General features: G+C 54.5%; 1 protein-coding gene across 1 annotated transcript; it reads left to right on the plus strand.

Annotated features, from left to right (window-relative positions):
* The first annotated feature begins 278 nt into the window (after positions 1–278).
* Positions 279–47,618, plus strand: MN1 (MN1 proto-oncogene, transcriptional regulator). The gene is made up of 2 exons (XM_078060826.1): positions 279–5,131; positions 44,580–47,618. The coding sequence occupies exons 1-2, from the start codon at positions 1,360–1,362 to the stop codon at positions 44,759–44,761; spliced, it is 3,954 nt and encodes a 1,317-aa protein (XP_077916952.1). The 5' UTR covers positions 279–1,359; the 3' UTR covers positions 44,762–47,618.
* Positions 47,619–70,066: the final 22,448 nt, after the last annotated feature.

A 70,066-nucleotide genomic window follows, 5' to 3' on the forward strand; every position in this document is an offset into this window, starting at 1 on the left:
CGGAGCTGGCGGAGTGCGGGTTCATGGCGGGGGCGTCAGCAGCCAGCAACCGGGACCACCTTAAGAGCGAGCCCCGCCCCGGGCCCGGAGCTCGAGCTGCGCTGATTGGTGCAAATGTAATGGCTGAAATTGATTGCTGAAATGCAAAACTTGTTGCTGCTTCTCCCGGCGCTGGGCGAGAGGCAGACACCGAGAGGGGAGCCGAGACCCTCGGAACGCCCCACGCAGAGCCCCCCCGCCAGCCAGCAGAGGGGTGCGCGGACCCCCCCAGGACTGCCCCCCGCCCCCCCCCCCATTCCGGGCTCCTAGAGCGTAGCCGGAACGCCTCAGCCCGCTCGTCTAGCGAGGCCCACCAACCCGCGTACGCCCCCCTCCTCGGGTCCGAGGGGGACTCGCGAAGCACCTCGGCGCGGAGGCAGGGAACCCGAGCCTCGGAGCGACCCAACCTCTCGTCTCGCTGCCCGGCCGCGCCTGGAACCGGGCGCGGAGACCCAGGCGAACTCAGAGACCGAACAGAGGAGGACAGAAGCGGCAGGCGGCGGACGTGGCCGCGAAGCGGCGCGCCGGGGTGCAGCGCACCCGCCCCGGAGCAGGGGAACCGCGCCTTCCCTCAAACCTCGGCTCCAACCCCCGGCGCCTGCCGCCTCCCCAGCCCCGCTGCACCCTCGGCTCAGGGCTCGCACCCGTGATGCCGAGCGGAGCCTCCCGCCTTCCGACCCGCTGAAGAAGCAGTAGCCGCTTGCTCGGGGCCGACGGAGACTGTGCGAGCGGATCGTGCTCGGCGGAGGCTCGGGCTGCGGAGCGCGGGGACTTCGGGGGGGAGGGGGGAGGGACCGCTCTGTCCATGCCCGGGCGCCAGCCACAGCTTTGAAGGGTCTCCTTGCTCGGCCCCTTAGCAGCTCCGCCACGGACTCCGGGAGGCATCGGGAGACGTCCTGGGGCTTCCCACCCGACCCGATCGGACTTAAGAAGGTGATCGCTCTGCTCTCCCTTCCTCCTTCCCGCCTCCTTCCCCCCACTTAACTTTTTGTCTCCACTCGTCCGCAGCTCCGACCCCTCCGCGCAAACCTACCCGCGGCTGTGCCAACCGCCGGACCATGGGCCCCCCAACACGGCTCCCGGAGGCCCCGCGGCCCCGCAAGATGTGAGAGGCCCGGGTCCGGCAGAGCCAGAGCTTCGGGAGAGGAGCTGATAGCCCCCAGCCTCCACACGCCAGGCGAGGTGGCGGTGCGCACTGCGCCCCCGCGGTGCTGAGCGTCCCGGAGCGCCCAACCCGGGGCCGGAACGTTTAGCTGGCCGGAGGCGCGCCGCGGAGAGCAGGCTGTCATGCCCTATTGATCCCCCCGCCCCCTGCCAAGTATGTTTGGGCTGGACCAATTCGAGCCCCAGATCAACAGCAGGAACGCTGGCCAGGGCGAGAGGAACTTTAACGAGGCCGGACTAAGCATGAATGCCCACTTTAAGGCCCCGGCTTTCCACGCGGGGGGACCCCCTGGCCCGGTGGACCCTGCCATGAGCGCGCTGGGCGAGCCCCCGATCTTGAGCATGAACATGGAGCCTTACGGCTTCCACGCGCGTGGCCACTCGGAGTTGCACGCGGGGGGGCTGCAGGCGCAGCCGGTGCACGGATTCTTTGGAGGCCAGCAGCCGCACCACGGCCACCCGGGAGGCCACCACCCCCACCAACATCACCCCCACTTTGGGGGCAACTTCGGCGGCCCGGACCCGGGGGCCTCATGCCTGCACGGGGGTCGCCTACTTGGCTACGGCGGCGCCGCCGGCGGCCTGGGCAGCCAGCCGCCCTTCGCGGAGGGTTATGACCACATGGCGGAGAGCCAGGGGCCGGAGAGCTTCGGCCCGCAGCGACCCGGGAACCTCTCGGACTTCCACAGTTCGGGCGCCTCGGGTCATGCGGTGCCTGCCCCGTGCTTGCCGCTGGACCAGAGCCCTAACCGAGCCGCCTCCTTTCACGGCCTGCCCGCCTCCAGCGGCTCCGATTCCCACAGTCTGGAGCCCCGAAGGGTGGCCAACCAAGGAGCCGTCGACTCGCTGGAATACAATTACCCTGGCGAGGCGCCCTCGGGACATTTCGACATGTTTTCGCCCTCCGATTCCGAGGGGCAGCTGCCTCATTATGCGGCGGGGCGCCAGGTTCCCGGGGGCTCGTTCCCCGGTGCGTCGGCCATGCCCAGAGCTGCAGGCATGGTGGGCTTGTCCAAAATGCACGCCCAGCAGCCGCCGCCGCCGCCGCCGCCGCCGCCGCCGCAGCAACCGCAGCCGCAGCCGCAGCCGCAGCAGCACGGCGTGTTCTTCGAGAGGTTCGGCGGGGCCCGCAAGATGCCCGTGGGGCTGGAGCCGGCAGTAGGCTCCAGGCACCCGCTAATGCAGCCTCCCCAGCAGGCCCCGCCGCCCCCTCCGCAGCAGCCCCCGCAGCCGCCGCAGCAGCCCCAGCCCCAGCCGCAGCCGCAGCCGCCGCCGCCGCCGCCCGGGCTTCTGGTCCGACAAAATTCGTGCCCGCCTGCGCTCCCGCGGCCGCAGCAGGGCGAGGCGGGCACGCCCAGCGGCGGCCTGCAGGACGGGGGCCCCCTGCTGCCCAGCCAGCACGCCCAGTTCGAGTACCCCATCCACCGGCTGGAGAACCGGAGCATGCACCCGTATCCGGAGCCCGTGTTCAACATGCAGCACCCCCCTCCGCAGCAGGCGCCCAACCAGCGGCTGCAGCACTTCGACGCGCCCCCCTACATGAACGTGGCCAAGAGGCCGCGCTTTGACTTCCCGGGCAGCGCGGGAGTGGACCGCTGCGCTTCGTGGAACGGCAGCATGCACAACGGCGCGCTGGACAACCACCTCTCGCCCTCCGCCTATTCGGGCCTGCCCGGCGAGTTCACGCCGCCCGTGCCCGACAGCTTCCCCTCCGGGCCAGCCCTGCAGCATCCGGCCCCGGACCACCAGTCCCTGCAGCCGCAGCAGCAGCACCAGCAGCCCCAGCAGCAGCAGCGCCAGAACGCGGCCCTCATGATTAAGCAGATGGCGTCGCGGAATCAGCAGCAGCGGCTGCGCCAGCCCAGCCTTGCCCAGCTAGGCCACCCCGGGGACGTGGGCCAGGGCGGCCTGGTACACAGCGGCCCGGTGGGCGGCTTGGCCCAGCCGAACTTTGAGCGCGAAAGCGCGGGCGCGGGGCGCCTGGGCACCTTCGAGCAGCCGGCGCCTCACTTGGCGCAGGAGAGCGCGTGGTTCCCAGGTCCGCACCCGCCGCCGGGGGACCTGCTGCCCCGCAGGATGGGCGGCTCAGGCCTGCCGGCTGACTGCGGCCCGCACGACCCGGGCCTGGCGCCGCCCCCTCCCCCCGGGGGCTCGGGCGTGCTGTTCCGTGGCCCTCTGCAGGAGCCGCTGAGGATGCCCGGAGAGGGCCACGTGCCCGCGCTGCCCTCCCCCGGCCTGCAGTTCGGGGGCAGCCTGGCGGGTCTGGGCCAACTGCAGTCGCCCGGGGCTGGGGTGGGGCTGCCCAGCGCTCCCTCCGAGCGCCGGCCCCCGCCGCCGGATTTCACAGCACCGGCGCTCGGGGGCCAGCCCGGCTTCCCGTTCAGCGCGGCGAACCGGCAGGCCACGCCGCACAGCGGCCCAGGCGTGAACTCGCCCCCGAGCGCGGGCGGGGGCGGCGGCAGCACGGGAGGCGGCGGCGGCGGCGGCGGCGGCGGGGGCGCCTATCCGCCGCAGCCTGATTTCCAGCCCAGCCAGCGCGCCTCGGCCAGTAAGCTGGGCGCGCTGTCGCTGGGCTCCTTCAACAAGCCCAGCTCCAAGGACAACCTGTTCGGCCAGAGCTGCCTGGCTGCACTCTCCACCGCCTGCCAGAACATGATCGCCAGCCTCGGGGCCCCCAACCTCAACGTGACCTTCAACAAGAAGAACCCGCCCGAGGGCAAGAGGAAACTGAGCCAGAACGAGACCGACGGCGCGGCTGTGGCCGGCAACCCGGGCTCGGATTACTTCCCCGGAGGGACTGCCCCTGGGGCCCCAGGGCCTGCAGGCCCGTCGGGGACTAGTAACAGCGGCTCCAAAGCCTCAGGGCCGCCCAACGCACCCGCCCAGGGGGATGGCACCAGCCTCTCCCCAAACTACACCCTGGAGTCAACGTCCGGGAACGACGGCAAGCCGGTCCCCGGGGGCGGGGGTCGGGGACGCGGTCGAAGAAAAAGGGACAGTGGTCACGTGAGCCCCGGGACCTTCTTCGACAAATACTCGGCAGCGCCAGACAGCGGGGGCGCGCCTGGGGTGAGCCCCGGGCAGCAGCAGGCGCCGGGCGCAGCCGTCGGGGCAAGCTCCACGAGCGAGGCTCGCGGGGCTCCTACGCCCCACGACAAAGCGCTCACGTCGCCGTCGTGGGGGAAAGGGGCCGAGTTGCTCCTGGGGGACCAGCCGGACCTCATGGCTTCCCTGGACGGCGGGGCCAAGTCGGACGGTAGTTCCCCGCACGTGGGCGAGTTTGCCTCGGACGAGGTGAGCACCAGCTATGCCAACGAGGACGAGGTGTCATCCAGCTCCGACAACCCCCCAGCCCTGGCCAAAGCGAGTAGGAGCCCCCTGGTGACAGGCTCGCCCAAACTCCCTCCGCGTGGGGTGGGCGCTGGGGAACACGGACCTAAGGCGCCCCCGCCCCCGCTCGGCCTGGGCATCATGTCTACCTCTACCTCCACCCCTGACAGCTACGGCGGCGGGGGCACGGGCCACCCTGGCACCCCGGGCCTGGAGCAGGTCCGGACCCCAACGAGCAGCAGCGGGGCACCACCCCCCGATGAGATCCACCCCCTGGAGATCCTCCAGGCGCAGATCCAGCTGCAGAGGCAGCAGTTCAGCATCTCTGAGGACCAGCCCCTGGGGCTCAAGGGTGGCAAGAAGGGGGAGTGTGCCGTTGGGTCCTCGGGCACGCAGAATGGCGACAGCGAGCTGGGCAGCTGCTGCTCCGAGGCCGTCAAGAGCGCCATGAGCACCATCGACCTGGACTCGCTGATGGCGGAGCACAGCGCCACCTGGTACATGCCCGCCGACAAGGCCTTGGTGGACGGCGCGGACGACGACAAGACGCTGGCACCTTGGGAGAAGGCCAAACCCCAGAACCCCAACAGCAAAGAAGGTATACGCGCTTGTTCCCTTCTCATCTCCCCCAGACCCGTCCCCACCCCCACTGCAGGCCTTAGCCTAGCCTTGAGTGCTCCATCGGAGGGGACGATCCCTTGGGGTTAGGAGGGCGCGGGCCCTCTTAATGCCCAGCTCAGAGCTGGATACCCTCCCTTTGGTTACAGCAAGGGCTCTGTGGGCCCATCTCCCACTTCCAGCCCCCACGCCCAGGTGCTGCCAGGTGGATTGTAGTTCCTCACCGAGGTAGGAACTTAGATGGTAGCCCTGTGGGGATTATTTCAGAGTCCCTTCACCAAGTTTTAGCTGGGTTGCCGCGTGCTCAGAGGACAGGGCAGGCCCCTTTCCTTTCACACCAAGACCCCTCCTCACCCTTAACACTCAGGCTGGTTCCACTTTGTAGGAGTTGTGTGCCTGCACCCCCCTCCCCCCTTTCCTGGCAGGACACCTGGGAAGTTGTGTTAATAACCTTCCCACCTTTTCCTAGTCAGCCAACCTCCAGCCTGAGTTCCCTTCCGTGTGCCAGCATCTTTAGAGAGAAAAAAAAAGTTACCAGGAGCTGGTGTGAGCAGCAGCACTCGGAGGCAACGCCTAATTTGACAGTTGTTTCTAATGAATAGCTGTTTTGTCTCTTCTTAACTATTAGGGTTTCATTGGAAACCTGGAGACCTGTCTGGTTGTAGGAGGCAGGCAGGCTTTTCCCGGTGGCATCTCCTTGACATTTGGGTGGGGGGTGCTGGGGCTGGGGTGGGGTCTGCTTGGCAGAGACCGGACCACTCCGCCAGGGCATCATTTGTGTATGGGGATATGGATATATGTTCTTAAGACACAAAGGACCGCGTTTGTCAATATCCCGCCCGGCTTTGGTGACAGATGTCTGGTCCCAGCTCTTGTTTGCATTCTAAGCACTCCCTCCCCACCAGGCCTGGAGGCCTTTAAGGTGGGTGGGGTGGGGGGTTAGCAAAGGGACCTCCATTGCAGTTAAAGTAGTAACAGTTTTGTTTTGGACCGAAAGAGGACTGGACTGCAGTAGATAACCGTTTCATTTTAACGGGGGCCTTTCTTTTTTTCACAGAAAATTGCTTCTTAAAATTAGGTAACATCATGCCTCTCCCCCTCCCCCCCCACCAATTCCTACCTTTTTCTTTTAAACCCTAGATGGCCTTCCCTAGGTTTCACGGGGGCTGAATATTACCAGGGAACCAGCGGCTGCTGATTGAACCCTGTCTAGAAAAAATAGACGTCCCCTGATTCTTGCTCTCTCTTAGAGTTCTTCTCCTCTGTCTTCGTGGGCCTGGGCCTCCTGCCTCTGGCTTTAAGGTGCGGGTAGCTTTTAGGAGAATGGGCTGGAGGAGGAGGAAGGAGGAGGGGGGAGGGGAAGGGAGGCCCCGGAGTTGGGTGGCTCAGAACTCGGGGCTTTCACCGCTGCCGTCCTGGGTAGCGTTCCCGCTTAGGTTTTTCTAATTCATGAATGCGGCCTCCCTGCTTTTCTCTTTGTTCGCCTACTGCCCAGCCCGGGACGCTGCTCTCATGTGAAGCCTGCTGTTTAGCATGCACGGCAGACGCTGCGGCCAGCATCAGCATTCTCCAGGCTTCTCCCAGGCAAGGCCATAAATTGGTTAGTTTGGGACCCTCCGCTTCTCCTCCCTGGTTTTTACCACCCCCCCTTCCTTTTTAAAATGGACTTGGACACAGCATCCTGCTTGCCCGGCTCCCGGGCCCCCCCTCCCATCCCTAGTCTCTTTTATTTTCTTGTACACAACGTCTCGATCCTACCCCGATCGATAGCTGGTTAGCACAAATCCCAGCCCCTGTCACTTCTACCTGGCTTGGCCTGGCTGCCCCTCCCCCTCCTCCCCTCCCCCATCCCAGTAATTAAGAACATATTGGCCAAAATAGGGTGAGAAAAGTTTTTTAAAAACCCCTGATTTCGAGAATTAATAAAGAAAAACCAGTAGCCCTCAGCCTGCGAGTCTTCTGAAGGGCCTTCGTAGATTAGGTAGAGAGGAATTGAGTGGTTTAAAGATTTTTTTAAAGGTGTCACAGGTCCCCCAATCTTCCTTTCCAGAAAAAAAAAAAAAAGATGCAGGCTATGAATGAAGAGATGTCATTAAAGATACGTTTTGTTTTGTTTGTTTCATTATCACAGTCAGAAGAGCGAAAATATTTTTTTGGAAACAGATGCTAGTCACTTGAGGGTTGATTCCCCCTGTAAGCTAAAGGCAGCCCTCCCTTGCACAGAGGGGAGGAGGGGGGGGGACAGGGGCTTCCTTCGGGGACGGGGACAGGCTGCGGGGCTGGCCTCCTTAGCAGCATCACAGGGACACCCACTTGACCTCCTTTGTTTTCCACTCTGTGATGTGGGAAGGACAGTTTCCTAGATAAAGCCCCGAATTGAGGTCACTCACAGCTTCTGCAGCCTTGGGGCTGCTAGTTAAGGCTTTATAAGGTATCTGCATCCGATTCCTGCTCCCTTACTGGTAGTAAATAAGGATGATTAAACTTTTCATTATGATAACACCCTGCAGTTCCATCTGCACATGTTGTATAAATAGGTACGCAGAGCCTTCAACAGCCCCCCAGTCCCCTGGCTGAAAATCAGCGAAGTGTGCCACTTCAAAATAGAGGCAAAAAAAAATTTTAAAGTACAACGATCTGCTTGTCCTTAAACACATGCCCGTGGGCCTGTCGGCCACGAATCGGGGTGTCCAGCGGCTTCGAACATACCTTCTGGAGGTCCCAGCCCCCAGCCAGCACCTTCTCTCCCACCCCCTTTCAGGCAAAGCCCGTTTTTGTAATGATATTTTATTTTGTCACGCCGTAAAACACGCCAGTACTAATGTGATTAAATATTAACACCGTTTCTGAAATTCTTCGCTCCGATGACAAAGTACGAGTCGGTATTTAACAAAATGATCTGTGCTCGGATTGGTGAGAACTGATCAGTCTTCAGACCCGCACAAGCCATGTAGTCAGTGGGACGTGCCCAGATTGTCTTATGGGGTTTAGATGTCCTTTCGAGGGGAGGGAACTCAAATGGCAAGTTGTAGTTCTGGCAAAGGCCAGGCCAGAATCACGTGTGATGATTGATTTTTTTTTTTTTTTTAAACCAGGTAACCCGGTCTTCTCCAAATTAGGCTTCTCCTGACTTCTTAACCCACCCAACAACTTTTATATAATGAAACTCCTCATCTCATCTTGAGGTTCTGTTTGCACAAAGTTGGGGGCAGGGGCGCGGAAGGGTGAGGTTGTGGGGGCGGGGGGGGGGGGAAGAAAAACCAGCTTGAGTTTGGCCCTGTTCAGACATCTATTAGATCAGTGAGGATGACATGAATTTGAGAGGAGTTGGCAAAACCGTCCACCTATCCTGGTAATAGGTGTGTGGCCGTGGAGAAATTCCAAAACTGACAGAGAAGGAGAAAAAATGGGGCATTGTAGATAAGAGGGTATTAAGTCTGAAAAAGTACGTTCACCCCCCTCCTGCCCCTGACGATTTTCAAAATTTGAATTAACTGTGTTCTGTAATAAGTTGACCCTTGCCAAACTTCCATTCCGTGGCTTGCTCCCTGTCCTGAAATCCGGAGCGGTCTAGAAATGTTCCTTCACACACATTGAAATAGGAGAGGGCTCCGTGTACGGCGTGCATGCAATCCTGCCCTTTTTGGAAGTATGATATTTTTACAGTGATGCGGGAGAAATTTTTGGAATTTCATGCCTCTCCGAGTGTGCCGGTCGGAACTCAGTAAGCAGTGCTGAGAAATAGTGGGCAGGCAGGATTTGGACACTGAGTTTCCTTTGACGTGGGGGCAGCCTTGGGGGAGGAGGGAGGCCCCAGGGCTGCTTTCCTGAGTAGTTTCCCTCACTCCCCACGGCATGGAGAGAATTTTTTCGGCTCACTCAGACTTGTTTTGGGAGGGCAAGGAGCCTTGCCTTTCCATTTCCCTGCAGAATCACCCAGCGAGGGCTGCATGCCTTCGTGTGACTTTTGCGCCTCCGGAAGATTGTAACCCAAAACTTCGCAGGTGTTAATCAGGGGTAATGTAAACAGATAGGAGCCCCCTTTGTGCAGCTGACGTCCCAGCCTGCTTGCTCCCTGACTAGTCCGGGACGTACTATTACTGTTCGTTGGTGCTTGTTTAATATTTCATGGCTGTAATAAACCTGTCTCCTTTGCCCGCCTCCCGGCATAAAACCCCAACCTAGCGCACATCTGCAATTATACATTTCTGCTAAATATTAATAAAGGACACGGATTTTTAAGGGTTTGAAGCTTATCGGTGTTGAACTTGTTAATGGCTTCCACCGCTGGATTTTTCTGGCTGTTTTGATTTTAAATAAGCCACTGCCTTCTGATATATCATGTAGACCTATATTCTTTCATATGTGTATGTATATATGTAAATATATAAATATATACAATTTTCGTAGATTGAAGGGCTTTCCTCGAGGATGGCTTTCTTTAATATAAATTCATTTACATTTCTTATGAGGCCCTTCAGACCGGAAGTAAGGGGCTTTTGAAATGTACTTCTGTTTTATTGAGGTTTCTAGGAAGGGAGTGAGGGCTGGTTAATCTAATATCTCTTTCTAGCAATGAAATTCTATGGTTCCTGATATGATTTTGTTTGCCTGACAGAGGTATTTAAATTTCCACAAAGAATCTTAATAGGTCCTGAAAAATAGATCCTGCCCTTGCCAAGAAGTTACCTGATACTCTCTACTGATATAAAATATACATCTTTAATAAACAGTCCGGGAGGACCAGGTGAAATTGGAGGAAGGAAATTCTTCCCACTCTGGCGGGACAAACTTGAGTGGATCCTTGGGATTTCACAGGATCTCCTGAATTCACTCCGCGCTGGAGGATAGAGCAAAATCACCTTTCTCTCCACTTGAGGGACAATCACGTAGGGTCACGTTCTTTGCACAGGGAGTGATCTGCTTTGCCACAGGCACTTAGGAGATAAATACTCCTGGTGAGGAATACTGTTATTTACCTCTGGTTAATTTTAGAGAATAAAAAGCTATAGCTTTTATGTCATGGGATTGAATGTCCAGGAAGGGTGCAGGGGCAACCAGGCCTCCCAGCAAATTGCAGTATAAAACCCCAAACCTTCTGATGTCAGAGGGGACCTGGGTCTGTCCGCCCCCCTCCCCATAACCCAGTGGGTGTACCTTATGCCCTTCCCTCTCTGTCCCCCCTTTTTATTCCACCCAAATATTTGGCCTGGAGGGTCTGGAATAACCAGCTTCATCATTTTGACTCAAGTCGGGATTTTGACTTGCTGAGCGATGTGTTTGTTTTAGGACCACGTCTATTTTTAGGCCCAACTTGGGTGGACAGATTTGAGTGTGGGTTTTGATTGCTGGTGGCGGAGATGTTGGTATATACATGAGTGCGTGATTGAGAAGAGAGACATTTGGTGGAAATTTTTCAAGCTCCCTCACCTTCTCGAACCCACGGAAGCCAAAGGATGTGGTCTGGGGGCCCGACTTGAAAGAGTGTGGCCAAGGTGGGTGTTGGTCCTGGGTCTGCTTGTAGCCCACCAGGGGAAAGCAGGGCCCCTTGCGATTCAGTGTGTGTGAAGGAGCCCCCCCCACCTTCCCCATGCCCCACCCCAGCACAAGCACATATACATATGCATGGCCAAGTGTATTTCCATCAAATCATCCAGCCACTCCTCCACTTTACCCTTAATCTGCTTTCCCAAGGCAAGTGGGGAAAGGAGCTAAACCTTCAGTCTTAATGGTGTTAGCTGACAGGTTCTGATTCTGTAAAGGACTGAATGAGCGCAAGTCCTAAAAATAGACGGAGGATTTTGAAGATCCTAATTACGAAATCTCGGCCTCCCAGGCCTCCTGGGCTGTGGGTGACTTTGATCTGGAGTATTTTGGTAGCAGACGCACATCGCCCCTTGCTGGGTTTTGTGCGTGAGCGTGCGTGGAGGTGTCTCGCTGGCTGAGTTCAGCTGACACCACTCTCCAGCCAGGAGAGGAATCTTTGAATCAGTGCCCACCGCCCCCCTCCCCCTCCTCCTCTCCCTCCCCTCCCCCTCCCAGTTGTGGGAAGCGGACGCTGCTTCTCATTTATGGAAATTCCTCTCCTTCATTGTAATCTTTTGGTACCAACATGGAGGAGCCGACGCCGGGCTTTCGAATTAGTCACAGCCTTGCCTTCGGGGACCCTCTGTGTCCTGATGCACAACAGCTCAGCTGACAGTCCCCAACTCAGCGCCACGCGGGGCCCTGAGAAACCGTGAAGGGGACCCGAAGGAAGAGATGATGGTTCTGGGACCCTGGCACCTTTTGCCCGATCGGTAGCCCAGCGAGGAGGGGGCCCTGAGCATTTTCTGATGCCTTGCAATGACTTGACAAGAGGCACGAGTATGAGGGAGAAGGTGGCCTCCGTGTCACAGCGTGTGTATCAGGGCACAACAATTCCAAACTTACTCTGTGACCAGGATGGAAAGGCAGAGTGCAGTGACATTGACTTGAGTGGGGAGGGCTGTTTGAGGGACAGCATTCTCACGGGGTGTAATTCTGATAGGACGCCGAGGCCCGCTTTGTTTGCTGGCCTGCATTTTAATCAGCGGCCTCCAAGGTTTAGGATGCAAAGGAAGGGTCTGCTCCAACATGATGTTTGCCCAGGAAGGACCCCGGAGATGAGGCAGGGGAGAAACTTGCCACAGGTTTCCTCGCGCCTTGAAATCCGAGGGGCTGTTTTGGGGTTCTTGATAGCTTTGAGCTCTGGCCCGATGAGACCATGTTGGACTGCCCCCCCCCCCGCACGCCGGTACCTACTGAGTGTGTGTGGGGGTCCGTCATAGCTACGGCATCATCCCCAATTCTCGTTCTCCCTCCTGGCTGAAAAAACTCTTTTCTTGCAAAGCTGGATCAGAGAGAGAACTTTATAGCGATCATGTGCGTATCCTTCTACGATTTGCACATCATCGTGTGGATCAAAATGCCCTTTTAAACATAAAGGAATTGAATTGAACAGTTTGGAGGTCTGAGTGCATTCACAATAACCAGTTGGCTCTCTCTGCATGTCCCAGAAGGAACATCTGACACGGAATAGATTTGTCCAATAAAGGGGAAAACCCTCAGCAAACATCCTAACACAAACTCACCTTGTAGGAAAGCAGGTTTTTAGTGTTCTGATCTTTATTATTATTATTTTTAAAGATTTTATTTATTTATTTGACAGAGAGAGAGGCAGCGAGAGAGGGAACACGAGCAGGGGGAGTGGGAGAGGGAGAAGCAGGCTTCCTGCTGAGCGGGGAGCCCGATGTGGGGCTCGATCCCAGGACTCTGGGATCATGACCTGAGCCGAAGGCAGACGCTTAACGACTGAGCCACCCAGGTGCCCTGAGTGTTCCGATCTTTAAAGCTCAGGGGTCCAGCAAACTCTGCCTGTCCCACTTCCCTAATTGCTGCTAGGATCCACCGTATGACCCAAAGCTTCTGTCTTCCTTCCCACCTTCCACCTCTCTGTAGAAGATCTTGGGCTCCTCGTGAACTGTTTGTCCCTGGGATTCTGATCCCTCCAGTGGTCCCTGGTTTTCTGGGCTGCAGGCTGACTTATCTGTGCCAGTGTTTGGTTTGGGCAACGGAAATGTGCTGGACAGTGGTTTAGGGAAACGGGGAGACCCTTGGGCAAAGCCGTATTTGGGGCCCATGGCTGTGGACGTCTTTGGAAAGTCGAGGGCTTTGAAGAACCCCCCAACCCCCCTCCCAGAGGGAACCAGGTCTTGCTTTTATTCGGCATGTCTCAAAAACTAATCTCCACGGTTACTCAGCAGTAGACAGCGATTGTCATGCCTTTGGAGGAAGCGCGGACTAACTTTGGTGCTGAGGCACTTGGCCGCCCCCACGTTCCTCATTTCCCTCTTCCAGCAGCCTGTCTTGGGAGAACAAAGTGGCTCCTAGATGCGTTCGATTCTGAGGATATCAAATTAGGCTTTCTTTCTCGTTGCTGATAATGATTTAAAAAGTGTTTGGGCACCAAGATTTAATTTGATCTGAAAGCTCGGGTCTGATGTCACTGGAGCAAACCCCGGTCTTGGGCCCTTCTGATCAGCTGGCTTTACGTGGCGTGCCTGGGGGAACCCGTCTGCCCCAGAGTTGAGGGCCCCAGTGCAGCGTTCTGGTTGTATTTGGGAGCTCTTGGAACGGGAGGTGACAGTTAATGTGTGAACCCCTCCATACACACTTGCACGCGCATGGATGCGTGTGCACGCACGCACACACACACACACACACACACAAATACCCTGCTCCCTGTTCATCCAGTCATCCAGGGCAGGGTGGGATGTCAAAAAGATAGGACCCTTTTTCAGTTACCATGAAGCAGTGTTTTCAAATGCTCTTGGATCTTGGAACACATGTATTGTCGAATGATTGGCAATGACCACCAGGAATAAAATAGTTCTGAGGGACCATCTTATGATCAGAGAGGGGGTGGGGAGTCCGAAGAAAACATAGCCTGCTTTGAAATCTCCAAAGCTCAGCCTTCCAGAGAAAGTGAGGGGTTGGTTGGGAACTCACTGAGAAGTAAGTGGGCTCTACCCCGGCCGCGTGGGCCGTTTGAAAAGTCCTTGCGAATGTTAGGGCCCGAGGCCTGACGTGTATATTCTGCTCTTTTCCTGTGAGCTGGAAGGCAGAGAGAAAAACACCCCTCGTTGGGAAGACTGAGATTGGGGTGCGGTTTATTTTCTGGGGGCCGAGGGAAGGGGTAGTAGAGGGGTGGGTGGAGCAGGGCACAAGTATGTCCATATGAATCAGAATGTTATTTACCAATACTTGGGGTTTCAGGAGTGGCAGATAATTTCTAAATGTGGAAGTCATTTATATCACACTTCCTGGGCGAGGCTGGGGGTGAGCGAATTGCTTGGGGGCTGTCGTCGGCCATCGCAAAAGCACGCAAAGTTATGGTTTGAGCTTCCCCATGACCGCAGATTTTTGGGGGAGAATGTAGACGTGGAAGACCCAGCATGGGACTGAGGACCGAATGGTGCGTCTGTTAACAATCAGAGCCCAATTTTGTTTAGATAGTGGCCGAGGCAGACGCACGGGGTAGGGGGGGTGGGGGGGCACGTGGAGGATGAAGACCCAGATGGGCCCTGGGTGGGTCAAGGCCTTGTAATGTGCCTGTGGCCACCTTCTCCTGCAGAGGAGTTGGCCCCATGTGGCCTGTTGCAGATGTACCAAGTTTCGCAGATGAGCCCAGACCTTTCCATTAAAAAGGGGTGATGGGGGTGGGAGAAAGGAGTGACCTTTCCCCTGGTGACCCCATAAGGTGACCACTGAGGCTTCCCTCCCAACACCCAGCCACTTTGGGGATAATCTTGCCTTTCACAGACCTTGCAGGCAGGTCCCACTGCTTTGAAACGCAAGCAGCGCCCTCCTACACAATGTATATTTTTTTCCTTTTTCTGAATGGTAGGCAAAAACGGAACGAAAGTAAGTGATGAATTCAGCAACAGGAAGATTTCCCTGACTCGAGATAAGCCAAGTGTGGAAAGGAGCTGCAGACATTCGGGTCTCCTTTCTCTTCCTCTTCGGGAGACCCCCGGTCTAGCCATCAGCAGCCTGGAGTGCTTTTGTAGGGAGGCCTAATGGGCTCAAAACAAATTGACCATTTTCATCCCCTGCAATGTAACTTTTGGTGGTTGTTTAGTATTTGAGGGAAGGGAGGCTGTGGCCCAAAATTTGGCTTTTTAAACAAGAGCAATTTCACGATCCTTACGCCGTGACTATTTCTAAATTGTCTGGGCATAAAGCTTTGGATGCCTTTTGCCCGTTTCTGCTCGTGCATGCACGCGCACATAAGAGCGTGCGTGCGTGCGCGCGCGCACACACACACACACACACACACACACACAGGCCTGAGAAGTCTTCATAAGAAATGAAAAAATAAATGGGTTTCATCCCCCCCCCCCCAAAAGAAGCTCATACAAAGTTTTGGCTCCTTTCAGTTTTAAGTAGAAGCTTATTGATCTCAGTGTGGTCAATTTTTGCCGAATTTGTAATCCTGTTAGGCCTCCGGGAGAGGCATGATTAATTTACTTGTACATTTCACTATTTGGGGTCAGTTTAGTTAATAAGCATTTATTTTGTGCTCAGTGTGAGAAGCATTTTGCTGGGATTACAATTGTTGGGGGCGCGTGCGTGTGCACGCGGGCGCGTGCGTGTGGGCCTGTGAGGCTGAACATGAACGCTAAGGGGCCCAGCTCCCCCGAGGTGGAATAAAGACCCCCACTTGCAGTTCCCACCACCTCCCCAGGACAGGAAGAGAGAGGCGAGTGGCCCCTTCAGCCATCACTTGTCGGGAAGGAGGGAGAACAAGCCCAATTGTCCAGCAAACCCAGCCTCCCAGAGCCTTGGAGACAGCCAAAGAACGTGGGTTTCCTCCTGGTACCTTGGTCCCTGGAAAGTTTTCGAGCATACTTCTTAATTGACTGGGAGCTGAGCACTGACATGGAGAAGACTTAAGAATTGTAAACCTTTTTGGAGCACCCTCCATGCCGCTGCCGGACAAATGGTAGTGCTGGGATGTGCGCGCGCGGAACTTCTAGAGAAACGCATGGCTTGACTTCCAAAGAAGGAAGAAAAAGTATGCGTATGTCTTGAAAGCTGGGACAAGGGAAAACAGAGCCAAACAGCCCGCAGCTTTGGCCTCTCCGAACGCGGAGTCTCAAAAAGGGGAGCTTATGTCATTTTGATGGTGCGGGCTCTTCGGCCCCGGCGTCTCCGGGTACCCCCCTCTTCCTCCCTGGGCTCCCCACAGCCTTCCTGTCTCTCTGCTTCCAGATGATGGGTTAAAATTCCACTTCCATTATGATCGGCTTTTTTTTTTTTTTAAAGACGGGTGTTGGCCATCACGGTTTTCGAGAGAATGATTTCCTGAACACCCCCCCAGCCCCCCATTTGCTTCATTCCACGCACATTAGTTTCCGTGGAGGCCTTGCCTTTGCGGAGCGAGGGCAGGACAGAGTATTTTCGGCGCCAAGCCAGCTTGAAATGAACCTGAGTCACTGAGGAAAGGGGCATTTGGAGAGATGAGGATACAATTTCTTTTTTTATGTGGGCCCGTTAAAGTCTAATGGACATTGGTGTCTGGCCTTAAATTTGGAGAGGGTCTTTATCTAACCCTTAAAACTAGAGTCGTTTCCTGTAATTACGACACCCCAGGCTAGACCACTAAATCTTCCAGAAGCTCATCTGGAGGATGGTGGCGGGGGAGGTGGGAAGACAGAGGGGATGCACACCTGTTATCTCTATCGGCGATAATTATGACATTTCTGGACTCCTGGTTTGAAAGGAAGAATTCATGGACCCAGCAATGCCGGAAGAGAGCGGCCTGAGGCGTTGTGGCTCCTGGCAGCAAAATCCCAGCCACCTCCCTGCCCGCGCCCCCCCTTCCCCCCCACAGCTCTGTGCCCATCACAGTCCCTGCATCTCTTTAATGAATTAATTTAGCTCCCCGACATTTGGTATTAAGTAAGTAGCTATTTTGGGAATCCAAGAGAGAAAGAACTAGAAGACTTTTTTTTTTTTTTTTTTAACTGTTTGGAAAAAAGAAAAAGTATTGCATTTTGAAGTTGGAGATGCCTGAGCATCCAGGCATGGTGTTGTGGAGGAGGACACGTTTGGTGGGACGTGGCAGAATGTGGCGAAGCAGGCTGGCTCTGTCCCTGCTGTGTTTTTGCTTCTCTACGGAAGGTTTTTCACTCCCCCCCCCCCCCCCCCCCCGTTGTTAAGAACGGAGGAGGCCACAACCCCCAGACTCCATGCAGTTTGTTTGGAAGTATTGTTTAGATTACTCTCGCTTTTCAAATTGAGAGAAACTTAGTTTAATGGGAAAATAGCAGTATTACTATCTTGGTGTGTTTGCTTTAGCGTTTAAAAATAGTTTGTTTTCATATCCTGAATTTCATCCTTTCCTTGTTTGCTTGTCTGATGGAAACCCGTGAGAGTATGTGTGTGTGCGTGTGTGTGTGATACCAGCACACGCATCTATCTGCACACACACAGGCAGGCAAATGGTTGCAGTCGTGCAACCAAAAATCAGTTGCAATTTCACAGCTGGCTAAAGAGACCCAGAGCATTTGCTTTTAACTTAAACCATCTTGTCCCCCTTCTCCCCCACCAGTACCCCACTCCCAACCTCCCCCCCCATCTCCCTCAGCAATATTTATTTCTTCCTTAAAAAAGGAATGCCGGGCCTGTTTGCTGAGGTCCCTGTTGGAATAGATTTTCAGGGGTTATGTATTAAATGTGTTTGAGGGTGATTTCAGCCCTCAGCCTGGTCGTCCCAGTACTAATGGTAGCAGGGCCTATTATAGAGAGGCAAAGAATATTGTAAATGGCTTATGCAGAAAAACCATTTAGATAAAAATGCAATTTTCCCTTCTGCATAGAGTGCTAAGAATTAATAGCACATTCTTTCTAAATGGGTATTTTTATATTATATTTTCCTCCTAATGAAATTCTTTTCCCAAAAAGGGGTATGTTTCATTTTAAACTTTAGAGTAAAATTGATCTGTTTTTAAGCCTGCAAAAAAATGGGTGTCCCGGTTTTCAGCAGGCCCCTTTCCTCCCCACCCTGCGCCCAGGATTTTTTTGAAGTTAGATCGTGAAGAGGTTGGATGGAAATGGTGAGTCTGTCCTAGGGAGAGGGGCTGGGTTTGCTCACATTTTTTTTTTTTCCTTTCTTCTTCCTGGGGTGGGCTTGGGGGTTGTTTGGTGGTTTCCACAGGTGCAGAAACTGGTCTTGAAATTAGAGCTGTTTGTGCTCGGCACCCCTCACCCCCTCATTGGCCCTCCCCTCCCCAGGCAGTTTCCCACCATCCTCTCTCTCTGATATCCATGTGCCCGCTCCCTGATGCCCAGGTGCCCGCTCCCTGCTCCCCCTTATGGGGCAGCTATGAAAGAGGATGCTTTTAGCCCCTGCGCACCCACCGAGGAGTGGTTCTGTGGGCCAGCTCCCTGCCAGGGCCTCTGTGGCCATTTTGGGAGGAGTGGAAATTGGGAACTTCTTGGAAGGCCTGCTTCGTGCCTTCCAGCAGAAGCTTGCGGCAGCATCGTTGTGGAAAGTCTTTGAGAGCTTATTCCTCTGGCTGCCATGGGCTGGTGTCTGCTGACCCAGTTTTTCCGGCCCTGCCCGGGTGTGCATCTGTGGAGATACTGTGTAGACTTGTGTTGGCAACTTCGATGTGCAGACGGGACCGAAGTCAGAGCTGCGGTGTTGCTCTAGGTCAATGTCCTGAAGTACGTGCTTGTAGCTTAGCTTTCGCTATCGAACTAGCGCGGAGGTGACAGTTTAGGTAACATTCTAGCCTGGGAAAGAACTTCTCCCGGTTTCGTGCCCCTTCTCCACAGCCGTGCCCTGCTGAGATATCCAAGGCCCAGAGAGGGCAAGCAACGGGGCCACGGTCACACAGCATGGCCGCAGAACAAGGACTGGACGGTAGCGGACCCTTGGCCTCGACCTTCCTTTACTACCTCTTGACCTCCTCACCTGCGAGTCAGGATCTGATTTTGCCTGGCTAAGCCTTGTGTGGACCGGGGCCGGGGACTTCTTAAACCGGAAGTTTCCAGACTTCCTGTAGAAAGCACCCTGATACCCATTCCTGATGTTTAGGAGACCGTTCCTGACCTTGGCGAAGCCCCAGTGGCACCGGATCCTGCCCGACAGGTGGTCTCGGGTTCAGGCCTGGCCCTCCAACTCTTCTAAGCTCTGTGACCTTATAGCGACTTCAGTGCTCTTAGTTTGGTTTCCTCATAACATTGAAAAAAAGGGAAAAAAAAATAGTGCTTCCCCTCCTAGAAGTATTGTGAGAATGAATGGGACGATTGTAGCTAAACAGGACTAAACGGGGTGATTATAACGATGTGCTTAAGAGCCTGGGATTATAACGATGTGGTTAAGAGCACAGGGTCCGGAGCCAAACACGCTGGGTTCGAACTTCAGCAGCTCCCATTTCCTGGCTGTGTGACCTTGGGTCGGCTGCTTAACCTCTCTGTGCCTCCTTTTCCTCATCGGTGAAAGGGGACGATCATCCTTCCTACCTCACGGGGCTGGGAGGATTCAGGGAGTTCATACATCCAGGGGCAAGTACTCAGAAGACTGCCTCTCACCAAGGAAGCGCTGTGCCTGCCCAGCTTTTATTGACCACTTGCTGTATGCCAGATGTTTCACATGCGTGACCCTTGGATGTGCAGGATGGTGTTGCTGCTGTTGTTTGTCCCAGCAAGGGAGGCCGTGTGACTTGTCCTCTGCCATCCATGGTGCAAGCTGGAGGGGAGGCTGTGCATCAGGCGCTTAGCCCGGGGCCGGGCGCCAGGCTCTTGCTCAGTCGATGTTACAGTGTCCTAGGGCAGGGCTCCTGCTGCAAACACCTCCGGCCTCACTGTCCCACCCTCTCCTTGTGTGGTGTGGCCAGACCCCCCCCCCCCCGCCAGTGGACCGTGGTGGGCCGGCCCCAGCCCGGCGCGGCCAGCCACGGCCAGCCACGGCCAGCCACGGCCAGCCACGGCTTGCTGGCGGCCGGGTGGCAGCGCCGTGATATTTTTCTTCCTCCTGACAACTCTCCCTGTGCGCTGAAGGCACAGTTCCCTGATATGCATGAGTAATGGTCAGCCTTCTCATTGAAGGAATTCATGAGATGAGCCGGTCCCCCGCCTCTGAGCACTTTGCCAGGAGCCTGCGCCAGCCATAAACGATTTGAGAGCTGGCAATAAAATATTAAACCCCTGTGTCTGGCACCTCAGGTGGGGACTCGGGAACCTGGCAGGCTGAGGCTGAACAGCGAGAGTGCGAGTGAGCACGTTCGAGAGGGAGGAAACATCCCTGCCACGGTGAGGGTGGGAGGGGCTAGCTGCCCGGGCCTGGGTTCGAATCCCAGCTCTGATACTGGTGTGCTGTGTGACCTTGGGCTGGTGGTTCACCTCTCTGAGCCTCTGTTTCCTCACCTGTAACACGGGGGAGATCCCTTGGTCCCCTCTGGGATGGTTGCCATGGGGGTCGATGAGCCCTGTGCCCTGGGGGCAGTGAGCAGCAGGGTAGGGCTTTGGAATCAACTGGAAGGGAGTCTTTCTCTCTTCCCACATTGGCCCAATCACGGCGCCTTCCCCAGCCTCAGTGTCTTCTGCTACACCCTGGGGGAGAATAACACACCTCCCTCAGGAGCCTGGCCGTAGTCCTCACCTGGGGATGATGTGAACCACCCCCCCCCCCCGCCCACCCTCACTGGCCGGACACTTGGCGATGTCTGGAGATGTTTCTGGTTGACACAGCTGCAGAGAGGGAAGTCACTCCTGGTGTTTAGTGGGCAGAGGCCAAGGCTGCTGGGAAATATCCCACAATACCCAGGCCCATCCCTGCCCCAGTCCTCCCCAACAAAGAATTCCCAAGCCCAGAAGGTCAAAAACACCGGTGGTGAGGAACCAGGGGGACAGAAGCCCCTGCCGGCCCAGAGTTTATATTCTAGGAGAGTGGACAGACCCACAGACAAGCAGCAAAACAATAAGAATGACACAGAGCAGGCAGGGCGGGCAACAGAGCCTTAGGAGAAGGGGGCCTGCACGGGAGTTTCTCGACTAGGCCACCGGGGATGCCTCTGCGGGGTGGTGACAGGTGAGCAAGAGACTTGAATGATGAGAAGGGACCAGCCAGTGGTGTGCTGCTAGCCCCAACAACCGGCTCTCTGGGGGAGGAGGAAAGACGCTTTCTGTTTTGTAGCGTTCGCCGATTCCCCTGGTGTAAATTCTCCCCACCATAGCCCGATTTCAGGCTTGCAGCCGGCTTGCACAATTCCTCAATGCTGAACAGTCTACACCCCGCCTGGAGCCAGCCGACTCAAGGTCTGCAGGAATGGGCTTTCAGGTGGGGGCACAGCAAGTGCAGGGTCCCCGAGGCGGGATTGAGCTGGCATCTGCCAGGAGCAGGGAGGGGCTGGTGAGGAGGGAGAGATGGTCCAGGCAGGCAGGGGCTGGACCACTGAGGGCTTGTCATCATGATCAAGTCAGGAGCGTGGGTTTTATTCCAAGTGTGACGGGGAGCCGGGGAGGGTGTTGAGCACAGGAGGGATGGCATCTGAGGGCCCATAGCAGATGCGCAGTTAGCAGCGGTCGCCTCTGAGCCCAGTCTCTGAGAAGATGTTGGTTTCCCTTTTCTTTCTTCATGCCAGGCCCCTTCTGAGGAGGCAGAAACTCTTCCCCTAGTTTGGCAGCATTGGGGCCACGAGTGAGGGCAGGGTCGTACCCCCCTTCCCAGGAACAAGGCACTCAGAGCCCAAGGGGAGGGCTCAGCCTGCCGCAGGTGGGGGGCGTGGGGGATGTCCGTCCGCTCCCTGATCTGGGCAGGCCACGATTTATGTCCCGGCCCAGGGAGACTCTGTTTCCTTCTTTTCCCAGGCATTGTTCTCCACGCCTGACAGAGGTCACCGGGACAGGAAGGCAACAGGCCCTGCTGGGGCCAGCCCGAGGAGGTTCAGAGGGCTGAGCCTCTGGGTGACCCGGGCCTGGCATCCACCTTCTGGGAGCTTTTCTTTTGCTTTCCTCCCTGACTGTCTGAGCTGCAGAGCAATTGTTACAGGCCGCAGGCATCGAGTGCCGGTCATGCCAAGCCCCATGTTACAGATGAGAAAGCTGAGGCTCAGAGAGGCAAATCGACCTGCCCAGGGTCAGCTGGCTGGGAGTGGGGGCAGAGCACACATTCATGCCTGGGCCTGTCTGACTTGGGAGCCCCTGCTCAGGACCGCTAAGGAGCTAAGGACGAGACTGGAAGCGGATTTCTCACCAACAGATGCTCGAAATGAAAACCGACTCCTGGTCTCGCCCCCTTCTAGCAAATGTCAGCCACACCATTGGCTATTGAGATCTTTACCATCTGTGTTCCTCACCGGTGAAGGTGCAGTGGTCAGGGCCCCGGGCCTGGGGGCAGGGAGGTGACCTGGTGTGACTAGGCCATGCAACCTTGCTGAGCCTCAGTCTGCCTGTCCGTCAAATGGGTCCATTCTGGTCTCTTCTAAGACCCCCATAGGGAGGGAGCATCTCCCCGTGTAGCTGTCGCCTACTTTTTCTGTGCCCTGCACCAGGCCGGAAGCGTAGCTGTGAACCAAACAGATGCTATGCCTGTTGGGGGGCGGGGATTATGCAGGAGACATGGGTATAACGGACAGTTGCGTGAATGTTCCACAGGAAACTGGCCAGTGGAAGGAGAGAGGGTCTGGGGTGGGCCTGCTGGCCAGGAGGGCTGGGCGGCTCTGCCGTAGGAGTCAGGACCACAGTGAAGACAAAGTGGCAGCCATTTGCAGCACCTGGCACGGGCTTGGCAGCCAGAAGATGCCCCGGGATTGAATGACTGCAGGAAGGGGCTTTGCCAGAGGCAAGGGTCCATGCCTGCCTGGTCCCAGGGCTGGGGGCTGAGCGCCACCCCAACAGTCCTGAGACCTAGGAGGGCTGATGGGACTTTCCCTCCAGAGGGGCTGGGGTGAGGAGGGAAGGGAGGGGGCCCCCGGACGTTAGCATTAGAATTCCTCATCCCCAGCCCACTGGCCCGCCTCCTGTCTCCATCCCCAACACCGGTCCTCACCAGCCCCTCCTTCCCATGGTCCTGCTTGCCTGAGCCCTAGTGGCCCAGGACACAGCCTCTGTCCCAGCCGAGGCTTGTTCCAGATGCCAGGGCCCCGCCTGACCCGACTGGGTCGTCAGAGGGTGCCCGGAGGGGCCATTGGAGCTGGTGTTTACGCCCCAGACCTCGGGGAGGAGGATGGCACGGGAAGACTGGGCCTGCACTCTTAACAGCGCCGCCTCCCCATGGACTGAGCCCTTCGCCGTCCTGCGCCTCCGTTTCCTCATCTGTTTTTTGGGTTAAACAGGGTCTTAGTGAGGATTACAGGAAATAATGAACTTACCCAGCATCCGGCTCATCACAGAGGTCACTAAACCCTGACATAAATACAGGTGCCTTCCCCCTCCCACCCTGCAGGAAGAAGGGGGGGAGTGGGGGCCACCTTACGGGGTCACTCAGTCCCCAGCTCGCAGTGAGAAATCGGCCTGCAGAGTTTGGGAGGGTGGTCTGAAGTGCCGTGGAGGGTAGAGACGGTGCCCACAGCGGTTGGCAGGAACTGCCCAGACGGTGTTTAGAACATAAGTTCGTGAGCACACGGATCTGAGGTAAAAATCGGGCATTTTTCAGGACCCCCTTAAGAGCTTTCAATACCCTGGTCCCGCATACCCACTTCTCAGACTCCCTAACAACGTAGGGTTTAGAAAATCAGTCCCTTGCTAATGTTAGGAAACTTCTCTAAAAATCATGGCAAGGGTGCTAAGAAAGAACGTAAAGAGTATTTAGAACAGTGACGGGCTCTCCGCGGGCTGTTAAACACAATGCCTGGCTGGCAGGAGGCCCCAGTTTCTGTTACCTGTTACTTTGTCATCGGCCTGGGCCACCGACTGGGGACAGCACAGATGCATACCCCGCGGGACTTTTCTTGTTGCTCGTGTTTCTCCCCAAATCCGTGGGGCGGTGAGCAAGCCCGTTTGCTGGAGATGTCTGCCTCGAACATTCATTTATGGTTTCAGCCAACGGAAGTGGGGCAGAGAAGAGGGTGGGCAGGAAGGTCAATCCTCTCTGCCCAGAGTGGGGTCCGTCCATGTCCCCCTTGCGTTTTAAAGACTCTTTGCATGCCAGTCCCTGGGGGACAGAAAAATAACCCCAGCTGTTGTTCCCCAGGTGTTCGCTCTGTCTCCCCCACCTCCCCTCTCCCCCCCCTTCTCCCTTTCATTCCTGGAACAATGTTCCGGCCAGTTCCTTTGGGCTCCTCCACATTCCCTGCCAAAAACAAAAACCATTCTTAACCCCAGATGACCAGGCCTGCAGTCGTTTTGTCTGGTATGTGGCGTCCGCCTGGGGTGGGGGGGGGCACGCATGCTTCCAATTTATATTCCAGAATGCCAGCTTCAAGGGGAGCAGAAGCCGGAGGAGAGAAAAGGCCTCAAGGAGCAAGGAGTCCAGAATCGCCCAGATTTCGAGAGAGGAGAGAGAGGGTGAGGGAAGGGCCGGCTGGCTCAGGGGTCTGAGGCCAGCCCCCGGGGGGTGGGGGGGATGCGGGTGAGGGGATTGTGGGTCAGGCCAGGCCCTGGCCCTTCACACTGCCCCCCGCCACCGCTCCCCCCACTTGTTAGCCACGTTGTGGACCTCGGATTCTGCTCTGTATTCTATTTGGTTATGATTATTTTTTAATGAGGTCAGACTGAAAATCCATCTGTCTGGGCCTGCCTGCCTAGGTTTGAAGGCAATTAAACTGGAGACTAACCTCTTAATTAGGGTTTCCCTGTGTAAATCTCGTTTGATAAATTCCTTATCATCTTCGGCTTTAACTACTGCGAGGTCTCAAGAGGGGATTGCGCACCCCCCCCCCGCCGGGACCTCTGAGTGAATCCCCCCCAAAGAGGCTGCCTGCTCGATCCGGGGCTCTGCCAGCCAGAACCTCCCCCAGGAAGGGCTGGGAGAGAGGCCCCTTTCAGGGTTAATTAATCAGAAAATTTAGTGGTGCCCGGTGATTCCGGAGAATTTGTCTGCCACCTTTTTATTCTCCTGTTCCCCCCTTCTGCCTCCCTTCTAGGTCTTTCTTTAAAAAAAAAATTTTTTTTTTTTGAGAGGGGGTGAAGTGGACTCTACAAAAGGAAATCTGCAGCCCCCCTCTTTCCTTGCCACTCCCTTCCCCCCCACTTCTCCCCAACCTGTTTGTCTGTGTGGATGGTTAAATTTTCTTCCTTCCCTTTTTTAAATGCAAGTGCGGCTGGGAGTGGAAATGTCAGGGGTCAGGCTTCAGGCAGCAGGGAGCAGGGCCGGGCAGTCTCAGCTTCTGTCTTTGCCATTTGGGAGAAATCAGAGCTGAGCTTAACCCTTTGGAGCCCAGCCCCGGCCTGGGGGGCTTGGGTGCTTCCAGACTTTCTTCACTAGCGTCAGGGGACTGTGTCACCGGGACTCCATGTTCTAGGGTTTTAGGCGTGGGGGCGGGGCTGGTGGAGGGGGCGAGGGGTGGGCCAGGGACCATCCCAGCAGCAGCCCTTAGGAGAATGTCAGGTTGGATTTATGGTACTGAGCACCTGTGCTGTGTGCTGGGGACCGGGCTCCATTTGCCATCCATTTGGATGGGGCTGGTGGGCAGGCTTGGCCACATTCACTGCTTTAACCCTGTCAGCATCCCAGGAGATGCCCCCCTTTACAGATGGGGAAACCGAGGCCCGGGGGTGGGGGCGTGGTGATGTGCTGAGTCTCCCAGTTGGTAACAGGCAGGGATGGGGCTGGGGTCTGTATCCTGAACCCTTGATTCCAGAGTTCCCCGGGGTCCAGTAGGGGAGGACAGGCCTGTCTCGAGGACGGCATTTGGACTCCTTGAGAGCCCAGCATGAGTCAGCGCCTTCCCTGAGCCACCCATGGCATCCTTACAGCCCTGTGAAGCAGCTACTTCTGTGGACCCATTTTACAGATGACGTGAGTGAGGTGCGGAGGTGGGTGTGGCTAGCAGGAGCTAAAGCCCAGTCCGCACCCCCATCTTTCTGCCCACTGGGCCAAGCTGCCCCTCGGCATGGGGACACTACCAGTCCACGGAAACGGGAGAGACAGTACAGAGCTCACGCCTTGAGACCAAAGGTCTCCATCACCTGTGGGGTTTTCCAGGGGCGATGGGGGGGGATGCATGGTCTACAAACTGGGGCTCAATGCGCGGGTGGTTGGGGTGTTGTCAAGGTGATACGGGGTGTAGTTTGTCAGTGGCTTAGGTCAGCACCTGGCAGAGCTGCCCCCAGCACGTGGGGCCCATATGGTAATGGTCACAAATTTTATGCCTCAGTTTCCTCATTTGTGAAGAGGGGATGACAGCAGTGTCCACGTCAGGGGGTTCTGTGGGAACTGCCTTCGTTCGAGCACGTAAGGCCTTGTGATCAGATGGCTCACACCTGGCAAGCTTCAGTATAATTACCATGTTGTTATTTATTCCTAATCATGGCGGGGGAAATGTAGGTGGCCACAGGGTCCCAAAGAACAGCACCCCATGTTATGATGGTACCTGTGTGGATAGCCAGGAGTGTGAGGGCTCCCAGTGGGAGCCAGTGAGAGCTGGGAGCCAGGGGGACTGTGCCCGGGGCTGACCTCAGAACCTGGGCTGTGTGGCCCTGGGCAAGTCACCTCACCTCTCTGTGCTCTGGAGCTGGGAGGGAATGCCAGCGTCCTCTGTCAGCGGTGGCATGAGTCTAGACTTGAATCTGCAGTGGGAGTAGAGGAGGATTTGCTTCACGGCTTTGCCCTTAACTGGTCGGTGGCTCTGGGATCCACTCTGCTGGCCAGGCCTCAGTTTCCCTGTCTGGAATGTGTAAATCGTGGTGAAGCTTAGAGGAAGCGCTATGCCCAGATGTGTTCTGTAGCCTCCAAGGAAGCTGTTCAGACATCAGAGATTATTATTAGAATGACAGAAAGTGGGATCGTTTCTCTGCCGAGTGGAGGGAAATCTGAGCACAGAGGAAAATCAAGCACAGCACTTGGAAGCTCCAGGTCTGCCCCAGGACCTTTGCTCGGCATCTGCCTCCCAGAGGGTGCCGTGGGGGGAGGGAGAGAGAAAAGGAGTCCTTTTGCTGTGTGGCCTTGAGTGAGTCCTGTTGCTACTGTGTGCCTCAGCTTTCTCATCTATAAAATGGGCACGGCAGAGTTCCCGCCTCATAGGGTGGACGTGAGGACTAAGTGAAGCGAGGTAGAGGTATTCAGGGTGCCAGCCTGGGCTCCCACAGATGCCATGCATTTGGTCACTGGTCACCGGTCACCGTGACAACGGCTCAGGCTGAGCTGAGCCTAGAAAGGTCTTCGGAGCTGCCTGAAGCGGAACTTGAATTCTCCCCTTGCTGGCCTGTGGCCTCCCTTCCTCCCTCCCTCTGAAACCGAAGCCCAGCATCTGCTTCCCCAGGAGCTGTTTAATATTCTGCTGGGGTAAAATGAACTCATTGGAGCCACCCGAAAACAGCTGAATGAACCCCCGGCGCCCGCGGCCTTTCAGAGCAGCTCCAGACCCCCCCCCAAGACCTCTGGGAGGCTGGCAACCACAGCAGCTGTGGGAGAGGGGCCCCCTTTTCTTCTTGGTGCCCCGGGGGAGCCTGAGCCCCCAAATGGGGCTCCTGGAGGGCCGGGTGGGGAGCTGGAGCATGGGGAGGGGCAGCCTGGGTTTCTCGGCCTGTTTGGGGCCTCGTTTGTACTTCTTGGCTCGGAGGTTCTGTGTGTGGGGCCTCCTTGGGGAGGCTGAGAAAGCCAGGCCTTCCCCAGATTCTTCTTCTGATCCTCCCCCGCCCCGGCTCAAACTGGGTCCAGTGGAGGCAGGAGGTCCCAGCCTGCAAAGCTGCACCGCTTGGTGCTGACGATCGATCGTCACGGTTGTACCCATTGAGCACTTGCTGAATGCCAAACACAGTGCTCAGCGTGTTGTCTGTGTTATCTTATGGACTCCCCAAAACCACTGTGCCAGTTTAGTCTCCTTATTCCCGTTTGACAGATGAGGACACTGAGGCCCGAGAGGTGAGCTGGCTTGTCCAAGATCATGCCGCTAGGAAGTGGCCAAGCAGGAGTCCATCCAGGGCCCGGCTTTCTCCTGGATGGTGCACAGATGCCTGCCCATGATCCTTTGGGACCCAGTGGCCTCTTCTGTGAATTGGCGGGGGTGGGGGGCGTGGTCTGACATGCCCACCTGCTGGGCTATCCTGAGGTTGCAGGACCGTCATGCCCATGGAGGATTTCCCATGCACATACAGTTGGTGCTCACTTACGTTGTCATCACCTGATTATTACTTTGCCCGTTTCCTGTTCGGGGCATATCTCAGGGCCCTCTCCCTTCTCCTGCCTGCCTGCCTGCTTGCCTGCCTCCTTTTTCACCCCAGCAACCTGGGAAAGCAAATGGTAACAAAGTGCTTCCAGGTAGAAGCTGAATTAATTTCATGTAATTGTCCTTGATAAAATTAAATACTACTTGCAATTAGTCTTGGGCAATTTCGCTACTGAAGCAGTGGGATAAAAACAGGCTGAGTTGGTGCCCACTGGGCCAGGCGCTGGGCCTGCTGGCGGCTAGGTGGGAGCTGCCCGTGGATGCCGCAGATGCCCCATGGCCGGGAGGAGCCTCAGCGAGTAGGCAGGTTGGCCTGACGCGCGTCTTGTCCCTCAGCCTTTCCGGAAGATCCCTGCAGTCGACCTCCGGAAATGGAATCTAGACGTTCGTAGCTTCTGCCCGGCGGTGGCACTTGGGACAAATCACCTCCCTTCCCCGAGCCTCGATTTTTCTCATTTGTAAAATGGGGGCATTTTTGCAAGTGATTGAGTGTGGAGGGGTCAGCAGACCTTTTCTGTAAAGGATCAGATGCTGCTAAATATTTTGGGCTGCGCTGGCCATTTGGTCTGCGTCATTTCTTCCTAACCTTTGCTCTTGTCGTGCGGAAGCAGCTACGGTGTGTAGCACAGAGGAATCGCCCAGTACATGGAACCAGTTACTCTTACTATTTCCTGGGCTCGAAATACCTTTTATGGTAGATTTAAGAGTCTCCCTTTTTACTGTTCACACAGTGTCTGTGCATTTTTTTGAGTTCTTTGACCGGAGGAGGACCTATTACCCCTGTTGCAGGGGACTAAGCCCAGAGAGGGAAAGTGCCTTGTCCAAGGTCACACAGCAGGGAGAAGGCAGAGGCGGGACCTGAGCACACACCTGGTTCTCCGCCTGGCCCAGGGCCCGCCTGGGAGGGCTCCAGATGCCAGTTGTCGGGATCAGATTGTGCTCACCCCCTAGTGAATGGGTGACCTTGGGCGGGTCCCCTTGGGTCTCTCCATCTCCCCGTACCCATCATCTGGAAAGTGGAGATAATCCTACATCGCAGGTTGTCATGACAATAAAGGAGGGGCTGGGGTAAAGGGACCCATGGGGCCGGCCACGTAGCAGGGGATCAAGACAGAGGCCTCCCTGTTAGTCGTGTTGCTATTAGGATAGAGCAAGGCCATTCGTTGTCTGCGGGCACTGCATTTCCAGGCACTTTTTGAGGATGGTGAACTTCTGCTCTCCAGAGCTTTAGTGGGGAAGATGCTCTGGGGAGAGTAGGAGGAAGAAGATGGGAGCTTTCCTCCTGGCCTGGCCTGGATCTGCCACCTGACCTTGGGCAAGCCGCTTTATTGCCCTGGGCCTCAGTTTCTTTATCTCTGTGATTGCAGAGCTTCAGTGTCAGCTGCGAATCCGGATTGATTTCGTTCTGGCGGCCTTGAACATTGTGTTGAGAAAGACTCTGAGGCCGAGTCTGGGCTTCGTGGGAGCCGGTGCTGTGGGCGGTCATTGAGCAGTGCTCTGCTGTGGGCTCATGAGGAAATGCGTTTTGGTGGGAGTCCCTGGTGGTTGATAATCCTGGAGAAGATGACCCCCGTGGCTCCTTCCCAGCCCCCAGTTTACCTCCATCTCTGGAGCCTTCCATCTGAAAACTGATGGCGTTTGCCTTTTGTAAGCAAAGCAGTTGACTTGGCAGCTGCTGACACAGATGGGTACTTCCTGGCTTATAATTCTAGACCGGTGCTGTCCGATAGAACTTTCTACGATGATGGAGATGTCCTAGGTCTGCACTGTCCAGTATATAATGACTACCGGCCGCGGATGGTTGTTGAACCCTTGTAATGCGGTTAGTTGTGAATGAAGAATTGATTTTTAAATTTAAAAAGCCACGTGTGACTGGGGGCTGCCATGCTGGACAGCCCAGTTCTAGCCTCACAGAGCTCCCGAGCTGCGTTATCGGGGCCTCCAAGATCACGGACTTGTTATACCCCAGGCCGGTCGTGAACTCTGGGTAGGTCATCAGGTGCAAGCCTGTTGCTTAGCAACAGACACTCAGTAGAGCCCTGCCCCCAGGCAGCCGGAAACCACCCCTGCAAGAGTTTTGCTTAGGTGGGTGAGCTGCGCGTACCTGAGAGTAAAGGCTTTTCCCTTTACTTGTCCCGCTCCCCTCCTGGGGGGCCTGATTCCCCAGGGCTCAGACCCTGCAAGGGGGTGAGGCCTGGCCTAGATCAGCTGCCCCCATCAGATGGCATGTATGCTAGCTTCCCCGAGAAACTGGCAGGTGCTTCCAGACGCAGAGTGAGTGCACCGGGAGGGAAGGCAGGGTGCCAGCCCTTTAGGAGAGAGGGGAATCTTTTTTTTTCTTTCTTTCCTTCTCTCCTCCTCTCTCCCTCTTCTTCTCTCTGTTTCTGGCATGCAGCAAAAGTAGAAGAGCCTTTGGAAACAGACTTGACCTCATCCTGCCTTGATTGCTTCCCAGCTGTGTGGTGTTGCATGAGTCACCCCACTGCTCTGAGCCTGTTTCTGCCTCCTTTAAAAAGGAGTAACAGCCCCTCCCAGTGTAGGTTGCTGGGAGGTCCTGATGCAATGATATACATGGACCTTTTAGAACAGTGTCTGGGATGTGGTCCCCTTCCCTGAAGAAGGAAAAACAGAGATGGTGTGAGAGTGTTGGAGGGTTATTTAACTGACTCCCATGCTTGGTGTCAACTTAAAACTCACCTCCCGGGTTGTCTGAGTGGGTTCGGGGGCTCAGGGCCGGTAGGCAGGAGGGGTGGGCTGGATGGGGGTGTTGGTTGGGAAAGGGGCCTTCCTGCATAGTCATTCTCAGGTGGGAGGAAATTTCTGGCATTTGTCAGCTGGTCCCCGCCTCCCCCAAGTTTTTCTTTCCATGAAAACGGCACCTGCATTTTGTGGCTTCCTCACACACCAGCAGGGTCTAAAATAAATTGGGAGAATTCTAGCGCCCAAACTTGGAAGGAAGGGTGTTGGCTGGATTGGGGTTGTGTAAGTAAGTGGATATCATTCCTCCATTGCTGGATAATAGTCTGTGAGGGGGTGTGGTCCCTTTCAGTAAATTTTGGGTAGGGGTCAGTGGGCAAGCCTCCGAATGAAGTCTTGTTTCACTGGTACCAGGAAGCCTTGAAGAGTTCCTATTCAGGTCTGTCTGGAGGTCCAGGTGATGTGGTTTGATCTTCCTTATTTTAGTGATTCTTTAGGGTCTGTTCCTGCTCGTAGGAATCGATAGAGTCAGCATAAACTGGTTGAGGGCCTGCCATGTGCCAGGTGCCAGGGCCACAGTAGTGAATAGGAGAGTTGAGGCTCCGATTTCATGGAACTCATATCCTAGGGGCTGTGGTAGAGAGTAGGACAATTAGGAGAGGTCGGGGTTAGCACTGGGTGTAATAATACAGTGCACATTGGAGTCCACGGAGGGGCTTGGAAAGACCTACTTGAGGAAGGAGGAGACGGACAAGTTACTTAGGTGAAGGGCGAAGTGACAGTAGTGGTCCAGAAAAAGGGGAGCTCAAGCAGGAGTAGTGTTGCCACCACTTGGTGACAGCATACTGCAAACTCCATTGTCAAACCTTCTGAATGAGGAGAGGACTGAGTGCTGGCTTAGGCAAGCAGGCAAGAATTCTCTGATTTATTTACAGTTCTGCCCCTGACTTACTCCTCTCTGGTCTCAGTTTCCCCAATTTACAGTACTGGCCAGCCCAGTCTTCCTAGGGTCCAGTTCTGCCTTCCTCAAAAAACCAGAGGGACAAGAGGGTGTGACCTCTGCCATGGAAGGAGTGCAGTGGCCCCTGCCTTCCCAAGTCAACGCCAGAGACTCACTCTGGGCGTCGTGGGCCCCAGTGGGGACACAGACGGCAGAGCCAAATCCCCACTCCCATCCTCGAGGTACAGCTTAGCCAACAGTTCCCGTAAATCCACAGTATAATTTGGGGTGGGCAATACCTACCTGGATGGCCTCTTTAGGTCACCAAGTCACAGGCCTGGCAGTAGGGACTCCTGCCAATTAGAGAGGGGACGGCAGCCCAGAGAGGGTGAGTGATATCCCTGGAGGCACACAGCCAGCTTCTGGCACAACTGGGTCCTGGTTTCCTGCAGTGGGGGAGGGAGAGCACCACCTGGAGGGAAAGCAAATTGGGGGTTGTTCGTGGCAGAGACACCTCCCCTCAGAAGCCTAGGCTGGACCTTCCAGAACCCGTGGAAGATGGGAGCTGAGGATGGGTGGGCCAGCCACCGGGCAATCCAGGGGCTCTGTTCCCTGTTGTTTGGATGGGAGTGACCAACCGGCTCCTTCTAGGCCCAGACCAGCTTCCACTGTTCCACCTGTCTCTCTCCCGAGGTGGGGCAGATGCCGCGGGTGGTTAAGACCATGCGGGCTCTGGACTCCTGCGGACCTGTGTTCGAGTTCCAACTCTCCACTTTCTCGCGGTGTGACCTTGGCCCTGCTAGGACGGCTGAGGGCATAAATGAGATCAGCCAGTGAGGAGGCCCCGGGGCCTGCCCCAGGGCTGATGCTCTGCCCCCCAAGGGTCCACCTAGGCCTGCTTGTCCTGCCTGTCTCTATCCCCTTTGCCCATTGCTCTGTCCTTCCGCAAGTAGAGACTGAACTGTGACAGGGTGCTCAGAGGCCGTGCAGGAGTGAGCCCTGGCCTGATGGGGCTGACTTGTTCTGCCTCGGAGAGCCCACCTTTCTCTTTTTGTTGCACTGTAGACACATTTTGGAACGGTGTTTTTAAATAACAACCCCTATCCTCCCACCCCCTCAACCAACATTTTAATGTTTTATTGATTTTTTTAAGAGATTTTATTAATTTATTTGAAAGAGAGAGAATGAGCTGGGGGGAAGAGCAGAGGGAGAGGGAGAAGCAGTCTCCTCGCTGAGCAGGGAACCCAAGGCAGGGCTCGATCCCAGGACCCTGGGATCATGACCTGAGCCGAAGGCAGATGCTTAACCAACTGAGCCACCCAGGTGCCCCGTTTTATTGATTTTTAAATAGGAAGGCAGGGAGGTTTCCACTGTAGCCTGAGAAGGAAGACCAGGGACACAGTGAATGGGAGGGACATTTCTGACTCCCTAAGGGTCACTGTGCAAGTCTTCACAGATCAGCAGTGTTGTTTACACATAAACATTTTCCTAGGGAACGCGTATTGGGCACCTACTGGGTGCCTGGTGGCTCCTTCCTACTTGTGTGAACTTAGACAAGTGACATCACCTCTCTGAGCCTTAGGTTCAGGGGTCAGCAAACTTGCACTGTCAAGGGCCTGATAGTAAATATTTTAGGCTTGTGGCTTCTACAGTCTCTGTCACAACTAGTCAGCTCTGCCATTGTAGCATAAAATAGCCATAGACTAAATGTAAATGTACAGGCGTGACTATGTACCAATAAAACTTTATTGACAAAAACAGACGGTGGGTCGGATTTGACCTATGGGCTATAGGTTGCTGACCCTGGCAGGTCCTTCACCTGTGAAATGGGGCTGAGGGAATAGAAGCTGCCCTCCGGGATTACGGTGAGGAATTAGTTTAAAAGAATGAATGCATGACGGGTATTAATGCTATAATTATTGTCTGTTATTGTTAATATTATCATATTCATTCTCCTGGCAGCCCTGCCCAGTAGGTGTATGGTCTCATTTCACACATGGGGAACCTCAGATGTGGAGAGATAAGGAAGTTTCCCTCAACCCTTCTGCTCACTGTTGGATAACGCAGGATGCGTCTTTTTGTGCCTTGGTTTCCCCACCTATATCCTCAGCGAGGATCTGTTGATGGAAATGCACAGGGCCCGGTGTTCACATCCGTTGTGTGGAGGGGAGGTGGAGGCGTAGAGAGGCGGAGTCCCTTGCAAGGGCCATCGGCTGACGCATGGCCAGCCTGAGCTGGGTTTCTTGGGGACCAGGGTTATAGGCATCTGACTCAGAAGCTGCTGGGGAGGAATGGCCCGCCCAGTTAGATCAGAGCTCTCTCAGAGTACCATTCTCTTGGGGGTGGGATCACATCCCCCCACTTGTTTAGAGTTGTGGAACACAAAGGACCTTGTCCCCAATGGAATGTGTTTCTGAGTCAGGTTTGCCATGCCAAGGCTGGAATGGATGAGGTGCAAGCTTCTTATTCATGTTGACAGATTCCCGATGCCCCTCCCTTGCTCAGCAGTCTTCCTTGGCTCCCTTCTGCTCTCAGGAACAAAGCCAAACACTTCCTGGGGCCTCCAGGGGCCTCCGTGACTGACTTCATTTCAACTTTGCAGCCTCCTTTTCCTCGCTCTCCCCCAGGCCCCAAATCAGGGCCCCTGGGCCGGCCCCTGGTTCTTCCCAGTCACGGTAGAGGCTTGGAGCTCACCTCTTGCTTCTCTCGCTGCAAAGCTTTGTAGTCATCCTTAAGCACCCTGCTCCCCCTTGTATGTCCTCTCCTCTGCAAATTCTGCCCTGGATCCCCACCTGTCCCCTGGGTCTGCGACACAGGGCAGCCTTGTGCTGTGGCAGTGACGGCTCTGTTTTACACTTAAGTGTTTACTGAATATCTCTCTGCCAGGCTGAGAACTCGGGGGTGGGGGAGGGGCGGCAGGCAGGCTGGGGGCTCTGTGTTGGGATCCCCTCTCTGAGTCCCGCGTCCAACATACAGCTGGGAGCACCTGTTTGGTCGGGATGCTTTGGCTCATCGCCCTGCTGTTATTGCTGTCTTAAGGGCCCCCTCTTCTTTTTTTTTTTAAGAGAGGGAGAGAAAGGGAAAGAGAGAGTGGGGGTGGGAGGCGCCGAGGGAGAGGGAGAGAGAATCTTAAGCAGGCTTCACGCCCATCTCAGAGCTGGATGTGGGGCTCAATCTCACCACCCTGATGAGATCATGACCTGCGCTGAAGTCAAGAGTCGGCTGTTTAACTGACTGAGCCACCTAGGCGCCCCTCGAGGGCCCCCTCTTACAGCCTGGCCCCAGGAAGGCTCAGGTTTGGAGAAGAGAACAGGATATGGAGGGGCACCTGGGTACCAGGTCCCTGGGTACTAGCCCATTGCCCCTCTCTGCCAGGCAGGAATGACCGAAGACATTTTTCAGGTGAGGAAATGGAGACTCAGGGGGTCAGAGTAGCTGAAGGAGGGTCCCGCAGCCTGGTGGTGACAGGGTTAGGATTTGACCCCAAGAGTCTAGCTGCAAAGCACACGACTATCCCATGATGGACCCCCATGCAGAGCCCTTCCTCGGGGACGCAGAAACGCTATGGGAACTTGTCTGGGTGAACAGGCCACCTGCAGCCCCACCGAGCCCGTATAGGAAGGTCACAAAGCTCCCGCAGACCCTCGGGGGGAGGGGAGCAGGACACATGTCCCCAAGAACCCCCACCCAAAGCATCAGCACTTTGAAAACTTACTTTGTAAAATTCTGAGTTGTTGCCAAATCGGGTCTTTTCCTTCAGTGGGCTGAAAGCAACGAGGTTCTACTTCAACAGAAACATGTGTCTATCTGTCCGTCTGTCTTATTTTATAAAATAATTGTTGAACGGCTGATCGCCCCCAGGCAGTGTGCCGGGAGCTCAGTGAGGTGTCTGCCCTGGTGCTAGGTTGCCCCCAGGAGAGAGGTGAGGATGCTGGGGCTCAGAGAGGGGCGGTGTGCTGTCCAGGGCCACCCAGCACTGGGTCCAATGCCGTGGGGGCATGAACTGTGAGCGAATAGGCGAGAAAATGGGGATAGAGGGGTGGGGGATGGGCTAGAATGGAGACGGGTGGAGGGGATCTCAGGTATAATAATCCTGCTAACAATGCTGAATAGCAGCTACTGTTTGTTGGCTCATCTTTGGTGCCTGGCAGGGGGCTGAGTGCTCTGCTCACAGTACCGCTGGGCCCTTCCCATGGTTCCGGAAGAATGATGCCACCCCCATCCCCACTTAGACTCCCAGGGCAGGTGCCTTGCTGCACCACTGTGGGCCCTGTCAGAAGGAAGGGGCAGGCTGAGGGGTCGGCCTGCGCCCCCCCACCCCCAACCTGTCACATCTCAGCAGCCCACAAGCCAGGAGTGGCCCGGGGGGTGCGCGGGGCTGCATCTGTCACAGGTCACTGGCCGTGTGGCCCGAGGCGCCAGGGGAAGGAGCCCAATCAGAGGCGCAGGGCCGGGTGAGGGGCCTGCGGTGTGCATCCTGTGGGCTCGGGCCCTCCTCCGCCACCCCGGCTCCTCCTTCAGGGCCCCGGGAAGATCCCTGGCATCCAGCCCCGCCCCCATCCCCAGCGCTCGGCCGCCCGGTCCCCACGATGCCCTCGCTGCTTCGCCTCAGTGGAGCCCTGAGCCAGTTCTCAATCTAAATGACAGCTGCCTTCAGCCGAGTCAACTCCAATTAATTTCCGAAGGCTTCCAGGGCCCTGGCTGAGGCTCGCACCAGACTCGGCCTCGCGCGAGGCCCCTTCTTCACCCTCGTGGGGCCGGGGAGGGGGGGCCGCACGAGGTCCCTCCTGATTATCGGTGGGGGGCCCTTTCTGCCTCCCAGGAGCCCCTGTGCAAGCTTTGGATCGCCCCCATCAGATGGGGCTGATGGGGAAACTCTCAGGCAGGGTCCATGGAGAGAGAGCGCTGAATGGGGGGGCCTCATATTTTTGTCCTTGGCTTCTCTGTCACCACAGGGTCATTCTCATCCCATCTGTGAGCAGCAGGGCTATCAGGGCCCTTCCCCAAAAAGTGAGTGTTGATTTTGGGGAAAGACAGGGAAGTGTGGGGGCAGGGGGAGAGAAGAGAGAGATTGAGAAAGAACTGGGGGGGGCGTTGTGAGAGAGCGAGAACGGGGCTAGGGGAGAGGGAGCACCCACCACTTTGGCTGGCACATTTTACTTTTTCACGTGACTTTGATGAACCCACACACTTTGGCATCAGGCAGACTTGGGAGTGACCCCGGGTCCTCCACTGGTTAGCTGCGACTGTGGGTCAGTGACGTCCCCTTTCTGAGCCTCAGTTTCTCCCCCCTGTGAAATGGGCTGGAGTGTCGGACCCTCTCTCCCCAGGTGTTGGGGTCATCCGATGAGATAGGCCGAGGCCCGGCCCGTAGGGAGCCCGAGATCAGTGCTCACTCTTATCAGCCCTGGAGCTGACAGGAGTACGGATGGGGTCACTTTTCCTTTTTCCTTTCCTCATTTGTCACAATGATACCCCTGCTAGAAGTTGTCCTCGAGGGAGGGCAGAGAAAGGGTGGGGATGCAGGCAGAGGGCTGGGCTGAGGAGGGGCTGGTCCCTTGACCTCAGTGAAATGCCTGGATGGAGTGTCACTCAGGCTGCCAGCCGCCCGCCCTCTGGGGTTGTGCTCCTGGGGCTTACTTAGGCTAAGGTATCTTAATGTCCCTTGCTTGCCGTAGGCTTCTGCCCCAGCTTCCTGCCTACATTGAATGTAAAATCTGATTTCCCCGAAGGAATGAAAAGAGTCAGGGAGGTTGTCTATCTACCCACCACCATTCATTTCAGAGAGGACCAAAGAGGTCCAGAGAGGGAGAGGGACTTGTCCAAGGTCACACAGCAGGCAGGTGAAGAGCTGGGATGAGAATGTGAATCATTCTTTCAAATATTTAACAAATCCTGGGGCGCCTGGCTGGCTCAGTCGGTGGAGCATGTGACTCTTGATCTCAGGGTTGTAAGTTTGAGCTCCATGTTGGGCGTAGAGATGACTTAAAAGTAAAATCTTTAAACAAAATAAGTAAAATATTTAACAAATCCTTTTTAGCTGCCTACTGTGTGCCAGGGACCAGAGAGACAGCTGGGATCCTCATGGCTGTGTCTACCCTCAGGGTCCCCAGGCCAGGCTCCTCTGAGGGGGGTTGGCCACAGGAGGGGTGGTTAGCCCCCCTACAGATGGGGGAATAGGCAAGTTGAGCTTGCCCAAGGTCATGGAGCTGGTGAGATTTAGACCGGAGTGGGATTTGAATCCAGGCTTCTGAGCACACAGAGCTGGGGCTCCCCCGAAGCTGCCGAGCATGGGGGAGGAGTGGAGGGGGAGTTTGAGCGTGCCGTTTTCCTGCTTCGTTGGTGGCTCTGCAGACCCTCTGTGTGCAGCCCACCATCTGGCTTAGATTTGCTGTTCGCACCCTGAGCCCAAAGTAGGCGAGTTCCCTGGACCCTGTGTACCTCCCTGGAGGAGGGGACGTGGGCCAGGGACCCAATATGGACAGGCAGCTGAGGAGGGGTTCTGCTTTGAGGTTGTGGGGTCCTGCAGAAGGGTTCCAGTTGGGTGGTGGGCGTCAGTTCCACTGGGGTTGGGTCCCCCACATCCCCAGTGGTGGGTTCTTGGAGATGGGCCTTCGTGCTACCTTAAAAATCCTTGTGACTTTGCTTACTGCTGGGCAAGCTCTCTTTTCCTGTGACTTTTGTCTGCTGTGACAGCTGGTGGCCATTGCGTGAGCACCTGCCGTGTGCCAGGCGCCGTAGGATCTGGTGTAACTCGGCAAGGACCTTGGTGCTATCCTTGTCCCATTTCACGGGGAAGGAAGTTGAGGCTCAGAGAGGGACAGTGATTTGCCCAAGTTCAACCCGCTGGGGGAGCGCCAGGGACTGAGATGCAGTCGTCTCAGTCCCTGGTCGTCTGACTCCGAAGCCCCCCCTCCCCATGATGTTTTTCATCCTTGGCAGCTTGTTGTCGAGGGGCCCTGAACTCAGGACCCCCTGCCCCGCCACATCCCCGTAGCGGCTCGGAGGTAACTGGTGCTTCATTGCCCTTATGCTGGCTGGGGGCAGGGATGTCATCTGTGAGCAGGGAGAGGGGTTACCCACCTCAGAGTAGGGGCGTCGGAAAAGCTTTGCCACAAGGCTGACAGCCAGGTAGATGGTGGGAGTCAGCAGGGGTGAGGAGGGGAGGGTGTTCTAGGCAGAAGACACGGCAGGAGCAGGGGTGTGGAGGCGGGAAGGATCAGGGCTTTATGGAGAGACTGTGTAGCTGGCTCACGGAGAGGTGAGGCTGGAGGCCCACGAGGAGAGCAGGCCGGGTTATGCGAAGCTGGGAACTTGACCTTGGGAGCACTGGGGAGCCATGGAAGGTTTAAGCAGGAAAGGGGGCTGCTCATGCTTTAGGAAAGTCACCTGACTCACAGGGGGAAATGGCTTGGGGGCCAGCGTGGTATCAGAAAGGAGACAGTGGGGCCTGCCCCGGGGTGGAGACAGTGGGGCAGGAGAGAAGAGCGATGTTCAATGCCCAGAGCTAGCCTGGGTGCAATGGCCCAGCCTTTCTTGGAGATGGAGACCAGGAGCTAGGAGAGCCATGGATGTGTCTGCGGGCCTCCGGGCCTCCCGGGCGCTGATAGGACCCGGCCCAACCCTGAGGCTCCCAGGCCTGCTTCTGCTTCCAGGCTCAATGGCAGCTGTCAGACTCCAGCGTCTCCCCCTGCCAGGTCCAAATAAAGGAAAAACCAAAATACATTTCCCTTTGTCGGAATCTAGAGAGGGTGAGTCGGGCGAGAGTCATTCGCTATTGTGTTCTGGGGCCCACACTGCTCCTTACATAAGCTTGGAGTTAAAAATACGCCCGGAATTCTAATTTGCCTGCTTTGCCTGGGATCGCACCCTGGTCCCCCTCCACCCCACCATGGGGGGCAGGGGGTGGGGCAGGCCCCCATGGAGAGGAAGAGACTATCCTGTGGCCGGGGTCCCCGACTGGCATGCGGCAGTATTAGCTCTGACTGCCTCCAAGGCCCTGGGCTCTTGAAGCCCAGTGAGCGTAATAACCCTAAGAGCAGCTCACCTTTTTGGGGGGCGCATCATGTGCTAAAGTCTGTGAACTTGGTTCCCATTTTGCAGTACGGGTTAACACCTTGCCCAGGTCACACCCTGCATGAGCAGCCAAGGAGCCCTTGATCTGGGCCCTAGTTGGAGGCCACCCTGACCCCCACAGCCCCCTCTCTCCGGCCTTCCCTATGGTGGGCAGTGGTGGGGGGTAGGTGGGAGGTGTGGACAGGAGGTGGACAGAAGTCCTGTTTCTGAAGGTTTAAAGACAGAGCCGTGTGGTCTTGCCAGTCCCACCAAGCCCTGCCTTGGGGGGGAGGGGGTGGCGACTGCCCCCATCAAGCTCATGACTCCTGACTCACCCAAATTGGAACCCAATCCTGGGGATACTGAGTGCAGAGCAAGGTGGTGACAAGGTCTGTTTTGCTGACTTCAAAAAAGAAAGAACACTCGGCCCCCTCCGTGGGTGGCATCTCCAGAAGTAAAATGAACCACGAGGTGTCCCCAGGTCAACAGACGCGTGTCTGTCCCCTTCTCCCTTCACCCCGCTCGGTCGTGGCTGGCAGAAGGGTGGCTGGGCCATGCCGGCCGGCCCCGTGGGTCCCCGCGCCTGCAGGCGGGTCAGCGAGCACGCGGGGCCGCACCCGGCGCCGTCGGGCGGGAGTCTGCTCTGGGCTGGGCAGCACGCTAAGCCTTTTACATGGATCATTTCATTTAATCCTCGTCGCTGCCTCCATGACGGCCAGTCCTATTATTTTCCCCGTTTTCTAGGGCTGAGGTTCTGGGAGCCGAAGTGATGTTCGCAAAAGCCCGGTGCTCCGCAAAGGGTAGGCGCTATCGTGGTTGAGCCCAGGAGGAGAAATGGCAGCCCACTTGTTAGTCGTGCTTGGCCCCGGCTCGAGGTCCTCTCCTTCTCTTCATGGCACCCACCGTCCCTGTTGGGGATCGATCCGACGCGGGTCTCAGGGTCACCGCGGGGAAAGCAGGAGGCAGCCGGCACCTCCATGCCGTGGTACCAAGTCGGTGGCAGAAATGACCTCGTGGCTCGGGTGCTGTGCTGTGAAGGGAGGGGGTGCTGGGGAAGGGCCGGAGAGATCAGCTAGGACTTGTCTGTGCACGTGAAGGATGGGGAGGAAGAACCGGCCTTCCCCGCTCCAGGCCCTGCCCTTGCACATGGGGACTGAGGTGGTCTGTTCTGGCCTGGAGGGGACTGTCCTTTAAAAACTGTCCCCACAGCCCTTCCTTGCTGGGCGGGCGTGACATCAGGTCCCAGGAACCGGAAGGCCCTCACCTCGTCCTCTGTGCTCTCTGCACAGAGTGAGGCCCATTTGGGGGGATAAGTTTTGAGTTGATGACACCCCTGCCTCGAGGACTGATCCCCCCACATGCACAGTGTCATCCCCTCTTTCTCTTGTATGGTCCCCCCAAGCTGCTCGGAGATGGGCCTGCCAGGAATCACCATCCCCGAGTTGCAGATGGGGCCAGCTGCCCAGGGATGGGGGGTTCGAGATCCCACCTCAGCCCAGTGCGCGGGGAATCCCGGATTCAAAGGAGAGGGCCGGTCCAAGCTGCTGGCCTGGCCCTGGGTGACCCCTGGGCAGTTCCCTGCGCCCCCCAGGGCCTCAGTCTTCCCATCTGTCAAATAGGGATGAGGGTCACTCCACAGCCCACAGGCCCCAGCTGAGCCCCTCCTGTGTGTGGAGTGCTGTGGCACCACAGTCTGATGGGGGAGGCTGGTCGCTAACAAGTGGAAAATGTGACAGTCTGCATCGGTGTCCGTGGCGCACTGAGGAACTCCAGGGTCTCCCCCCAGTCCTGGGAGCTCGGCAAGGGGTGGTTTTATCTCTGGGTCCTGGGGTGGGGGGCCGGCATGCCTGCCACCGCCGAGGAGCAGGGACTGAGGGCTTCTCTCGAGCAGCGGCAGGCCCTGACTTGAGGCGGGCTTCTGTGGGACTGATTTATTCGTAGCCACTCAGCAATGGCGGGGGGGGGGGGGGGGAGGGGTTGTATGTGTGTGGAAGCTGCGGTCCTAGGGCATGTTGGGTCCCCCCACCTCCGGCTGGAATGAATCTGGCGGGAGGATGAGTTTGGTCATGCTTGGGTTGTCAAGAACTGAAGAATAATATTCTCTCTTAAAAATATTCCCTGTGGATACCAGACTCTCTTGTTCGTCCCAGGCAGAGGCTGGGGAATCCTGCGCCCATGCTCTGTGATGTTGGGCAAGCCCCTCACCCTCTCTGAGCCCCAGGTGCCCCTTCTAAGGTGGGGAGAAGGGGCACCCAGCTGCTGGGCTTGCGGGGGGATGGAATGAGATAACACATGGATATGTTCAGCTGGCACACCCTCATTAAATCCTCCCCAAGTAAGAAAAGCAGCTGTGTGTAGGGTTGGCACACGGCATGCTTCGGAGTCGTCTATAACTTGGGAATACGGCATCTTGAGGACATGTGGCCATTTGGGTCAGTGTGGAAACATCCCTCAGCAAACGCAGCTCCCAGAAGGGACCACAGGCCTCCTCCGTCTGCGCACAGAACTCGGGAAATGCCGACTTTCCTTCGCCTTCCTGGCGCTGTGGTCATAGAGCAAGGGAGCCAGCTGTCAGGAGCTTGGGCCTGGGTCTCGTCTTTCTTTAGCTGTGCAGACTTTGTCAAGGGGCCTCGGTTTCCTATCTGTAAAATGGGCACAAGCATTTGCTGAGTCAGCTCCTTGAGATAATGGGTGTAAAGTGAAGTAAGGAACCCTTTTCAGAATTCCCCCCCCCCCTCTCTCTCTCTCTCTCTCTCTCTCTCTCTCTCTCTCTCTCTCTCTCGGTGGCAGATGCTCCCCTCCCCCAATCCAGATCTCACAATGCTTGGAACAGGATTCCTTCTGGGGGGATTAGGGAGTAGGGCGTCACTGGGAGCCAGGCAAGACTGGGCTCAAGAGCAGAGGTGTGGGGGCTGAATCTGAGGCCCCTAGCTTCCTGGGGTACCTTCTCAGGTACCCCTGGGCTGAATTCTGAGGCCCTGGGTAGCACCACCGCTGCTAACCAGCTTTGAAACCTGGAGCTCAGGGCCTCAGCTTTCCCTTCTGTGAAATGGGAGCATAGACTCCAGTCTCATGGGCAGGAATGTGCCCACCTGGCCAGTCCCAAGGAGGGGATGAGGCTTGGGGACCTCTAGATGGCTGCAAGGACCCCTCACCTCCTGACCTCCCCAGAGACTATGCTAGCAGCCCTGTCGGGGGATTTCTCTGTCTGCCAGGCCGTTACAAGGCCTGAGGGAGAGGACGTTCCCCTCACTTCAGCAATGAGGAACTAAGGCTCGGAGAGAGGGAGGGTGGCAGACCCCTTGCCACACAGTGGTGGGGCTGGGATTGGGATTCAAGCCCCATGGCATCTGTGACTCCAAATGACTACCATGATGCTCTCTCCTGGCTTCACTGTCAGCTCCCAGAGGAGGATGAAGATGGCGTCTGCCTTATTTCTGGCCGGATCTGAAGGCTAGAGCCATGCCTGGCACATAGTAGGGACTCAGTAAGGTCTTATTAATTGGATGAATGAGGGAAGGAGCAAGGGAGAGAATCTCCACCCCCACCCCCCACCCCGCCCCGGCCCCAGCTGCTCCTGGCATGCAGGTCCTAAGCTGGGTGTCTCTGGGGCTCCAGGGTGGGAGCCCGGTTAGTCATGGCCTGGCCCATCCTCTGGGAGGATTTTCTCTGCAGGCTGTGGCTCAGCTCCCAGGGGAGGCCTCCCCCCTAATCCCAGAGGGCGGGATGGGCGGGGTAGCTCCTGCCTGGCACAGGGCCCTGCTGATGAGGGCGGGCCAGTCATGGAGTTCAGTATCTGGGTGTGCTCCCTCAGCTGGAGCTGGGCCCCCACCCCCCAATTCCAGCTTTTCTCACTTCTTTGGAGTCAGAAATTTACCCATGTTCAAGCCCAACTCTGCCCCTTCTTGGCTGTGTGACCTTGGGCATGTTGCCTCTCCTCTCTGAGTCAAGCTTCAGTCTCATCTCACTGAATGATAAGAATACTCATGGTTATATAGTAGGTCTGAGAACAGAACCATTGGTCACTTGGCAGCAGTAAACTAGCAGTCCCCCGAAATGACTGTTCTGTTCCTTCCCTGCCTCAGAACTCCCAGCTCTTCCTCTCTTTGAGTGTAATTCATACGAAGGTATGAGTGGTTGTCAGACTTTCTTTCCCCGCAAGTCTGTCTAACTCAGGCATCACTGTGATCTGTGGTGTTTCTGGGCCTATGTGACTGTGTGAGAAGGAAATGGAAGGGATTTTCATTGAGGGTGCAGGGGAGGAATAGACTCCCTCACCCCCATCACTGTAAGTCCCTTCATAAAGCAGCTGGGGATGGACAAAGGGCACTGGTCTGGTTGGGGAGTCTGGACTTTTCATCATTACTGGTCTGAGCAGTGTGGTACTGTTTCAGGAAGTCCCCAGCACACAGTAGGCCTCTAGCAAATGTCCAGAGGATGACAAGAGAAGGGCTGTGTTCTAGACCCAGACAATCCTCCCCTCTACCTTTAACTGCTTCTGGCAAACTCCTACATATGCCTCAAAGCCCAATTTAGATGCCCCTCCTCCAGGAAGCCTTCCCAACTTATTTCATGTCCAGTCAATCTTTTGGGAACTCTAGTCCATCAGAGATGGGCCAACCCTGCCCAATTCTCCCATTTCCTGAGTGGGGAGAATCTGACATCGAGTCCTACCCTTGGCTGAGGTCTCACAGCCACATCAGAGTAGCAGCAGAGGCATTTGAACCAAACATCTCTAGATCTGCTCACATCGTCTTCGGCCATGAAAACAGGGAGTGGACGGTGCCTCTCTTTCCTTACCTCTCTCACCCCGCCCGCTTAGGGCCTCCCGCAGAGCTGAACCTGCCGCTAACATTTCTTCCTTTTTTTCTCCGCAGCCCACGACCTCCCTGCAAATAAGGCCTCAGCAACCCAGCCGGGGAGCCACTTGCAGTGCCTGTCCGTCCACTGCACAGATGACGTGGGCGATGCCAAGGCCCGAGCCTCCGTACCCACCTGGCGGTCCCTGCACTCCGACATTTCCAACAGATTCGGGACATTCGTGGCCGCCCTAACTTGAATTGACAAGAAATGCCCCTCCCCCATCAGGCCCTTCTCTCTCCCCCACCCCCCCACCCCGTGCTCCCAAACCCCTCCTCCTCCCCCCCCCCTTAATTTGAAAGGGCCACTATTGCTGAGTGGATGATTTTTTTCCTAGGTTGGTACCTGCTTAGTGGCATATGGACCGGAAAGGGTTAATTTAAAGGGGAAGAAAAAAAAAACCTCAAAAAATTTTTTTAAAAAAGAAAACTCGTCTGCCACAGTATGTTACCAGTGTTAACCCTTCTGCAGTTAGCAAACTTTTGCTTCAGCCTTTTTTCCTGCTAGAGAATTCCCATTTTTCTGTAATCTTGGCATACGTTTTTTTAGATGACCTCTTTCCTTGTTTTATTTTCATGCTGCTGTATGTCCAAGCATTGTTATTTCGTAATAAGACAAGAGTTACTTTCTTTTTTATTCTCTTTTATTCTCGTTCCTCTCCCCCCTCCCACCCCCAGCCTTTTTTTTTTTTTTTTTTTTTTTCCTTTTTGCTTTGTTCACTGCTTATTAAAATGGAAATCCTGGAGAATAGTAGTTCTGGAATATTGCCGGGCAAAAGTCAAATTGTCATCACGATATTATATATTGACACCCAACTGTCATCAGTCAGGCAGGAGCCAAACAATTAATACCCCCCTTAGGTATTCCGCCTGGGATTTTGTTTTGTCTGTTTCCTAAGAAAATAGACAGATATATATTTTCGTTCCTACAAACACACGCTCAGCCTTCAGCTCCGTTCTGTCTTCTGCTGGAAGCTGTTCTCTCTGCAATGGAGGTGATGACGTGTCCAGCCTGCTCAGTGGGAAGGAGTCGGAATGTTCGACAGTGGTGTTTTCTCTCCTTTTCTGGGCCTCTGTGCAAGCGCCCAGGCTCTGAATTTTCACGCTATGCTAAACAGCCCTGGTGTGCATGGGGGATGGTGCCCTTCCAGCTTGCAGTCTTTGGGGGCTCCTGGCTCCCACCCTGCTGCGGCCGGGCTGGCTGGGTCTTGGGTGCCCAAGTTGGGGGAGGGTCCGGTTCTCAGCCCTTGACCTTTGCCCACAGCCAGTCCCAGCCAGGCCTTGCAGGAGGAAGGAGGTGGAACTGCGGGCATCTTCCCGACCACTCCCATTCTGTCCCCGCTGCCCATCTATTTCTCCCCCTCCAACCTGGGCAACCCCCCATCCCTGGGAGGGACGAGGCTTTTGCCAAGCACTTTTCCAGGGGCTCAGGGAAGGAGCCCCCAGGCTCAGCCTGCCAAGCTCCCCTTCTCTGCACCTGGGTGTATTTCTTTGCAGGGGTTGGCAGGCTCCTGGGGGCTATGGGAAGGAAACAAGGAACATAATCATTGACTTTGATGCTTGGGCCTTTTTCTTTAACCCCAGAATACCCCCCCACACACACTTTTGATTTAATCTCACCCTCTTGCAAAACTAGAGCCATGTGTCATGCGCCTCACCAAGGAATAATCTCTTTGAGCAGAGATGGGGGGCAGCCAGGTGAATAGGCAGCAGCGAGCAAGGCACCTGGAGCCCCGTCGAGGACCCAGAGTGGCAGGTGTCAGAGGACCAGTGTTGGTGGGGTGGGCACCTTTGGGTGCTGTGCATGCCTACAATAGGCTCATATGACTCAGGGGGGGTCGTGAGGGGCACACAGATTCCAGGATGGGTCAGACAAGAAGTGACTGATAGCCCTTCACCCAAATCAGTAACTCCCCCATTTTCCTTCTATTTTTGTTAAAGAGCAAGTCTTACTAAATGCTCTATTTTGAGCCTGGCGTCCCCTCCCCTCTGTCCCCAGGTACCCAGAGTTTCTAGACCTGGCTTTTTTGTTTTTTTTTTAAGCAAGTGACTTTGGGTTCACCATACAACACCCACATTGTTTATTTCAAAGAACTTTTCAGCAAAGGGGTAAGAGTCCAGAAAAATCTCGCTCTTTCCCCTCCCTCTTCTTTCCGGCGGGGGCCCTTTTGGCTCAGGTCCGCGTCTGGATGGTCCTTGCTGGGGCCATCGGACCGGGGGCCCAGCCCCCCGGGGGCCCGCAGAAGGCAGGCAGAAGAGCAGGTGGTGTGAACTGATCAGCAGTGGGAAGGTGTGAACTGACTCAGTCCCCGAGTTCTGCCACCAGAGGAAAGAGAAAGAGAATGTCCCTCCTGCCAGGGGCCGCAGGAGAAATCAGCCGTAGTCTGAGCAAAACTCCACGCCCCCTCCGATTCTGCAATGTACAGCTGTTTGAGGGCTTTATCACTTTATTTTTTAAACAGGAATGATTTCTCCTTCATTGCTTAAGGCCGGGGAGCCAAGCGTCTTGACTTCTGTCTTTGACTTTCCCTGCGTTGAGTTCATTAGCACCTGGCCATCAGCTCGTGGTCCTAGCAACGTCGGAAACCCCTGAAGTTTTAAACTTTCTCGCTCCCCACGACCCCAGAATGGAACAGCTTTAAAAATAGCCTTAAGCAAAAGGATGTTATTTCATTAAATTTGGTTTAATGGAAAGAATAAAAGCAAAATAAAAACACACCCAACCCACGAGACTCCAAACACTGGTAATCGGTACTGCATAGCAAACTTTTTTTGGGAAAGAAAACGAAAACGTTATTGCACATGTAAAATATAAAATCTTAACTCTGCTGTGTGTTAGGCAATCCTGTAATCTTTTTTGACTCTTAAAAGAAATTCATTTCTGAAATGCTTGGTTGGAAGACTGTGACAATAGCTCATGAAATTGAGTGTTATTTTTTTCTTTCTTTTTTAAAAAAAAATATGTAAAGTGCAGTCTTCTGTATTCATGCATATTGTATATACCTGTATATGTTTTCCTGAGCAGCTAAATAACAATAAATATGACGTTAATGGTGACTGTGGTACATTTGTGGGTGGGGCTTGCTTTATTTTTTTTCCCACCCCCTCTTTTCTGGTAGGTCTGTTCAGAATCCCGGGGGGGGGGGGGGGGAGTGCAGGTCTGGACGAGGCAGTGCGCATGTGTGCGCGTGCGCCTGCATGCTTCCATGCTGTTCTAAGCTGGGTCATCCGTTTCTCAACCTGGGCACTATTGACATTTGGGCTGGATAATTCGTTGTGGAGGGGTCTGTCCCCTGTCCTGTAGGATGTTGAGCAGCATCCCTGGCCTCTACCCACTAGATGCCAGGGGCACCTCTCCTATTCCTCTATCCCCTGGGAGGCATGACCCTCCTGGGACTGAGAACCACTGGTATCTGATTGGTGTGGGAGGGAGGGGGCAAGGAGAGACCACCCAGGTGGCCATACTGTGGTGCTGCTTTTGGATCCCAGCGCTGAGTTCAGATCCCAGTAAGCTTTGTAACCTCCAGCAAGTTATGTGTGTAGCCTCTCCCTTCCTCCTTTCCCTCATCTGTGAAATGGGTCGAACTTGTGAAGTTACAGGAGGCAACGCGGGTGGACCCAGCAGGTAGGAGGGCTCCACGTGCATAAATTGCTAGCAGGGTGTCATTCTCTGAGCATGGCACAGCTGACAGTGTTTTGGGGTCGGGCTGTTCTGGGTTGGGTGCTGCTTCCTCCGCTTACAACCATGTGCTCTGGGCAAGTGGTTTAAACCTGGTCTCCATTTTCTTGTCTCAAAAATGGAGCAAATAGGGGCACCTGGGTGGCTCAGTTGGGTAAGCGTCAGACTCTTGATTTCACCTCAGGCCAGGATCTCAGGGTCGTGGGATCTAGCTCTGCATGGGGCTCCCTGCTCAGCGGGGAGTCTGCTTGTGATTCTTTCTCTGCCCTTCCCCCCCGCCCAATAAATAAATCTTTTTTTTTTTTTTTTTAATGGAGCAAATAACATCTAGCTTATAGGTTACTATGAGCACCAACCCTGTTCCAGACCCTATAAAACTCTGCCACCTTTTGGCATCAGCTTCGTTCTGGTACCTGCAGCCTCAGACTCAAGGTCATGCAAGACATTAGTTTACAAAAGGGGGTTTGGGGGTGAAGAGATAGACAAGTAAATTGACAGTTAAAAGTGAGGGGGACTATGCCCCATAACCCATGGCCAGTACAGAGGATGAATGTCACTCTGTGAGATTCATGAATCCCATGTAGGGGGCTTAGGGCAGGTTTCCTTCAGCAGGTTATGTCCATTTGGGGTTTTGAAGGATGAGTAGAAGTTCATCTTATTTGTCCCAGCATATAAATTGACCCTGATTTGACAGAAATTTTGTTGTGTTTCTTTCCTTCAGCATTTAAAGGTTTCTTTATATATGCAAATGCATATTTGTCAGAATATAAAGTTTTAAGGACAAGGCCTGTATATCCACTTTAATTTGGAGAAGTTTAAAAATCTCTCTAACCTTTAAAGGTCTCCTGCTCAGAGTGACAGTGGTATATGATCCCTTTCAGTACCCAGGGAAGGGAAGAGAAATGACAGAATGATGAGCACAGGGTGCAGGCATTTGGGAGACTTCAGGTCGGTGTGAAATGAACGAGGGAGTGTCAGGGAGGGCCCAAGAACCAGAGAGCCATGGACTGGCACGTCGTTGGGGGTCGGTGGGGACTTGTGACTTGGGTGCTGCAACATGGGGGTGCATGTTGGCCCCAGGGAGGGCCCCGGTTAGGGCTCTAGGTACAGGTTGCAGGTTGACCTTTCCGAATTGACGGAGAAGCGTCATCTTACCCGAATGTTCCAGCACATACCTCCTTCTCCCTGCTCTGACGAGGGGATGGTGGAGGAGTTGGGTGGACCCTCTGCTCTTCCAGAGCTAGGCGGAAGTGCAAAGAAGGACGTCCCATCCCCCTTTCCCTTTAAAAAAATAATTAGAAAAAGATTCCAAGAGCAGAGAGAACCATGGATTTCCCTCACTGACAAGGGGATAGGCAGGAAGCACCCCACTCAGAGCACTGCAATTGAGTTGTAGCAGACATAGAGGGTGTGGGAGGTGCCAAGCTTCGGCCCCCAGACCGGGCTGGCCTGAGGGGGACGTGACTGTGGATGAGTACCAGATTCTGCAAATATCACGTGGTCTAACGAGGTGCCCCAGGAACCTTGGAAAAAAGTTTTTTATTGAGATACAATTAACCTCACATAAAACTCACCGTTTAAATGATTTTAAAGTGTAGAATCCAGTGGCTTTTGGTGTATTTACAGTGTTGTGCGACCATCCTTGCTATCCATTTCTAGAACATTCTTATCACCCAAAAAAGAAATCCTGTACTCATGATCATTAAATTCCAATTACCCCCTCCTTCCAGCCCCTGACAACCACTAATTTACTTGCTGTCTCTTTGGCTTCGCCTATTCTGGACATTTCATATAAATGGAATCGTACAACATGTGGTCTTTTGTGGCTGGCTTCTCCCACTTAGCCTGAAGTTTTGGGGTTTGTTCCTTTTTAATGACTAAATACTATTCTGCTCTATGAATATACCACATTTTTATCTAGTCGCCGGTTGATGGACATTAGGGCTGTTCACATTTTTGGGCTATTATACATAATATTGCTATGAACATTCAGGGGCACGTTTCTCTGTGAACATATGTTTTCAAATCTCTTGGGTGTATACCTGGGAGCAGAATCACCCGGTCGTATGGTAACCCAATGTTTAACTTTTTGAGGGACCACGAGACTGTCTCCTGAGCAGCTGTACCATTTTACATCTTGGAAAGGGATTTTTGTTTATTTATTTAACCCATTGTTCCCCACTCCCCTTTATCACATTTAAAAAACTGAGGCACAATCTAGACACAATGAAACCCATGGATCTTAAGTGTTCAGTGTGGTGCATTTTCACATACGTCTGCACCTGTGTAACCCAAAGCAAGATTATACAACAGGACAAACTTCCCAGAAGGTTCCCTCCTGCCCTTTCCAGTCAACAGCCCATTCCTCAAGCAACAACCCATCGGACTTCTCTTACCATTGATTAGCTTTGCCCATTCTTGCATCTTGATGTCCTATAAATGAAGCGTGAGTCAGGAGTCCCTCCCTCTGTATTGCTGAATAGCATTTCCTCCTGTGGACATACCACAGTCTGTTTAATCATTTACCTGTTGATATGCATTAATTTCCAGTTTTGGTTACTAGGAATAAAAGTACCATGAACATCTGTGTACAAACTTTTGTGTGGACGTAGGCTTTCATTTTTTGGAATGGCTGGGTTGTATAGCAGGTGCACATTTCCCTTCTTAAGAAACTGCCAAACCAGGGCACCTGGGTGGCTCAGTCAAATTAAGCGTCTGACTCTTGATGTCGGCTCAGGTCATGATTTCAGGGCTGTGAGATGGAGCCCTGCATTGGGCTCCGCGATGGGTGCGGAGCCTGCTTGAGATTCTCTCTCCTTCTCCCTCCCTCTCTAAAAAAAAAAGAAAAAAAAAAAAAAAAAAAGAAAGAAACTCCCAAACCATTTGTTTAAAATTGTACTACTTTGCGTTCCCAGTGGCAATGTATGGGAGTTCTAGTTCCTCCTAATATCCTTGCCAACACTCGATATTATCTGTCTTCTTAACTCTCGCCGTTCTAGAGTGGGTATAGTGACATCTCACTGTGGTTGTCATGTTTATTTCCCTAATGATGTTGCGTGTATCTTCATGTATTTGTTTGCTCTCTGTATGTCTTCTCTTGTGAAGTGTCTGTTAAAATCTTTTGCCCAATTTTTTTTCAAAATTTGGTTGTGTGTCTTTTTATCATTGCCTAATACAAGCCCCTTCTCTGTGTGTTGCAAATATTTTCTCCCAGACTGTGGCTTTTTGTCACAGTCTTTTGAAATGCAAAGGTTCTAAAATTTCACAAGCTTCATATGGTCCATTTTATCAAGTTTCTTTGATGGCAAGAGCTGCGTCCTCCCTAGGGTCATGCTTGCTCCTCGTAGCTTGATGGTTTTATGTTTAGCTTTTGATGGTACATTTTGGTTTAGGTTTGAGGTGAAGGTAAGGGTTCCTTGTTTCCAGAATGTCCAGGTGTCCCTTACCATCGGTTCAAGACATTTTTCCATTGGCTTAGCCATTCTTGGTGGCAATCATTTGCCTGTGCACATGGGGGTCTAGTTTTGCACTCTCTTTTGCCACTTGGATGCATTTTAAGCTGGGGTCACATGGAAATTTTGTTGTGTTCCCTCCGAAGAATGGAAGAAAACAGAGGGAGTCTAGTGGAAAGGTACCGATTTATCCTACCCTGATCCTAAAATAAACCCCTTGAAATCATGGCAATGTCACCATTGCCTGATGAAAGCTCCCAGCCCAAGACCTTCCGTCTGTTGAAAACCGAGGCTGACAAGCTTGAGAGAAGTGTTAAAGACCTAGTAGCGCTGAGCAGACGCTTTCTCCTTGTAGCAGTAGAGAGCTTTGTGGGGTTGGAAAACGAGTGCCTTCATTGCTGGGGAGATTGGGAATTACTCAAGGCTGCCTCTGCACACCTCATATGTCACCATGTCTGACTTCCCAGAAATGTTACTCAGTCTCTCCATTTTACATGTGAAGAAATAGACGCTCAGAACGTCCAGTGTCTGGCTCAAGGTCATGCAGCAGTCAGCAATGGAGCCAGAACCAAATGCCCTGTCTCCCTGCCGTCTCCCATTGTCCCTTGTCCTGAGATCTGGCTCCAGGGTAACTGGGAGGGAGGGCAGCTCCTGTCAGGGGGAGGTGTGTTCTGTATCCACAGCAGCCAGCTCAGGGCCTGGCACACAGTAGGACGTCACAAGATAGGGGTTGAATAAAAGGGGCTGTTGCTGGTTCCTCTTTCCTGCTTGATGGACTCTTAACCTTTGGCTGCTGTTGAGGTTAATGGGTGGGGGATGAAGCTTGTATCTGGGGGTGAGAGCTGATTGCTCAGACTTTGACTCTGGCTGATGTACACTCCTGGGGCTGCCGATGGCTGTGCTCCCAAAACAGACAACAAGTCACGAGTGAACCTTGGTATGAAGACTAATAGCAATAGAGGGGGACAAGAGACTGACCAGGGATGCTTCATCAAAGAGGGCCTGGAGTAGAGACTGAGAAAGTAGGGGAGTGAGCCAAGCAGATATATGGAGAGCAGAAACAGCGTGTGCAAAGGCCCTGTGGTAGGAGCATCTTCGGCATGTTGGAGGAATAGTGAGGTTGTGATAACCCTGCACTGGGCCCAGGGTTGGTAGAGAAGCACAACAGCGAGGGGCTTCAAGAATCCAATCCCCATCCTCTGAACCTCTTACTCTGACGCATTTAAAGACAAAAACCAAAGTAAGCTCCCAGCATCCTCTCTGTCTCATGACTCTCTCCTGGGATCCCACAGTGTTTTCTTGAGTTTCTCTCTTTTTATTCCGATCCACCTGCTACCTTGCTCCCTGGGTCTGGCCTGTCTTCCCAGGTTTCTGCCTCTCTGGCTCCCACCGAAGGTCACTGGGTATCAGTTATTCATCTCACTTTATTTTGCCAAGGGAGGTGACACAAGGATCTCTGTGTGTGCAGAGGCTGCCAGGCTGGAGGTGACGGTGTCAGGCTCTGGGGATGCAGGGAGACCTGGAGGCACCAGGGAATAGCCGTGATGCTCCCCTACTGGAGTTAGAAGCTCTACTTTTGTCTCTTAGTGGTTTGGGGTTCCCAGCTCCATTTCTAGCTTTCTGGGGGCAGGAAGGAGATTGGCAATAGAGCTGTTGCTGCTGGTTCCGCCTCCCTCTCACCTTGCATGTGCCCAGGGACTTCCCATGCACCAACCGTAAGCTCAGGCTTCTTGTCCTTAGTTTCTGGGATTCGAATCCCTGCCCGTGTGAGTCCCCATCCAAAAGTCTGTGCTCTGCGGCCACCAGGAAGCCCCAGGGTTGGGCACAGGGTGGGGTTTGAACACGTGGTGTGAGGGGGCCAGTGCCGAGTTCCCACTAACCAGCCAAGAGTCCCCACTCTGGGCTTTAGTTTCCCCATCGGAAAAATGGGCTTAAACCAGTATCAGCCTCGGATACCGCCCAAGGCAAGATTTCTCTGAAAGACAGAAGGGGGAAGTTGAAAATGGTGAACTCCTGTGGGCTCTGAGGGGACACCCTTGCCTGTTATCAGAACCAGTCCAGCCAAAGGTTCCTGATCACCTCCTGTACCCCAAATGCTGGCCAGGCGCTCACCCCACACACTCAGTGCTCAGACAGCCACGGGAGGTGAGGGCCTCAGGATCTTTCCTCCTTTAAAGATGAGGAAAGCAAGGCTCAGGGATGTGTCACCTGTGGGCCAAGGTCACCCAGGAGGTGAGTGGCGGGCCGGATGCCCATTTGGGAAGATCTGAGCTCCCAGCTTGTGGGCTAGCAAGGGGTCATCTTCTTCGACTTGTACTTTCTATTCAGATTTGAGCCAACAGCGGTAAACTCACCCCTCCTGTGGCCACCTTGTTTTTCTAGGGAAGGTGGGGCCCCAGGAGGGAACAGAACAGAGGCACAGAGAGGTTAAGCCACTTGGCTGAGGCCACACAGCCTGCCAGGTTCAAGGGGGCAGGTTCATTTTGTTTTTCCTGCCCCACTCTGTGCCCTGCATACAGTAATCACTGGATAAATGCTCTGTGGCCTGCCCAGGGTGGGACCTGGCCGAATCTCTCTTCCTTTTGGCTGTTGTTCACTAAGGAGGTGGGGAGGAGAGACTGGGAGGAAGAGGCCCCTGACTTTGGCGCCCCCTCCTCCTGGCAGGGCAGGTATGGGCTACCTCCAGTGGGAGGTAGGAAATCCTGCTTCTCTGGCCTCTCCTCTTGCTTGGAGCTAGGGCCCTGCAGGTCTGGCCAGTTACATGAGGCCTGGAGTGGGGGTTGGGGGGGCTGCGGGGACCTCCCGGACAGTGTGCGCTGTGGCTGGAACCTTTGTCCCCACCATTCTAGCCCTTCCTCAAGGGTGGGAGGAGCCTGACCCCATGGGAATCTCAGTGCAGGAGCACATTCTTCCTGGCCCTGCCTCTGGAGCCCACCCCCCCAACCCCTGCCAGCCACCCCAAGCAGCCCTACTCCTCTACCCTTTGTCCCAAGGAGGAACGCTCAGGAGTTCTGAGCCCCTAGGAGGACAAAGGGCTCATTGAGGCGCCAAGGCCAAGCAGAGGGGGAGGGGAAGGGTATAGGGAGGGGCAACTGACAAGAGTAGGCAAGGCTGCTTCTGCCCCACACACCCCGTATGACCCTGAGGACTTGCCTCTGAGGTCCTCCATTTACCCATCTGTGAGATGGGGTGACGGGGGGACGTGAGAGTTCGCAGTGGCTGGAGATTGTCTGTAACTGCCATGTGTATAATGTACAGAGTTGAATGTTGTTAACTGAGATACCGAGGCTACCACCTTGCCTGGAATCCCTGAGACCAGCTGTCTTCGCAAATCTAGACTTTGGGAGAACTTAAAAAGGTGAGTAAGGAAGGATTTCTCCTCTGCGCTCAGTGACACCTCCGCGGGGCTGCAATCAAATATAAGATACCTCTGAAACAAATAATGCAATATATGTTAAGAAAGAAAAAAAGAAGAAGAAGAATGTAGCAGGAGGGGAAGAATGAAGGGGGGGAAATCGGAGGGGGAGAAGAACCATGAGAGACGATGGACTCTGAAAAACAAATTGAGGGTTCTAGAGGGGAGGGGGGTGGGAGGATGGGTTAGCCTGGTGATGGGTATTGGGGAGGGCACGTTCTGCATGGAGCACTGGGTGTTATGCACAAACAATGAATCATGGAACACTATATCTAAAACTAATGATGTAATGTATGGGGATTAACATAACAATAAAAAAAAATTAAAAAAAAAAAAAAAAGAAAGCACTGGAATACTCTCATTAGGATGCGAGATAAATAAAGACCTCCAGGCATGTGAATCTAAGAACTTGCTGTTTTTTGAACCTTTTTTGGATGTCGGGATTGCACATGACAGAGTGTGATCCTTTACTGCTAGAATTCATGAAGTCATTCATTCGTTCACTCACCAAATATTTGTTGAGTCCCTGCTATGTGCCAGACAATGCGTCAGGCTCGGGGGACCCAGTGGGGAACAGAGCAAAGCCCCCATCTTATGGAGTGCACACTGGTCTGGGCGGCCTAACGTCTACACCTGTGTCTCCAGGTATCCGGGTTTGTGGAGTCATCAGACCTCATGGAAGGATAAGGAAGCCAGTGTCTTCTACCCCGAACACTCCGGTTTTCTGAGAACTTCTCCCCTGTGTTGTGTTAAAGGCGGGTGTGGGGATGGGACAGCGATGGGCTTCTGAAATGGACGTCATGGTCATGGCCAGCTTGAAGATAAGACAACAAGCCTGGGCCATAAGTGACTCGCAACTGGTGCCCACAGTGGGCGAGGTAGTGCCTGAGTCATCAGTGGTCCCCAGAGCCCGGCTGCACCGGGACTGGAGGTGGGCGGTGTGGGATGCTGGAGGTCGTCGGGTAGGCCTGAGTTCAAATCCTATTGGCCCTCCTGATGTCCCTGTGACCTGAGGTCAGCCAGGTTGCCCTGGCCTTCAATTTCCTCACCTGCCAAATGGGCTCAGGGAGTGCTTTGGAGGGCTTCTGCGAGGACTGAATGACCGAGCTACTGGATATGAAGGCACTTAGAGTAGCTCCAGCTCCGAAACAAAGAGGCTTGTCGCTCTGGGGTTTGCAGCAGCTTTCCTCCTCTTGGTGAGCGGCTGCACCACTCGGGGCAGGGGCCCAGTGGGATGTTTAACCACAGAGGTGCAGGTCCCCATCCAGATTCTCTGAGCTGATCCTCTAGATGTGGGGGTCTAGAATTCTGACTTCTGGGCCAGGTGGTGAAGGTCAGGTTGAGATCCAACCCCCCCAGCTGCCCTGTCCTGGTGACTGCTGACCCCTTATAGTGGGGAGGCCAGGACAGCTCGGTCTGGGGATGGGGGACTAAGGGCTGTGGGCCATGTGCTCAGACTTGGCTGGGCTGGTCTTCTTGCCAGTTCAGGGCAGGGCAGCTAATAATTTATAGGGCTTGGTGCAAGATGAAAACGTGGGCCCCTAGTTCAAAAAGCAGAAAAAAAGGGGCACCTGGGTGGCTCAGTTGGTTGAGCGTGGGACTCTTGATTTTGGCTCAGGTCATGATCTTGGGGTCGTGAAATTGAACCCTGGGTCTGGCTCCCCACTTAGTGTGGAGCCTGCTTGGGATTCTCTCTCTCTCCCTCTGTCCATCCCCCTGCTCACGCATTCTCTCTGTCAAATAAATAAATCTAAAAAAATAAAGGCAGAAAAAAAGGTACTAAAATATAAAGTTTTCCGTTTCTTCTGTAGCCTCTGCCTCGACTTGCCATGATGGTTTTTACTGGCTATTTAATGTGGTTCTAAGCAAAGAAAAATCACGCTTTTAAATTATTAGCACGAATTTTACCACTTTCTATGGTGCAACGTCACTTCTAAGCACAAATATAAGAAATTAAAAAAAATATAAGCGTTTAGTTCATGCGTCTAATCACCAAAATTACACGATTCGTATTTGTAGTGCGTGCACGCATATGTATTGTTTTACCCGGAACAGTGGAGATGTTATTCAAAACGAGCTTGGTTTTTATGTCAATCCTGGAGACCCGCGCGTTCGGCCACCACTCTGCCTTCGGCTTACCGATGAGTGAGGGAAGCCTGGAAGGAGGGAGGAACGATGGGTCATTCTAGGCGCTAGCTTCCTTTTCTTCTGTGTTATTTTCAGCATCCGTAAACACGAATCAGAAAGGATACCATAACGTTCTCTGGCTGGCCATCCGTGTTTCTTCCAGTGCCTTCCTTCTGCCTTCGAAGGAAGTTCGGGTGGAAAGTGGGGCTGCTTGGGACTGGCAGCACCCCCACTCAAGCCGACACGCAGGCTGCTTCCCTTCTTCTTGCGCCTTTCACCGCACACGCATGCGCAGCGGACAGCGAGAGAGTTACAAGGGAGCCGGGCGGGCATGCGCATTACACGTGTCTCGTCTGCTCATCCTGCCTCTGCGGGGCTTCACTTAGAAAAAACACGAGTTCAAAGATAAAACTATTATGGATTTTCAGACAGGGACAGCAAAACCTGAAACCAAGCATGGGCCCCTGTGAGTGTGGGGGTCCTGTGGACTGTGTAAGTCATATGCTCAGGAGGCTGGCCCTGTTCGGGGGCACTGCTTCCCTTACAGATGGGGAAACCGAGGCCCAAAGAGGCGCAGGGACCCAGATGAGGTTGGAGACGGCCAAACCATGCCACCCCCCTCCCCCCGCCCCCGCGGACCTCAGTTTCTCATGTTTGGACTGAAGATCAGGTTTGCCTCACGGAGATGGGGATGGGGTGCTGGTAAGCGACAGAAGTGAAAATGAGTCTACAGAAGCCAATCATTTCCCTGCCCCCTGTAGTTCAAACATTTGCTGATTTACTCATTCAACAAATGTTAGTTGACTGTCTACTCTGTGCCTGGCAAGACTGACCTGCTCCCAGTCCTGGAGGAACTCCCCATCTGGTGGACAGGGCCCTCTCTTCCAAGCCTAGATACACTCTCTAGAAACTTCCAGACCCTGAGACCAGAGGCCACGATTCTGATCATCCCTTGATAAGTGGCCAGAGGTTGGGACATGAGTGACAACATCTGACCGAGGGGCCATTGCTGAGAGTTCTAATAGCTAGAAAAAGGGCATTTCAGGAGGAGGGCACAGGCTAGGGAGAGGTGCAGTAGTTAGCGAGGGTTTCAGGGCAAGCCTAGGACCTTGAGGAGGAGAGGTAAAGGCAGGGATGGAGGTTTGAGCCAGAGGCCCCCAAAGGAGATACTCAGGGGTCATGTGACTCCAAACCCCATCCCAGCCTGGTCAATCCTTGGGCTACGACCCTATAGCCAAGATTTCTCCTTGGAACCCGGCTCTCCCACAGAGCTGGAAGAGTCTCTGATAGCACCGCCTCATGGCCTAGATGTGTCAGGTTTTCTCTCCCTCTCTTTCTCTCCCTCCTTCCCAACCCCTCCCTTCCCCCTCTCCCTCCCACCCTCACTCTCTGTCTCCCGCCCTCCCTTCCTCAGCTGAGTCTCAGCTTGAAAATCTCAGCTGCTTTGTTTATCCAGCTGACTGGTGAGTCCAGCACCGTGCCAAGCTTGTGAATCTTCTCGCCGAAGCCTCACGCAACCCTATGGACTTGAAGATGAGAAAACTGAGCTCAGAGAGTTGAAGTGACTCCCCCAAAGGCACTGTGAAAGGGGGAACTGGCTTTAAGCCCGGCCATTTGAAGCTCACCGGTGGGCCCTGAACCACCAGGCCACACTGCCACAGGCCTGCATGCTCACGTCTTTCTGCTCTTTCTGCCTCCATTACCTCTACGCCCCACCCCCTGCACTTGGTAAACTCTTACTCATCCTTCAAAACCCTATTCTTTGTTTCTTCAAGTCCCCAGACAAGGAACATCCCATTTCTCTACCTAACAAATATTTGAGTAGCTCTGTGTTCCTGGCATGGTGCTAGGTCCTGGTCATATGCTCAGGAGGCCGGCCCTGTGAGGGGCCTGATGAACAAATGAACCTGACTTCACCAGTTAACAAGCAAACACAAATCAATGCCTTGTTACTAGCTGTGAAAATAGTTATGAAGGACATGAACAGAGGACTCTAATAAAGATGAATCGGTTGGGATTATTATATACTGGGGAATGAGAACGGTTCTTTTGAAGAGGTGAGATTTAAAATGGCCTCCAGGCAGGGAACTGGCAAGTGCAAAGGCCCTGGGGCAGGAAGAATTTGATGTGTGCAGAGAACAGCAAGGAGGCCAGAGTGGCCAGAGTGCAAGGAGAACAGAAGGGGTGGTGGGAATGAGCCAGTGAGGTAAACATGCCTCACTTAGAGTTGTCTTTTAAGGCACTGAGGTTTTAGAGCCTCTGCCTCCCTCCTGGAGCAGAGGGATCAGATCAGATCCTCATGGCATCTCCAGAGCAGAGCCTGACCCTTAGGAGTGAGCAGCTGAGGTGGTTTGAGGAAGCCATGGGTCAGCAGGCCGATGCCAGGCCGCTCTGTCCCCTCCCTCCTTTCCTCTGGGCCCTCCCTACTCAGCTGGCTCCTCTGGAACACGCTCCTAAGGGGCACAGTGGGTCAGCGGGGCAGGGGGACATGAGGGGTGCTAACATGGGACCCAGGAGGGGACCAGGGTGGCACTCTTCTGGGAGTCGGGCACCATCGGCAGCTCATTTTCATGTGTCATTTGCATTTCTTCTGAAATTATTTTTTTAAGGTTCCAGCCAAATGCTCTGTCACGCAGGCTGCCGCTTAAAGGAGTATCACGAGAGTGGGTGGGCATCGGGTTTGGCCTCCACAGGCTTGTGGCCTCCCTGGGCTCCCTCTCCGACCCCCTCTCCGGCCCCAGGCATAGGAGACTCTTGGAGCAGAACGGAGAAGAGCCACGAGTCATGCCCAGCTAGTGTTTGTGGGGGCTCACCCCGTGCCAGGCTCCGTGCTCAGAAAGCCATGCCCAGCTAGTGTTTGCGGGGGCTCACCCCGTTCAGGCTCCTGTGCAAGGAGCAGGGCATCATCCGCTCGGAGCTCAAAGTCTGCTTACAGTGAGCAGAGTCGGAGTGGAAGCTTCCAGCCAACTTGCCGGGGAGCTCCCATTCTCGCATTAAGGGGGGACGGGTGTGCCAGATGGAATACAGGTCTGCCAGCTTCACAGCCTGGGTCTCTCTGCTTCGGGCAGGAAGGATTCCCCGAGGTTCTTTCATATAACCAATTATAGCTGGGGAAACTGGGTCCCAACAGGCAAGAAAGGGTGAGGTTGGGATTTGAGCTAGGAATGTCTGCTTCATAGAAGGATAAATGATGTAAACTCAGCTATTAAAAGTGAACCCCCAAAAGCATGAGGCTGGCTCTGCTGGGAGGACGGTAGGGGAGGGAGACTCCTGCGTGAAGCGCCCTGCCTGGCCCATCATACCTGCTAACGTATGGGCGCACCTCCGTGGGAGGTGAGATAGATAATTTCAAATTCCCTAGTGAGCCATCTCCTTTCCAGTTTCTCGCACGACATCGGGGAGAGACCCCTGTTGGTGCTAACGTGTCTTCAACACTCCTCTCCAGCTCTTGCTAACTCCCTTTCCAACAAAGAAGCTCAGAACCTTCTGCAGGCAATGCTGTCTAGCTGGAATTTAGTGGCCCCTTTGTCGAGAAGGAGCCATTTGAGCTGAGCTCAGGAGTGTCACTGGGAGTTTGACAGGGAACCGGGAGGAACATTCTGTGTGGAGGGAGAAGTTGGTGCCCGGTCCTGCCTGGGGGCACGTGGAAGCAAAGCCTACCTGGGAGAGAGGAAAACCATTTGATGCGACTGGGACTGTAGGGTGTGGGTGACAAAGTGGGAAGGGGTTTGAGTGGCAAGGACCCCAGCGCCAGATGAAAGGGCTCGGGATTTATTCTATGGGTGGCAGGAGTCACGGAAGAACTTTGAGCAGGAGCAGGGGTTTTGGAGGTAGTGAGACAAGAGGCAGGGAGGCCGTTCAGTGCTCTGGGTTAACGACGACGGCGACCGGAGGAGGACGGTGGCTTTGGGGATGGAGCCATCCGTGCCGGCTTAACAACTAGGCTTTGCCTAATGGTGCTGGTGATGCTGGTGATGGTGGTGATGGTGGTGATGGTGGTGATGGTGGTGATGGTGGTGATGATGGTGATGGTGGTGATGGTGGTGATGGTGGTGATGGTGGTGATGGTGGTGATGCTGGTGATGGTGGTGATGGTGGTGATGCTGGTGATGGTGGTGATGGTGGTGATGGTGGTGATGCTGGTGATGGTGGTGATGCTGGTGATGGTGGTGATGGTGGTGATGGTGGTGATGGTGGTGATGCTGGTGATGCTGGTGATGGTGGTGATGGTGGTGATGCTGGTGATGCTGGTGTTGGTGGTGATGGTGGTGATGCTGGTGATGGTGGTGATGGTGGTGATGGTGGTGATGGTGGTGATGCTGGTGATGGTGGTGATGGTGGTGATGGTGGTGATGATGGTGATGGTGGTGATGCTGGTGATGGTGGTGATGCTGGTGATGCTGGTGATGCTGGTGTTGGTGGTGATGGTGGTGATGCTGGTGATGGTGGTGATGGTGGTGATGGTGGTGATGGTGGTGATGGTGGTGATGGTGGTGATGGTGGTGATGCTGGTGATGGTGGTGATGGTGGTGATGGTGGTGATGCTGGTGTTGGTGGTGATGGTGGTGATGCTGGTGATGGTGGTGATGGTGGTGATGGTGGTGATGGTGGTGATGCTGGTGATGGTGGTGATGGTGGTGATGCTGGTGTTGGTGGTGATGGTGGTGATGCTGGTGATGGTGGTGATGGTGGTGATGGTGGTGATGCTGGTGATGGTGGTGATGCTGGTGATGCTGGTGATGCTGGTGATGGTGGTGATGGTGGTGATGCTGGATGCTGGTGATGGTGGTGATGGTGGTGATGGTGGTGATGGTGGTGGCGCGTGCAGCATAAATAATACTATCAGCTAACATTTACTTTCACACTCCTCGTCTTGTTGTTATGGAATCACTATCCCATGGGATCGATCCCATTTTTATCTGCATTTTTCAGATGAAGGAACTGAGGTTTGCCTGTGGCCACGCAGCTAAAGAATGGTGGAGCGGGGATGGGGTGCCGGGCTGGTCCCACTCTGACCACCGAGTTCTGGACTCCGTGCCTCCGTGCTTGCAGGCAGCTGGTGGGAGAGGCAGTGCTCCAGCCTTCCCCCAGGCCCAGGGCACGTAGATAGCAGCTTCCCCTTGTCCCCAGGCTTTGTCCTTTGCGGGTAGGCTTTGGAGGCACTGCTTGGGGGACTTGAGATCCCTTTGGCATTGGTGGCTGTGCTCTGGCCCCCAGGGAAGGTAGAGAAGACTTTCCACAGTGCTCGGCCCTTTTGTGCCAAACCCTGGCCCGTGTGAGATGAGCGTGGAGGAATTTGGTCCATATGGATCCAATTTCTTTTGGAATATACAGCAAATGATGCTGGACAAAGGCAGGCTGCCTTGGCCGGACCTAAAATATGTGGGCAATTGCTTCTGAGATGTTTGACAACTCCCAGGCTCAGCAGAATGGACCAGCAGCACTGGGCTGCGGCAGCTGGTCCAGGAGTGAGCAACCGAATGCCATGGCTCATCCCGTGAGTGTGCCAGGGACACATGGACAGGGACCAAGATTCAGGGGAATTCGGCCAGGCTGGGCGAGGTGCTGAGCAGGGCTGCCCGGGCGCTGGAGACTCTTCCTTCCAGGACACACGGTATCACATCGTGTGGGGAGTGAGGTTTTATTTTCCTGCTGTGTAACCTGAATGAGTCTCTTGACCTTGCTTAGACTTAGGGGACTCTACCTGTCAAATGGGGCGAGCAGACCTGGGGAGTAGGTCTGAGCAGAGCCAAAGCAGGCCTTTTGGTTTTCTCCAAACCTCCCTTCCCTTCCAGATACCCGTTCTTCCTTTTCGCAACATATGCTTCTGAATGGGGTTGCCAGTCTTAATATCCCACCCCCTGAAGGCAGTGATTGGTCTAAAGATGGGCATGGGACCCACGCTGGGCCAATCAGATCCCTGCCCTGGGATTTCTGCTCTTGGGCCAGATGAAGACAATTTGTTTTCCTCCACAGAGGTGAGCCCTGGGCTGGCCAGGACGGTGTCCCCTGCTCTGAAGAGAGACTGGTCTGAGAAAAAGAAGGTGACCAGGAACGAGAGAAGCAGATGAAGACAAAGGAAATGTCCAGGTGAGGTTGGCATCCTCACACCTACCCTCCTTGCAGAATTTTTGGTGACGGGAGCCAAGAACACATTTCCTGTTCTGCCAAAGCTAATTAGACTTGTGTTTCTGTCCCATATGACTGAAACAGTTTGATAAATGCAAGCCTTTCCTGGCTTCCAAGGCACCTCCATGGTTCATTAACCCCATAGTTTCTTAGAGTTGCTCTCTAGGTGGGTATTAATATTCCTATTTACAGATATTAATAATCATAATCACCCCCACTTCTGAAGAGTTCAGTGCCATGCCAGCCACTAAGCTACGCCTCTTGCAGGAATTATTTTATTGCACCTTACAATGCCCTAGGAGGCCGTGAGTATTATTATACCCATTTTAGAGATAAGGACATGGAGGTGCAGAGGGGTCAAGGGACTCAGTTCAGGTCCGACAGCTGGCAAATGGCAGGAGCCAGAATGTCTGTGTTGTGCCAAAGCTGGTGCCCATAAATTCTATACCGTAGGGCTGGTGGCGATAGGCTGAATGAAAACGCCTCGGTTCCTCCCCCGGCCCCAACCCTTCCCTATATCTATGCCTCTTTGTGATGTGGCTTTGCAGCTCCTTCCGTGGAGAGGTGAGTCTCTCTCCCATGCCTTGAAGCTCGTCTCTGCCATGTGACTGGGGTTAGCCAATAGAAAGTGGTAGAAACCGCACTCTGGCAGTTCCCAGCTGGGCTTTCAAGACAGTTTGCTCTTTCTACTGTCTTGAACCCTTGCCTAGCTGCCAGGAGAAGAAGCCTGGGCTGGCCTGCTGGAGAATGGGAGGCACATGGAAGAGACCTGAGTCGCTGAGGCCAGCCTAGATCACCCAACAGTCAGCTGTGCCCCGGATGGGAGAGCGAACCCAGCAAGATGAGCAGAGCTACCGGCCCGACCACTCTAGATGTGGGAGCAGCCAATGCTTGGCATTGGATGCCACCGACGGTAGGTCATCATTTGTCATGCAGATGTACTGTGACAGAGAACAGGCAATGACAGCGGGGTGGGGGGAAAAAGGGAGGGTGTCTTCCTTAAGCCATGTCTGGCGGCCCCTGCTTTGCTGGATGCCATAATGAAGGACCACGAGACACCATCTTTGTCTCCCCCCACCCCAACACTCACCCTTTCAGCAGCCAAGGTGTGACATGGGCTTCTAGAACTGGGCTTAAGTGCCTGTAATTAATAGCAGGGCTGACTCCGGAGGCCGGTCCTGCCTGCTCACCCCGCCTGCCCACCCCACTCAGAGTGGAGTTTGCAGGGGTTAAGTAATTGTATTGTTTATTGCACTAAATGGAACATTCATCAGGCAGCTTGAAGGCGCCCAGGCTGTCCCCGTGGGCCATGCTCTCGGCCAAGAGCAGAGATGGGAAGTGGCCACTTGCTGGACTTGCATGAGGACATGGGGGAGTCCAGCTCCAGCCTTCCAGAAGCTGCCCTCCAGAGTCTCCCTCGTCTCCCTGGGTTATGGGCCCCATTTTACAGATGTGGAAACCGAGGCCCAGAGAGGTTACATCAATTGCTCAAGATCACTCTGCCAGGAGGGGAGAGGGAGAAGGCTTGAATCTAGGTGCACCAATGTGGAGAGCCAGGCTTTGAGCAATACCTTGGCAGGCTCCCCCGGGATCACCAGCTGGCTCCCTGATGGCTGCAAGAATCTTTTTCTCACTCTTGCTGAGACCTCAGAGGAGAGAGAACAAAGCTGGGAGATGTCACCGAACACTGGGATGATCTGCTAACGCCGCAGAAGACTCCCGAGCACCGGGCACCAGCAAATCTGCATGAAGTTGCCCGGATTGGGCTCAGCATGGTTAGAAGGGGGTAGCACCCACGGGTGCAGCTCTGCCAAGTGCCCGTGACTTTCCACCTCTCACCCATGGGTGGGGAGAGGGGTCTCTCTTCCCTACAGCTCCTGACGAGGTGGCTAGTTTTAAACTCCTCTGCTTAAAATTAAAACAGGTTCATGTCAAAGCCACCAGGTAAGGAACACCTCAGGCATCCTGGGAAGTGACGTTCACGTGGGGACAGGGCGAGGGAGGAGCCTCGGGTTGATGTCGGAGCTGCCAGGCTGGCAGCCTGGGGTGGGGCTCCGATGAGTCACCCCCTCTTCCTCACATCTATCTTATGCTCCTCTGTCCCTGGGAGCTGTTTTGTTGGGAGCTTCCTAGAGACGGGAACAGTGGCCCCAGCCAGAATTGACCATCCACTCTGTCCCCCATTGTCCATAAAATAAAGTCCCTTCCCTCCTCCCCCCTCCCCTGCATGCCCTGACCTTGCCCTTCCTGCCAGCTTCAGCTTATGCCACTTCCTGCTCAGGCTTCATGCCCCAGTGACCGTGTCCTCTGGGCTTTCGTGCATGCTGATCCCTCCACCTAGACTGCCCTTCCTCTGACCTCCTTTACCTGGCTGACTACTATTTGTTTTAAACATCACCTCCAACAAGAACCAGGAGTTGGAATGGGGGGGATGGGGCAAGGAAAAGCAACCGGGGTCTCTAGGATTATCTTGGAGGAGAATCAGAGAAGCAGGAGGCCCATGAAACAAGACAATGGGACCGGGGACAAAGAACAGGTAGACCAGAAAGAAGGTGGAGTGAGGTTTCCTCGGTGCCTAGATGGGCCTTGGGGAGCAGCTTACCTGGGGGGGGGGTGGCGGTTGGACTATTTCTTGGGAACTTGAGTTCCTGAGGACATGGAGGCCACAGCAGAGCCCTCGCTCACTTTGTTCTCTCTACTCCTGTCTTTCACAGATCTTCCCCAGAAGGTTTCATTAGAAAGAAAGGTTTTGCAGCTAAAAAAAAAAAAAGTGTGAAAGCCCTAAGTTCTGAAGTTAGACTACATATGTCCAAATCTCTGCTCAGCCACTTAGCTGTGTGACTTTGGGCAGATTACTTAACCTCTCTGAACCTCATTTTCCTAATCTGTGAAATGGGAATAATGATAGTACATACCTCGCAGTTGTTTTGAAGAATGCGATGGACTATATTTGTCCAAAGATGGTTACAACAATATCTGCCATCCCTTGCGCCCTGGTAGAACCTCAGCACTCCCTCATCAAAAAGTAGAGTCTAAATCCCCTCACCTTGAAGCTGGGTGAGCATTGGTGACTGCCTCGACCAACAGAGTACAGTGGAGGTGATGCCATGACTTCCAAGGCTAGGTCATAAAAATGCCATGTACTTGTGCTTGGTTCTTTTCGGATGCTCATTCTCGGAACCCGGCTGCCATGTTGTGAGGAACCTCAAGCAGCCTGCGGACAGGAATGGAGACCCCAGCTGAGCTCCCGATCAGGACCAATCTGCCAGCTTGGTGACTAAACGAAGTTGATCCTCTACTCCATAGTGGGTCTGCCTCAGCTGATTTTGGGGGGCGGGTCACAGAGGTGAGCTATCTCTGCTGAGTCCCCACCAAAATTACAGATCTGCAAACAAACTAAATGACTGTTAGTGCTTTGGGACACTAAGTTTTGGGGTGATCTGTTATGTAGTAAGAGATGGCCAGAACAAGGAGTAGATGAGATAAGGCACAGAGGTGGCTTAGCCTAGGACCACATGCATCATTAGCTCCTTTTACACAAGAGGAATTGGGCACAGAGAGAGGGTGGTGGGTTAGCCCAACATTACACAGCTACTGGGCATGTTTTCCATCTGCTTTTTCTGCTTCTTCTCTGCATGGAGGTGGTCAGAACCCAACTGCTGGTCTCTGAGCCCAACCTAGGGCTGGGCTCTCATGTCTCTTCCCAAAGACTTGTACCCAGAGCTCAGAATCATCAATCAGCCTTAGGTACCTGCACACGGGGTTCATGCCAGCCATTTCCTCTCTGACTCTTCCCTCATGGGCCTTCCACGGCTGCCCCCGGGGGAGGTGGGGCCAAGTGGTCCAGCTGGGCATTGGCAAGTGAAGGGCCCCGGAGGCAGGAGGGGGCATCTCCTGGCACCAGCCCCTGCTTCCTGTCTGCCTGTGGCTCGTACTCCCAAGCGTGAGTTGCTATGAGAAAGGCTCTGGGCGAGTCTTGCCTCTCAGCATTAATAATACTGTTAATTAAGCGGCCAAGAGAAGAACACGGCTGGCGCCAACAAGAGGACAATGGTCTGAAAAGGGAACAGAGAGACACATCAACAGCTTCCCATGCGGGGCTTTCAAAAGAGCAGCTGTAGGGAGCAGGCGGGCGGAGAACAGAGGGGATGTCGCCAGAGCAGTGATCACGGTGTGGAGGGACTGGGGAAGCACGATGAGCCCATGCCAGCTGCCCAGCTGTGCCGCTCCCTGGCACCCCCTCCCTGCCCAGCTGGAGGAGGGCTGCTCTGGAGCTTCTGGAGCGGCTGGGTGAAGCAGGCAGCCAGAGGGTACCAGCTGGTCCATAGACCCCTCATGAGACCTTTGCTTCCATTTCCGGAGCCACAAAAGAGGTTGGTTGAACTAAATCCCACTTCTTCTTAGTTGTCGATCTGGCTTGGAGGTGGCTGCTTGGGATGCTGACTTGAGAATTTAGAAGCCGACTCACTGCTCTCCAGAAAAGCATGCTGGGATCGATTAGTGATGTCTGCCATGGGAATGGGATTCGCAGTTGGGGGCATGGGTGTTATCCACGGATTGGATCTCCAAGGCCCGTTCCTTCATCCAATAAGCAGTTAACAAAACACCCCATAAGTGCAAGTCTTCCCCTTCTTCTGTGCTGGTTTCCTCATCTATAAAATGGGTGCGCAGGGGACAGGATGTTCTTTGCCTCCAGGCTGTGGAGATGCAGAAATTGAGAAGAACTTTCTTTCTGTAGGAAGAGCTCTGACAGAGGATATGTCAGGGGTGATAAGGAAGGCTCGGTATCTGCATATCACTTTACACCAGGAATCGGCCAGCCCCAACCTGTGGGCCAAGAAATAAAGTTTTATTGGAACACAGCCATGTCCATTCATTTATGTATCGCCTGTTGGGGCTTTTGTGCTGAGTGACGGAGACCCCGTGTCCCATTGTACTTGGTTTTCAGGCCAACCCTGAGTCTAGCAGGATAGATATTATTCAGCTCCCTTTTCCAGAGGACGAACCTACAACCCGGCCACAGGAGGCAAGGCCTCGAGCTTGAGATCCTCTTCCTGGGCCTCCTGTCCCACCCTGCCTCTGATCTGACTCCCAAGGCTGCCGCTTCTGCTCCTGGAATCTCTTGCATAGTTCCGGCCCCAGGATCACTCACTTGAAGGACTCGAACTGCCTCCTGGATTTCTCCTTCTACGTTATCCTACAGTGGCTGGAGAGGTTTCTCTTGAACCCAAATCTGGTCGGGTCAGCCCTTGCTCAAAGCCCTTCCATGGCTCCCTAGTGTCCCCATTCAAAACCTGAACTCCTGAGCGAGGTCTGTGAGTCCCTGCTGCACTTGGAGCCTCCCCCATTCCCGGCCTGCTCCGGGGTACTTCGCTCCTTTGCTCCTCCTGCCAGGAACGTCTCTCTGCCCCCTCATGCACAGTTTCTCCTCATCTGTTAAGGCTCGACTGAGTTCACAAACAACCCAAAGGAAGCCTTCTCTGTTCCCTCCCCATGTCCAGCCAGGTCAGCCCCTCCCCTCACCCTGGCTCCCCCAGACTCCATCCCCCACCCCATTGCTGTTCATGCGGGGGCTGGAACTGTCTGCTGACTTGCCTGTCTTTTCTTTTAGCCTCAGCACTGAGTGAAGGCAGGGCTGTGTGCTGTTCACCACTGTAACCCCAGCACAGGCCTAGCATCCAGCAGGTGTCCACTAAATGCACTCACAGCCTGACTACCCTGCCGACTGGGGTTTGGCCTCAGCTCACAAACCCTAGCACCCGCGTTGGCCTGATGGGGAGGTGCCCAGCACCGGAATACCCCTGAGGTCCCCTACTCCCCTTCTCCCTGTGGCTGTCCCAGGGCCTGAATGTCTGGCAGCTGTGAATTTGCCAGGCAGAGATCATGGCAACTCTGGGCCTCATTATTTTCGGCATCTGTCTAGTCCCCTGAGTGTCTTCAGTGGGGAAGAAGAACAGCTTGATGGGAAAATGCTCTGACTGACGTTCCATCATTAACACATTTTGCTCATGCCCTGAATGGGACCCCACAATCCATTTTGAAGCATTTGTAATAGGCAGAAAGAGGAATCGCAGTAATACTAAAATGTTTTCAGAGACATGGGAGTGAAGGAAGAAAGGAACTAACATTGCCAAGCACCTACTGTATACCAGACTCTATGCTGCTAATAGCAGCTACCATTTGTATAATACTTACTATGTACTGGGCACCAAAAAGCTCAATACTGCCTTCAGGCATAGCTGGATCCAGGTGCTCAAACAATATCATCAGGACTTGGTTTCTTCTGGTTCTGTTTTCCTCTTCAGGCAGGCTCTACTTACAGGACTCTGGGCAATTCCAGAACTATATTATTCTTTCAGAACTATAGCAGAATTACAGCATTATTCTTTCAGAACTATAGCAGAACTATAGCATTATTCTTTCAGAACTTCACCCCCGCCCAAAACACGCATACACACACAAATAACCCCAATGAACAAACCAAAATAACTCTTCCCAATGGCTCAGGCAAAAGTTCCAGAGCTCGTTATCACTGATTGCACTTGAGTCACATTCATGTTTCTGAATCAATCATAAGACCAGAGGGTAGAGTGCTTTGATTGGCCATGCCTGGGTCATGTGCCATTGAGAGAGCTGGGGATAGGGGTCTCTGTCAAACTTCACAGACTGAAGGAGGTGGGGGGATAGTTTCCAAGGAAGAATC

This window comes from Halichoerus grypus, chromosome 13 (assembly GCF_964656455.1).
Source record: "Halichoerus grypus chromosome 13, mHalGry1.hap1.1, whole genome shotgun sequence".
Classification (NCBI taxonomy): Eukaryota; Metazoa; Chordata; class Mammalia; order Carnivora; family Phocidae; genus Halichoerus; species Halichoerus grypus.

Excerpts from the sequence above, each read along its gene's own strand:
- MN1 (XM_078060826.1), top strand. The coding sequence starts at position 1,360 with ATGTTTGGGCTGGACCAATTCGAGCCCCAGATCAACAGCAGGAACGCT. Across the intron at positions 5,132-44,579 it reads GAACCCCAACAGCAAAGAAG|CCCACGACCTCCCTGCAAAT; the intron begins GTATACGCGCTT and ends TTTTCTCCGCAG.